Here is a 67,235-nt window from a genome sequence, read left to right as displayed (position 1 = left end):
CGTTAGCAGCAGATATGAGTGTGGACACTGCATCGTCGTAGAGCCGTGCAAATGTCTGGAACAGGTTATTATGTGTTCATGAGTTAGATACAGAGTGATCGGGTGTTTTTTTAGTGTTCATGAGTCTGATGGCTGAGAGGAAAAACTATTCTTGTAGCGGGAGGAATTGTTTTGAATAGTCGGTTGAATAGTCTATGTCCGAGCAGGAGGGGTAACCTCTTTGGGACCAGGATGACGGTGGTTGCTTTGAATATCTGTGACGACATCAGTGAGTTCAAGAGCTCGGCATGTCAGTAAATAGTCTGGACCTGCTTTGCCTTGATCATGCTGAGGGACCTTCTCACACTGTCTTGGGTTTAGGGTCAGCACCTGGTTGCCTGGAAGGGGTGTTGATTTTGGCGCAGGGGAGTAACTCAAAACGAGTCTGTGGCGGGGCCTAAAGTCTGTGAGGTTCTGTGTTCCCTGCCACAGGCTCCAAGTGTCTCTGTTGTTACTGAGGTGATGTTTTTTACTTGAACGTACTGCCCCGGGATACAGTGGCCCAGGCTGTCCCGAGGCCCTCCTTGTCACCAACAGTAAAGACAGCCTCCCTGACCCAGATTAGACCTGGTTTACACAGATAATTAGTGCACTGGTGAGGACAGCCTCTGGATGCTAATGGTGGTCAGCAAAGTCGTTGGGGGCAGCCAGTACTTCATATAATAACATACTCATGAAGAAACAAAGTATCTTGCATTTTTTTTAAATTATCTTTTCTTTCATTGGTTATGTTCTTGGTCTTTTACTTTATTTTTTTCCGGAGAATTGAGTAAATGTTTGTAAAGCAACAGGAAAAAAAAGGAAGCAGCTATATAAAGTACATAACAGAATTAGATAGAAAGTGACTAACGTACAGCATGTCTGAAATTGCTCATTCAGATATATACTATGTGCCGTGTGTGTGTGTGTTGGCAGTCGATATGCCAGGCTACTGTGTCAATTAGGCCAATGTATGGTCTTATCAATCATGATAATGCTCGCTCCTTGTGTGGCTTTCACTCACTCACCGCATGGATAGAGCCTGTACTCCTCTCCTGCTCTGCTGTGTCGCCCACAACATGTAGATTTACGCTGTTTTTTACTGTGTAGAAGGTTTATTTATGGGGAGGTCCTGTAGCTGAGCGTTGAGTGGACATCCCTTGTGTGACTTTCTCCAGGGAGCTCTTCCCATTAAAGTGATATAGTTTTATGTATTGATGCTAAACAGCTCATAGTCTGTGCTCTCCGAAAAGATATGAGGCAAGTAACTTGACCAGCAAGGCCCCTTTGCCTTAGTTTGAAAAAGAGAAAATGTAGAGATGTTGGGTGAGTTAACAGGAATAATTATGTGTATTTGTAAGACTAAACAGTTTGGCTTTGAGTATGGCTTTCAGACCTATAAAAGTTAACAGCAATTCATCAATGGCCTGAAATCTGATTTTCTTGAAAGCCTCACTGTAGCGATAACATCAGTTATGAGGCTGGAACTGACCAGATCCACTGGTCTGTGGCTCCTCTGTGTTTGTTTATCAGCCTCTGGAGTGTGCAGGCCCTCCCTCATTCCCCCTTAACATACATCAGAGCTAAAGATGAATGAGTGTAACTTGGATCGTGGTTCATTGCTCCACATTTGTATTGTTGAAGCTAGTTTATAGTGTAATAGGTGCTTGTAACACAGCACAATGGCTGCTGAAGACAATCCTGCTGAAATCAAAACAGTACATTTCAATTGAACTGAGTATGAGTATTCAGATTCCTGTCCAATGCCCTCTCCTGGAACCAATATAGACATACACCTGATAAAATGTAGTAACAATGAAATATGAGTGATATCGGGCTTTACAAAACAACTGATTTATTTTCAGAGTCATTTGTACATCATGCCTCCAACCATGATCTTCAGGAGTTCATAAACCTCAAAGTGGTTCTCCGAGATGTTGCTGTGAAGGTTTCCTCCGGATGCTCTGATTCCCACTAAACGTGTATTTGGAAAGGATGAGTGAGATCTGTTTGAGAGTGCAAGTGTGAAAAATGTGTCATGTTTTCATGAATCAGTCGCACATGGGTTCACTGACCAAATAAACAAAATAATAATATATTTTTTATATATATATTTTTATATATATTTTTATAATAATAAACTTTAATTGCACAGTCTATCTCGGGGTGCCCAAACTTTTCGTCTCCGAGGGCCATGATGTCAAGCGTGAAACACATATAACTCAACAAATAATAGTATTTTCGGTATACGTTTGCATTTGATTCTATCTAATCTATGCAAATATCATGCTACATTAAAACCAATAATAACTAAGGCAAAAGCCTAGCTTTAGTAGAACAAAATCAACAATTGTAGCAACATAATGCAAACCACCAGTATCTACAGCAAATACAGTGACTTTACCTCGTTCATTCGTTAACTCAAATAAAATGCCATATTTGATCATTTTGAAAGAGTCAGTTTAGCATAAATTCTTTTGTAAGTCAATTTTAACAGGTGCCTTTGTTAATGTCAACAAAGGCACGTGCCTTTGTTTGCTCTGCCCAATCCCGTCAGACCTCGGAAGCTAAGCAGGAAGGGCCTGGCAGGACTTGGATGGGAGACCGTTTGGGAACACCAGGAAGCCGAGTAATGTAGTGTGTGAGTGAGTGGTGGTGGTCGGAGGGGCCGATGGCGCAGACTGGTTGCCTCGCTTCCGTCAGTCTACCCCAGGGCAGCTGTGGCTACAATAGTAGCTTACCACCACCGAGTATGGAGTGAACGAATAGTGCAATGTAAAGCGTCTTTGAGTGTCCAGAAAAGCGTTATATAAAACCAATGCATTATCATTATTATCATTAACCTTTGCAATAAAAGTTGGAAATCACCAAAACACCGCTAAAGTGTTTCCTTAACTATGTGAAAGGAGTGAAACAGCGCCCCCAAAACGTGTACTGCCTCCATATTTACCACTGAGAATGAATGGGAGAGACAATAAAACTGACTTAATGTTCCTCAGAGACAAAGCCAATTAAGCTGTTTCTGTCTTTCTGTGCCACAAAAGTGTGTTTGTGCATGTGCGTGTATTTGTGTGCATGTGTGTATAAAGTCTCTTCTTTCCACTCTCTCAGTGAAATAAGAGTTGGATACAACAAGACAGAGGAGCAGCTTGGACAACTTGAGCTAACATTTAGAGCGACCATGTCCGGCTGTAGTGTGGCTGGTTAAGTGTTGAGGACACAGATGTCACCTTTGAGCAGTGAAGTGATTCATTATGTATCCCAGAGTGAAGTTTCATAGAGATGAAAACAGCCAGATCAAATCAAGCCGCCTGTTTTTTTTTTACTTGTATATGAACAACATTTGGGACGTACATTGGACTCAGATTCTTTCATTGGTTAATTGGTAGCTCCATCAAGTGATTATCATTTACTTGTTAACAACCTGGAATCCTGGAAAATGATTCACCATTATAAAAAGTGCATTTGCTAACTAAAAAGAAATGATAGGCTTGTATATTTCTGGCACTACTACTTGACCACGATGGCAATTAATCAATTAACCATACATACATTTCAAAGAGGAAGATGATGAAACCCTCACAATATGGACAAAGTTGTAAGTAATAGATATTTGACCAGCATCATTAAACTGAGCCGTGACTTAACTAACCTCCACCGGCATCAGTGGCGAACAATAGAAGGGTGTTTAAATAGTCACCACAGTTTAAAAACTTAAACATGAAGGATCCAGTACGGCTGTGACCTGGAGGCTTGTGTCTCACTTTCTGATCCTGATGGACAGACACCACTTGAATATTGCATCAGCTCCAAGCGCCAGAGCTGAAATGTGTTCAGAGAGAGGGACTTAGGTTTGGTTAAATGGCTCCATGGGACAGCATGAAATTCTATAAATAATACTCAAACAATTGGTGAGTCTGCATAGTCTTCTTCTCTATGTTGCTTTTGTTGTTGACTGTTTTCTTTCGGTTTTTGAAATACGTTCATCAAAAAATCTTTCCCCCATAGCTGAGGCGGCAGACCGAAGTGCCGGGATATCAATGAGAGCAGACTATGAGGGTGTGTATGCAGAGAGAATGTGGATAAGAGTATCCCACCAGGATGATGAACAAGACACAATTGATAACAGGTTTTTTTTTTGGGGGGGGGTGATGTCAGATGTTACGTATGCCTTAGAATGATTTCCTCAGACTAGGCTAAAAACATGCACGATCCTCTAACCCTAAAACTTATCTAAAGTAAATCCCTGCCTGCTGCCCATGAGCACACAGACATGTCTGCGACTGGCCATGGTCAGTGCTGATGTCCAGGGGCAGAGCTCTTCAGATCACCATGGATTACTATAGGATTTTCCCCCAGCCACTAATACCTCTGGCTTTAAATGTTTTAGCGATTTGACTTTTTGGGACCATAATTAACATTAGATTTCACTTGTATTCAGCCAGTCATGACATAATATCAACCTCCCCACTGCACTGGGGATGTCGAAGAGGCAATGTCGCAATGAAAACAACATTGTTTCGTTTTACAGTGCACACAGCAAACCACCGTACTCACCCAGTTCACCCTTGTGGTCCTCCCGTCCCTCCGTAATTTGTCACCATTTGATAATAAACCCTCATAGCTCATCACATGAACACCCCCAACTGAGTACCAAAGTCATTTAAAGACTAAGAACGTCATGCTATACCCACTGACCCACACTGACCCACACTGATCCACACTGACCCACACTGACCCACACTGACCCACACTGACCCACACTAGTTTGTATTGTTGCTGAGCTAGTGCGTCCACAGAAGATAATGTCCAATGTGAGCTCTCCAACCATGCTCCAAATTAAAAGATGTCGCTTTAACATTTGCCTCAGCATTTGCCCAAATCCAGCTTTTCTTTTTTTCCTCTTGCATCCGATACCGATACTGGGTTTTTTAGTATCTACCGGTATCCGATAGAGACATTTTAAATGTAGCTGTGAGTGAAAAAGTGAATGGTCCTCTGCAAACAAGATGTTACTAATCCATCATGTTTATTAATAAGCTGTAATGGAAAAACATTACACATGGATCCGTTGCCTGAGAGAGGAAGCTATCGATCCTTTAACAGCTCGAGCTGAAGGTAAGCAGCTAATGTTAGCAACTTTTTCCAACGATATATATTCATACAATTACGGCACGGTTGTACAGCGGTTAGCGCTCGTGCTTCACAGCTAGAAGGTCCGGGTTCGATTCCCACATTATTAAAACAGCTCCTTTCATTCATTCGTGTTGTGTTTAGTTCAAAGACCTGTCGCTGTCTGTTCATCTCTACTCTTGCTGTGCATTGTGGTCTATATTGTTCCGTCAAGTGACCATTGCTGCGCACTACTTTACAGAATGCATTGTGGGAAATTTTGAGAGCAGTACTTTTTTCTCTCTGCACATTTGGACATGCCTACAAAATGGCGTGACCACTGTAAGTGCACTGTATATGGAATAGTGTGGACATTCAGACGTAGCCATCGTTTCTGTTCCCACTGTGATTAGTTGATGACGTTAGCATTAGCATGCTGCTGCGAACTGTGGCTTTTGCTTCAAGATCAAAAGAATGTTTGAGGTTGAGGTAAAAACTAACTCAGCAATTAAATTCCCCGGGTTCAGACCTTCAAAATGAGGTACAATATTCAGTATCAAATATTTCTCTGATGCCGTATCCAATCAGTGCATCATAAAAGATACAACAATATTAATATTGGATTCACAGAGGATGCCAGCAACAGTGACCTGTTCACAACCCTGGCCCGAGCGGAGCATCCTCTAAACTTTACATATAACATTTCTTACTATATCTCAGCCTTAATCACAATATTGAATTTGTGTTACATTAGTCAACCAAATGAATACTATATATTATGCAAATTTCAGACTTCTTAGGGACCATGTCTGACTGAGGCGGAGAGGTATTTGGTACTTTGTTCTATTGTCCAATGAGCAGAGGCGGTTATTAACAAAGTATGGCCATGTGATTTGTTAATTTCGAAAGCCTAATAATGGACACTCAATGACAGTAGGTGGCGCTGTGCAGATGTGCTGTCTAATGCACTGACTCACAACAAGCGACGGTTCGTCACCGTTGTGTTGCCGTACAGAGGGGGTGAATGTTTGTTTTTTGGGAGCTGCAAAGTAATTTTTCTTTACACTTATTTAAACAGATTAGTACTTTCTACATTGAACACTTAAAGGCGCACTGTGTAATATTGTGGATTATACTATTGCCATCAATGCCATCAACAAACAAACCTGCTCTTGACCAACTGGACTGAAAGAAAAGCTAGTTTTGCAGTGGTTTATTAAAAATGAATCTGGATGACGACCTAATCTAAATTTCATCTTTGGCTGCCTTTTGTCATCATCTCCATGGAAACGAGCCGGAGACGTCCCCGCTCCCAGTAAAGTCAGGCATTAAGAGAGGCAAACAGTCCATGTTTGTTTGGTGTTTTAGATATTTTTCAACAATTAAAATATATTTTATATTTTATTCTTTATTGGCTGAGCTGTTACGCAATGTGGCTTTAAGTATAGTAATATTTGACCAGTAGTATGAGCACAAACTCATCATAGTGAAAGTGGCAAAATGGTTATATAATGAAATCACAAACCTCCGATAGTAAATGAAGAAAATTAGCTCTGAGTTCTGGTGACAGTCACTATCAAATCCAAAGCATCTTTTCAATCAGACAAAAATGACTATTGCTAATAATACACAGTTGTTCTCGCTTACCAAAAACTATAGCGCATGCTTGCACAGTCAAATTCAAGCGGCAGTCATGACGATTTTAAACATTGCTGTAGAAACAGATGGATAGCACCCCCTTGACTATTCAAAGAGACGCACCCATCAAGGGATCAACGGACGTCAGTAAATCCATTACTAAAAATACTTGCCAATCCTTTGGGATTACTACGCTTAGCAAGTGGACACTGTGCATGCCACAAATCTGGAATTAGGCAGTGAAAGGCTGTGAGTGGTGCAGCACACCTGATCCACTGTCTAGGCATATGTGAAAGGGGCAAAGGTATCCCGAACTGTGTCATTCACAGATGTGAGCCTTATGCTCCACACAACTCTCGATTTCCGACATAGCAAACATATGATGAGGCCAAATCTCCTTACCAAATAATTCAGAGTCTAGAGGAGGTCAGGGAGGACTTGCGACAAGTAAGAGCACGTGGACGGGGGCTTAAGATTCTGCTGCATTTATCTGAAATTTACTTATATGAACTGACTCCATTGTAATGCCTGGATAACACTACTATTTTTTCCACAAATGGCACACAATGTAACGCACCATATTAGGATCCAAGCCCCATTCACATTAACACTAAATTATTTATGCAAGCTTGAGCCTTGACAGCAGATCCGGTACATCCGCATAATCCAAGACTAAACAAGAGCTGTTTAGATCTAATTATGATATGTAAATGCAGGTTGCTTCCCAAACCTGTACAGCATGCAGCTCAGTGAACAGTTTCTTCACCAAGTCAGACTGAAGGTGCGCAATTCAGCTGAGCTTGTAATCTGTTGCACCATGTTGATATTTGGGCCTCCTAGTGCCTTCATGTTTGTACTAGTCCTAGTATTGATTGAATCAGCCATGGCCTGGGCTGGTTCTCATCCAGTGCAGCGGCTTCGCTCCAGAGGTCTATGATACTCTGATAGTCTCAGCTGGAGACGAACCAAAGCTGGCAATCCTATTACAACACTACCCTCTTCCCTGTCCCAATCACGCCTTAATTAAAGCAGTCAGTCATGGGACAAGAGTCCAAAGAGCGCAATTGAATTAGGAGTCATGTCTGGCCCTGGAGGTGGGGGATTTGTGTTTTAATTTGGGTTGATATTGAGGATGTCATCACAGAGGTTTTACGACAGGAGTAATAGCCTACCATTGGTTTCAACACTATAGGTATAGAAGAATCATGTGGGGCAAATACTTCCGTAGCGGTAACAATGGCTCTGAGATGGTTACACAAAATGACTTGCAGAAAAACCGGAGGCCAAAGGGGGCATGGTAACTTAATGCTGCCATCCTACAGCTGGCTGATGCTATTTGTGGCAGAAGCAGTGGCTGGCAGGGGGTTGTAATGTTTCGTGTCCAGATGAGCTATTGACTGTAAGTAGAGATGACTGAATGTAATCTAAGAGACACAATGCAATTTCAGTAGGGCCTGTGAGACCATCAGGAGGATTAGGGGCACAATTTATACCTAGCAGAAAAGATGAATTTTGAAACAGCTGATTCTGTGCTTTGATTTCTGTAACAATGCTTGTCTCTATTCACTATATTGTTGGGTGTCTCTATTCATCTCTATAGATTTACTTTACAACCCAGCATACGCTCTTATTATTAGCAGTTCTGATGCTAGCCTGGGTTAAACATACATTTTAATCTCTAATACTGTTTTAGTCATTTCTTTTGACATTTTATTTGGGCCCATGTCATTTTTTCCCCCACTAGACAGCAAGCCCGTTTACAACATGGTGCACACATTTAACACGCTTGTATTTATCCAACATGCAAGTGGTTTGCAACCTTGTATGAACCGATAATGTAAAAACAGACAATAAAAATAGGCTAATGTTGTAGTAAAAATGTTTTTTGTGGGAAGTGCTTTTGTGGATAGTAGTTATAATGAAAAATGAACATTTCTGTCAGTCGACCCATCCTGAACAAATTCGTACACGCATGTGTAAAACTTTATTTTTTATCTCTCAAACACATTCTCATTCATCCTGGCCTATTGTACATGTTTTTAGTGGTAGGGGAAACCTACGCAGACACGGGGAGAACAACTCCACACAGAAAGGCCCCGTCCCTGGTGGGAATCAAACCCGGACCTTCTAGCTGTGAAGCACGAGCCCTAACCGCTGTACAACCGTGCCGTAATTGTATGTTTGTTTTGTGTGTTTATATGAAAATGAGGACTAAACCAGCACTATGGGTATCAACCGACTGACCAGGACAAAAGGACAAAATCAGGACAAAACTAGAACATCTTTCCCTGTAGACCAGGGGCGCCCAAACTTTTTGTCTCCGAGGGCCAAAATGAAACTGTGCCTGTGGGCTGCCGCCAAACACAGAGATTTGAAGCATGAAACACATAAAACTGCAAATTGTAAGATACTTTTTCGTTATACATTTGCATTTTATTCTATCATTCTAACAGGCAACATTAAAATATAATATAATATAATATAATATAATATAATATAATATAATAGAATAGAATAGAAGAGAAGAGAAGAGAAGAGAAGAGAAGAGAAGAGAAGAGAAGAGAAGAGAAGAGAAGAGAAGAGAAGAGAAGAGAAGAGAAGAGAAGAGAAGAGATTTTTATTGTGTACCGAGGTAGAAATTTATCTTTGGCTCTTCGACACATAAAAACACAAGACTAGGGACAACACGAACATGCCCTGTAGAAAAATACATACGAAAAAGAAATGTATAAGAATAAAAGAGAAAAAAAATAATACAGAACAGCTCAGTCCATTTCTCTGGCGACCATGTTTAGGTCGCTGCTTCATTCAGAATTCCCACAGCACAAAGACTCCTTTAACACAGAGTTGTTTTAGTACACAGTTATAGAAGAGCAAAATCAACAATTGCAGCCACAAAATTGCTGTAATATAGTGAAAACTGCTTATACTAGTGAGTGACATGAAGCTGGTCTTTGGACATTATTAGCCTATTCATGTTGCAGCTGCTCACTGACCAGGTGAGTGCGTCATCAAAGTGTGACTCAGTCGGCGACCTCTGAGTCTGGACTTGTGGCGGGTCATGACACTAAAAGTCTGCTCACAGATGTAAGTGCTACATATTCATAGTTTTGTGATTAATATATGAGAATTTCATGGATCATTGCTGAAATAGAAAGAGGCCTCTAAGAGTTTTATTTATATTTACAACCCCACAGCATGATGCTGCCACCCCCGTATTTCACAGTTGGGATGTTTTTTTCAGGCTGCAAGATTCACCCTTTTTCCTCCAAATGTGTCATGTGTCATTATGGCCAAACTTTTTCTTTTTCCCGTCAGACCACAGGATTTGTCTCCAAAGATTAAGTCTTTATCCTTTTTTGTTTCCAAACTCCAATCTGACCTGTTTAATGTTTCTTTGGGAGTAAGAGCAAGTCCTGCCCATGTTGGTGCAGGACTTGTTTCACTCTGGATAATGACAAACACTTCAGCAGCTCGTGTCCTGACGGTTTTAGAATCGCTGCATTGGCTCCCCGTGTGTTTCAGGATCAACTTTAAAGTTCTTTTAATGGTTTTTAAATGTCTTAATGGTCTTGGTCCTTCTTATCTCTCAGAACTGCTTTTACCTTATGAACCTTCACGGGCCCTTCGCTCCTCCTCAGGGGTCTCCTAGTTATTCCTAAAGTCAACAAAAAGACTCAATATTACGGCCCTCGCCTCTGGAACCACCTGAGGAGGAGCTCAGGGCTGCAGAGAACGTTCATGTTTTTAAGAGCAGGCTCAAGTCCCACCTTTTTAGCTTAACTTTTAACTGACTAATCTATTTATTTAGTCCTAATACATAAGATATATGGGAGGTTGTGCCAGGCGTACTGTTTTAAATGTTGTAATCTGTAAAGCACTTTGTGTTTTATGGTTTATTTGGTAGGGACAGTGCAAGTTAAAGAACAAGCCACACCGGATTGTAGCCTTAGGCTAATTTTCATCCGTCGTCCCCCATGCGCACTCTGAAACACACTCTCACACATCTTGGCCTATTGTACATGTTTTAGTGGTAGGGGAAACCGGTGTACCCGGAGGAAACCTACGCAGACACGGGGAGAACATGCAAACTCCACACAGAAAGGCCCCGTCCTTGGTGGGAATCGAACCCGGACCTTCTAGCTGTGAAGCACAAGCACTAACCGCTGTGCTACCGTGCCGCCGTGATGCCTTTCGGTATGAAAAGCGCTTTATAAATGAAGTTTGATTGATTGATTGAAACTTTTACCAGGTTCAGCATCTTCACCAGGTCTTTTGTATTTGTTCTTCACATTTCAGACACAGCACGTTCATCTCTGGGACACAGAACCCGACATCTCTCTGATCTGTTTGATGACTGGACATTTCCATCATCATTTGAACCAATGAACCTTTTGCACCCATGGATGAACCAGACATATGACATCGTCATCTGGGCTTTCCCAAATTGTTTAAAGATATAGTAATCTTAGTGCATGTAAACGTCTGACTTTTAAAAAGTAAAAGTTAATTCTGGTTTCATGTCAGACATATATTATGTATATTGTTTTTATTTACTATGCTATTATCATTTTGGCACTATGAAAGGTCCTGGTTATAAACAATATCTGTCATGTGAAATTTGGCTTTTAAAACAAAAAAAGTGACAAAGTTTTATAGGCATTTTTAACGCCTCTAAAAGACAAACATTTTCAGGTGTTATTACTTCACTTCAATGAAGTGATTAATAATAATAACAATAATAATATATATTTTTTATACTAAGCTACAATAGCTTCTATGTTATGGTTATAGCATCCGTCGCCTGACAAACGCGTGAGCTCTCGTCTTTGTAAAACCTCCCTGCTGAGAGTCGTGTACGTGTGTGTGATTGATGACTGCTGAAGGGGCAGGGGTCTGCCATACGCCACATTATGTAAATAGGGTTCAGGAGGAACATGAGCCAGTGAAACCGCAGTGCTGTGCGGCGTGAGACCAGGCAGTGCGCAGCGTGGAGCGGTGGGAAAGCTACAGGAGCCGTCGGTAGATGGCGGTAACCCAAGGAAACCTGATCCAGCGGCTTCTCGGCCACCCTGTCTCAGTTTGCAGCACTCGCTTCCAGGGCTAAGGAGCCGAGCACTTGTGAAGGGTACCAAAAACGCGGAGAACAAGAGGGCTCACCGCGGCTCGTCTTGAGTTTTGCGCGACCACGGGACTAGTCATCGCGCCATGGAAGACAAATCCAACTCGTTCTCCAACAAGGAGGAGAAGGCGGATGGGAATAATGTCTTTCAAAGGCAAGACTCGATACAGAAAAATAACACAGGCAGCCAGAACATGAAGGAGCACAGCAACTCGGTGGGCTTCAAGGGGGAGCGAGAAGAGGCCATGGTAGGCTTTGACGATTTGGAAGGGGCGTCCAGGGCGTCCGGGTTTATGCAGAGGCAGTTTGGGGCCATGATGCAGCCCGGAGTCAATAAGTTCTCCTTGAGGATGTTTGGCAGTCAAAAAGCCGTGGAGAAGGAGCAGGAGCGAGTGCAAACGGCCGGTTACTGGATCATTCATCCGTATAGTGATTTTAGGTAAGCCCCCTTTGCTCTTCCCGGACTGGTGAGATGTACACTTTCACACACAGCACGCACGCTCCACTGTGCATTCACCTGTGTGTTTGCAATCAGCGTCCGTGAGGCTGCACGCACTCTCACGCGCACCCAGGGCTTCTCATTGCGGCATTTTCCTGTATCAACAGACACACGCGCGCGCAACTAGGTGCTCCAGTGAGATGTCCTTGGCAAAAGCATGCTGAATGTCACGCCACGCAAAACAGTGGACTCAATGCGACACGGGCGCTCCGCGCGCTGGGGGACACACTCGCTCACACTGACAATGCCATTGCAGCATCGCGGTGTAAACATTCACCGGAGGCAGCGGGGAGACACTGGGCCTAGGTGTGAAGAGGCACGCGGAATGCGGTAAAGGTAGCGGCAAAGGCGGCGGGACAGGCTTGCCGTAAAGAAGGCACCAATGGTCGCTGCTGACTTGAGCGAAGCACCGCTATAAATGGTGCTGCTGAATCATCGCTAATGCGCGGTGATTATTAGCTGCCGCTCTAAATGTGACGGAATGCGTTGGTTATGGAGAAGCTGCAGATGTTACACAGCCTTCACTGACACGCACACACACACACACACACACACACACACACACACACACACACACACACACACTGAACACCTCTGTGCCACGTATGATTTATTCTCAAAATCCGCGCATCTGTCTTGAGAATTGCACCTTGACATTTGCCTGTTTTGTTCTCCTGGGTGGGAAAAAACACACAAAAAAACATGATTTGGGACAAGGCAGACGCGGGTTCCACTTTATTGCATTTGCCCATTGTCCTCTAGCACAGCTCACTGTCACCCCGGCGTCCCCACTTGTAATGCTTGGGGCAGATTCGACAGTATCCATGTGACATAGAGCTGTCCATGGTGCTGATCTCGGGCCTCCGGCGCGGTTTCCAACGCCTTGGCTATTATATGAACTACTTGAAGCTTGTTTTGCTGCAAAATGACGATATCTGCTCTATTTTACTTTTGCATAAGTAGGCCCCTACACCAGGAAAAACACAGCAGCCTTTTTTATTTTTATTTTATCTTAGTTTTGGCCGCAGCGCAATGGCTAAATCATTAGTCCCCATTAGTGTAGCTGTTTTGAGCACATCATCTTTTCAGTGCCATCCTTCCACATTACCCGGATCTTACAAAAATGTCTGGTGTGTTTAGTTTGGAATGAAAGCTCAAAGATCTCTCTCTGAAGAATCAGCATCCCGAGCACCATTCTCCTTTCTTGAAAGTATACAATGTGGCGCTTAGTGTCATTCAGAGGGCAACGCAAGACAGAGCGGCACATGCCTTATCCTCACACATGACGCTGACTGGGATATCCTTTACACACCCACACAAACAACCAGGCACATGCTCAAAGCGGTACAATGACAGTGGGCAATGGATTAGCGCACAACAAGTCAATAAGCTTAACCGTCTCTAAAAACAATGATGTAAAGATTATTGACCTCTTCTTAAAGGTCCTAATGAGCTAATGTGGAGGCAAATTTGACCCCCCCAAAAAAGGGGGAATTCTTGCACATGGATTTCCAAGCACTGTAATTTACAAGGATCATAGCGAGTCTCCTTGATACACGCAGTACGCAGGGCTGTACATAGGCAGAACTAGAACACACATAACTTTTGACAACGCCCCCCTTCATTGCTCCCATGTTGTGATTCTGTTAACATTATTCCTGATTTCCTAATAAACGTAAACACGCGCTAACAATTAGGCCTGCCCGTGTATCGGTGACGAGCCTTACATAAGTTTTGCAAATGACAACGCTACTCACGGACTGTTTGAAACTTAATATACTGTATATTCTCTAACACGGTGCCTGCTTAAAGATTAATGACAGGTTAGTATAATTCATTATTAATACATTTTGGATGGGGCTCATCCAGGGGCTCATTGTCTTTATGTGGGACCACGGACGTCATTGTACTAGAGATATTAGAGTGTCAATTACATTTATATGGAAGTCCAGCCAAATTGGTCATCAATGTAAAGCAAGTGGGCTATTCCGATCCTTGTATTCCCGATAATCGCCCTAATACCGGCGACAATGTTAATAAACGATTGAGTTCAGCGAGTGCACACTGTTTTTGTTTCTGCGAGCATATTGACTTATTGGAATCTGCAAGCGCGTCGGTAGGTCATGCCGGGTCAGTCTGTGTCAGTTTGTTAGGGCTTTCCTCAGTCCTGCTGTGTACAGGCATTGATTGTGATGAAGCACTTATATACAATGAGTCCACCAAGAGGGGAGAGTGTGATTGTGAGTGCCTTTTCCAACAGTGATTCTCCCTTTTCTGTCACAGTGAGACCAACTCATGATGAAGTAGGGTTTTTTTTTTTTTTTCCTTACATCTTGATTGACTGATGTTGCTATGTACTGTTTATAGGTTAGACATAACACACACAATCAAGACTCTACACCTTATGCCTCCTGTGCTTCCACCTCAATGACACTAAACTCGCTAGCTATAATGTTTTAGATTCCTGTGAAAATTTGCTTTAAAGCTGATTTGACTTGGATATACATACACTGCATGAATGGTCAGAACAGATGAAGCTTAATGTACTGGTCTGCATTGTTCTAGTGCGCTTGGGTTACTCAACAAAACACAAGCAAGCCCCGCTGTCGTTTTCAAATGCAAAAGGCCAATCCTGTTACTTACACACTTAAATCAATATTCTTTGGCTCTAAAAAATACACATTACAGTGCAGTAGATACCACACATTACTCCCTGTTTTGTTAATCCACACACATTCTCTTCAAAGCATTTACCATTGTCAAAAATCAAACTTTCTTTCAAACTTTGTTTCGGTGCTGATGCATGTGGAACGTTTCCCCCCTATAAAAAACAGCAGCATCTTATTCAGCTCATCCCTGGACACTCTGACCGACACTTTGGACCATATGCGTTATGGAGTCAGAGCCACGTCACATTACGACGCGTTAGAAAGATGAGTCATGATTTCACTGAATGTTCCAGGACGCCCTTGAATTTCTATAATGACTGCGCATCATTTCCAATTCATTGTCTCACTCGGAAATGACAGAACGATGTGATTTTCTGTTAAAAAAGTAAATGCAAATCACTCAGATCTCGGGCATCCTACTCTGTTTGTTAGACCTTGTTAAAACTAGCACGGGGAGTAGCTCTTTCGTGGTTCGGGTCACTCTATTGTCCAAGGCCGTGTGTGCTGGCCCCAGTTCAATGCTTCTGTGAAAATGCCGATTACCAAACGCCTCGTTGATCACTCTTCAGACAAACACTACTCTCCGATATTTGATCTATGGGTATTTATAAAGCCAATGTCTGGGCCTAATTTACTTAAACAGATCTATTACTTGGTCGTCTCTCTGCCAACAGATCGGGCACGTTGCCAGCAAAACAGTCACTAAAGTCGAGTCCCTGAAAAGGCACAGAACAGACACATTGTCAACAACAAGGATGGAGTTGTATTGGGTGAATACGATAGTAAAGCAGTATTTTTTGATTTGATTACATTGCAAGTGTTTATATTTTCTTAATGGTTTTGCAGTTTTGTTGATTTCCAGTTATTCTTGATATTGGAATTTTGCATATATACGTATCTCAAAAACAACATTTGGAAATGATCTTGTAGACAATAAGTTGCCCACCTCTAGGCCTCAGCTCATCCTATAATAGCTGCCTGAGTGATCTGATTTTTTTTTTGGGGTGTGCGGCGTTATTGGGAAAAGGCATTCATATCCAGAAGGTAAACTTGTGGGATGGATCCAACAGAAAACGACTGTAAACACACAGGACGAGGGAGTGGACGCTCAGCAATTAGAGCTGAAATAAATCTTAAATAAAAACTCTAGTGGGAGCTCTGGTCGCTGAGGGATCCCTCTGGATGTTAATATCAGACAGTGTAAAAAGTGTGGTCTCCTGCAGAAGACTCACTTTGGTGCACTTCATCATAAGACGGAGGGCAGTGACATTCACACTGACAGGCTCAAGGAGAGGGTTGTTCTGTTTCACTTGACTTTACATGAGCTAAACAGGACCTGCTTCAAAATAAACCTGCCATATATCACTGTAAACCTTTTACATAAATGAAGTAATTGCATAGTTCAACATAATCTTTATTAGTGTGGGAACATGCACACTGTGTATGTAGTCTGTGAACAGGACATTGGCTCTGCTTGAAAATGAAGCTTTTCCTAATCAATGAACACATCAATGAATTAAAGCAACTCTACACAGTGATGGAGGAGTGACTTGCCCTCAGACAGAGCTTTGTGTCGTGCCTCACAGGCAAAACAACCGCACTGAAGTGTTTGGCTGAGATTTGCAGCCTCTTCCAGATGGGTTACGAGCGACACACAGGATTGGTGAAGTCAGAGCTGATTTTCTCTTTGTTTGCTGTGTCTGTAGAATAGTCCTGGCTGTGATGCCCAGAATATTATTGACAAATTGCGTATGCTTGCAGTTGACCTTGTGTGTAATTAAAAATGTGTGCCTTTATATGACAGCCTCTGTCTGTGGTTGCTTCATTTTCGAGTCTGATCTTTGTGTTCTCTTGGCAGGTTCTACTGGGACTTGATAATGCTCATCATGATGATGGGAAATCTAATCATCATTCCTGTGGGAATAACCTTCTTCTCAGAGCAGACTACCACCACCTGGCTGGTCTTCAATGTGGCCTCGGACACCATCTTTCTGGTGGACCTGGTCATGAACTTCAGGACTGGGATTGTCAACGAGGAGAGCTCTGAGATCATCCTTGACCCAAAAATAATCAAGATGAATTATCTGAAGAGCTGGTTTGTAGTGGACTTCCTATCCTCCATTCCAGTGGATTATATCTTTTTAATAGTAGAGAAAGGCTTTGATTCGGAGGTTTATAAAACAGCACGTGCCCTGCGAATCGTCCGCTTCACTAAGATTCTCAGTCTCCTCCGCCTCCTAAGACTGTCCCGTCTCATTAGATACATTCATCAGTGGGAGGAGGTGCGTATACACACACAACCTGTTTTCTTATATGTAACATGTCATTCAACACAGTTCTCTAGGTCCTGTCCTGGTCACCCCATAACAATGTTCAAGGGTTATGGAATGAAAACCTATTTGTAGAGAACTTTTCACATGCCCTATGTCACCCAAAGCGCTTCACACAGTGTACGATGCCAATACCAGTACATGTGAAGATGTGCTGGTATCTCCTCACAGCATTTTTCCATCAAATGAATTCAGAATCACTAATACCTCATTAAAATGCCCATTATCCAGTAATTAATATATGTAACCACTTCTCTTTAAAGGTAAATCAGGAGAAGCTGTATTGTGGTGACTACAGTGTTACATGATTATATTATTGATTATTGATTTATTGCAGTTACTATAGTCAACTGAGTCCTTTAACTACACTTTGCTGCTGTTCTTTGTTATTCAGTGGAATGACCAGTACAAAGAATCGTCTATTTTTTTCCTCCTTGAAGTTCACAGGGAGGATCAGGTGTGAGGGTGAATTGTGGAACCCTAATTTAAAGATACCAATCTGGTTTCTAGTATACAGTAGTTGTGTGGTTATTCTTAGTGTACTAAAGTAAGATGGTCTCTCACCATGAAAACATACAGTATGTCAAGTCACCAAGCATACCAAGTGTTACAGATCAGTGAGAATTGATGAAGGGGAAGTATCTTTATAACGTATAGCATACCATACAATCCACCCACAGATACCAAATATGCAGAAAGATTGCTATATTCTGCACAGTGCGCCTGAGTGGAGCAAGGGATGAGGAGGAGATGATGCCAGTATAGAGACGGTGTTTGAAATAGATGGACTCAAGGTTAATGATAGTCTGCAGTGGCTGCAGTCAGCCAGCACAGCCAAGGGATGTCACATAATTCAGCTACAGCAGCAAAGGTTTGTAGCCTCCTAATCCTAATGCTGTTTCTTACAATGGTCAGTTGTACAAATGTATTTGTTTTGACAGCTCTAGTTTTATCCATTGTAAAGTAAATTATGAAAGACGGTCTGATTCAGAAAGACTCATGAACCTAAAGTTAATTCACATGCTGGAAACAAAAACTATTTTGTTTGTTATAATTGCAAGTCTTATCTGTCCTCAGGTCGTTTACATACAATGATTCATATCACAGGTTAAAATAGCATTACGGTAATTTAAAGACATCCCCGTCATGGCAGAGTGTGTGCCACTATATAAAGAGTGCTTCAGTGCAGTAGTTTTGTGGTTGAGCTCATGCTGCCTCCGGTTGTCGGACCCGACAATTTGCTCTCTCTTCCAGCTCTTCAACCCCTTTCACACTAAACTATCCCGTCTAATGAAGCTTAATAGCTTAGAAATCCTTTATAAAGTGCCCTGAGTTTGATTATCAGCTCTAGTTTTAAACACTCTTCTTTCCAACAGTCTATGTTCTAGTACATGTTTCCTTTAAATTTGGTAGTACTCAACCAGTGCTAGTACTTAACTAGTGCTAGTACTTAAGTAAAACCCTCTTCTTGTTTTGCTGTTGCTTTTCACAAATACAGAGACATTTTCGTCACAAAAGCCTGCTGAAGTGTCTCTGTCTTAGCCGTATATACTTGTATCCATAGGTTCTTTACTGTATTTCCAGGCTCACTGTGAATGTCATTTACTAAGCGTTTGCTTATGTGCACAGTGAGTAGAACGTGCAGACGTGGATCAGCATCAGAATCATCTGCACTTTTTTCTTTTCTTTTCGCAGCAGCCTCTCTTTAACATCACATTTGGGGCCCTGTTATTGTAATTCCTAAGATTTAAAAGGGTAAAATAGGCGCACCATGCCCACAAATAACACTTTCTTGCCTGCACTCACTATTTCGGACAAGCCTTGATAAATGACCCCTCCGTCTTTCTCAGCACAGAAAACAACATGGGATATTCTAACCAAATCCTGCACATCCAGTACAAAAACGGTCATTCAGTGGAAAAATCTCTGCTGTCGAAACATGTTGGATGTGGAGCGTGGCATTAGTGGGACAAGCTCAGTCTCTCTCCACTGTCAGGACTTTGGGGCAGTGAAGCCTTGTTACAGAGACCCTTGATTTGAAGTTATTCAGACACTTGAGCCTTTATAATAAGTCGTCTCCGAACTCCTTCCTCTCTGATGCGCTCCCTGCCCCCTCCACGTTTGTCACCCTCTCTGCTCTCCATCTGTGAGGCAACCACATCCCGTCGTCTCCCCGAAACAGGGTGCTGATGAAAGGACACACACAGTAACCCCCACGTTCAACACTAAAGGGGTACAGCTTACAAAGACTCTCAGAACACATTGTGCGGAGGTCTTTTGGGGTTGAGAGATGCCACTGTGTCCATGCGCCTGTAATTATCTGTGTATTTGTTCAACCGTTCATTCATTTGTTTGCTCACACATAATTATTGCCTTCCTCATTGCTTAGGGAAATAGCAGCGTACAGTGTGAAGGTCATTCGGCGTGGTTAACACAGTGTGTACGGCACTGAGCAAAGCCAGCGACCAGACTGAGGTGTTGAGCCACACAATCGGACATCTGGAAGAGACAGAAGGGAGTTTTAGGCATTTCGAGAAAACAAATATAAACTTTCTCTTAGGGCTGTACAATTAGTCGAAATCCGATTACAATTTCGATTACTCCACTAAATGATTACAGCATTAGCATAATCGCAAAAAAACGATTATAATTATTATTATTCTTTTTTTTTTTCAATTTTTTTTTTTCAATTTTTTTGATTGTTGGGATTGTTTTCCCTTTGCATTTCAGGTGCCACGGCTCATGCTTTTGCCTGACGTAAAAACAAACAGCGCTGCCGCTGTGTGATGATGTCATCAGGCCGCGCTGCTCAGTTTACTTGTGCAGGTGTGAGGGCTGGCCAGCAGGGGGCAGGTGTGAAGCAGAGACCTCTCTTTAATCAAGGCGTACTTGAAATTATTTGTACTTTTATGACTGTTCAGAAAACAGAAAATATCAGCATAGTTTTTTTTATATTAATAAATGAATAAAATAAAGATAGAATAAAAAAGAAATAATCATTTGAATAATCGTGATTTCAATTATGACTAAAATAATCATGATTATTATTTTCTCAATAATCGAGCAGCCCTATTTCTCTGTTGGATAATAATAGAAACTAATAAGGAATAAATTGTAGCTGAGGAAGTGGTGTATTGCTGTGATACCAAGAGAAGTGCATTCAGTTGTTTTTCCTGTGATTGTGCATCAGTGTTTGCAGTTTTCAAGGGCAGTTCAGCCCTCTGCTCTTCCTCATTTGTTTATGTTTCTCTTATTATTTCATGCCCTCTCGAATTCCTGTGACCTCACCATCTGTTTTCATCATGTTCGGACTCTGGGAAAGCTGAAATTGTCTGATTAACGTTGCACATAATACAGACTAGTGTTTCTGTATTGAGTGTACAACAGCGACTCCCAAAACGACGGTGTGCCACATCTGGTTCGTCAGAGCCACCAGGGCTGTGCCAAATCCCCGCTCTGGTGGAGCTTGTGGCGGCGCACTGCCCCTGAGACCAACCAGAAGCTCATTCTGTGAGCCTGTGCTTATGAATGAGATGAAGCTACAGCTGTTCTGTGTTTACTCAAATTGCATTATAAGATAAAGAGCTGAGCAGTTTACAGTGATAATGTTAAATCATACAAGACACACAATTCTCAAAACATCACGTAGTTTCCATTGACTGCAGTCGAGAATTAGGATGTGCACATACAGCCAAAACGTTATACATCTTTTTAATGTTGATTAACAATCAGCAACCAATGAAAAAAACAAACTGTCTCTGGTTGATGACTTCAAGCGAGTTGTCTCGGTGTCCTTAGTTTGAAGTGGTTGATTCACAGTTCACAGCTGGTAAATCGATCTTTAAGGGGGAAAAAGTGAGCCATCTGACCTGGGTGTAGTTTACGGCAAGGGAGCACAAAAGGAAACTGTAGCAGCATCGCATCAGCTGTATGTGGTCTGCTGTGGAGTGGACGCCACTATTGTGTATCAGCATTAGCTCCTCTGATCCATGTTTAGAAACACAGCGTAAACAGCTTGTGTGTATCAGGTGTACCGTCTGTCTGATGGGCTCACATGCAACAGACAATATGTTACGGTTGTGTTGTTGTTCACGGTCTGGATGTAATGCTTCAGCTGGGCATTGCTTTGAAGGCATCAGATGATTATCAGACCAGTCATGAAAAAAAAAAGAGTTCATAAGCGGAAAGAGAAGGCTGACATGGAGACAGGTGACCCCGCAGTCGAAAAGCCAGCAGGAACGTTAGCATGATGATACACAACTTTGCCGCCTCAGCACCGCATCTCCAGTGCCAAAGAAGATTAGCTGGATTTGGTTCATAGACTCCTGCAGACTAGAGTCACCTCTCCCAGAGCAGGCCGTGCCAAGTCCTTTGTGCCTTGGGCCGAGCGTCACAGGCCACGCAGGGACACAGGTGTGCCTCCCACATTTCCAAACACGGCAAAAGAATGCTGACTCATGAAGCACTGACGTATGGGGGATTGAAGAGAGGAGGCATAGACAGAGGGAGATGAAAGATGCAGTGCGGTGCAGTGATTTTCTTGTGCACCCCCGGTTGATTTCCTGAGTGTCGACCTTGTTTCCCTCTGAGTGCAGCTGTAAAGCACGTCATAATGAAGTGGGGACAAATGTTTTTCAGTGCTGGATTCTAGGGCAATGATTTGTGGCTGAAACATGGGGTCATCGTTGCCGTGTTCCCTGTTCATTTGAGGGGGTGCGATGTGAATAGCACCTGCTGCTCGGTGCAGGGGCTACATGTTGAATGTTCTAGCCACAGGTCACAGGTTTAATCCGAACACTCCGGTTTCCCCTACCACAAAAAGCACGTACAATCATCCAGAATGAGTGTAGTGTGAGTGGAGGTCGCTTACCACCACCGAGTATGACGTGAATGAATCATGACGACAGTGTAGCGCTTTGAGACATTGGTAACACAGGCTTGTGAAGAGCAATAGTGTGAATTGCAATAGTGTGAAGCTGTACAGTGTTCCATGTGTGCTGTGTATTGTTCTGCAGAGTCTACAGCACACAGAGCCCTGACACATGGGGGACATGGCTGGTTGTCCAGACTGCTGTGAAGTAGTGCAGTGGTGGAGGAGGCGCTTCAGTTTGTGACCAGGTGTGCATTAGCCTCGTTTCAGATTTGCTGAAGCACACACATATCCCGGGCTGTGCAGCTGGTTGTTTATATTTAATTTCCATACAAGAAAAACTTTGTGCAGCAGACATGATTTTTTTTCTCAATAGCAACTGTCCATTTTAAGGTTTTCTTGTTTTCACTCTAAGCCAGTGGTTCTCAACGTTCATTTGATTTATGACCCTCACTATTACAGTCGCTGTTGTTCGCATTCCCACAAAGGGTTAGCCCATTGTACATGTTTTACCAGAGTACCCGGAGGAAACTGTTAGAGAAACAACAATGGTCTTCGAGAGGATTGATGAAGAAAAGGCAGCAGTCTGGATGTCTTATGCAGGAGAAGTTTATTTACCATCGGTGCGGGACCCGGAGACATGAACTCCTGACATTGCACTAGTCCTCCCATTCAAGTCTGTCTATGCTTCCACAGAAGAGGGATAAATACCCTCTCAGAGCGTCATACTGATGCGCAAGCATTCAGTGGCTGAGAAGGGCCGCCTTAGCCTCACGGTCAAGGCTATGACAGAGATAGTATGCCTGTACAGCCTGACCCAGTATGATAAATAGCGATTTAATGTTATCCTCTAACAGAAACCTACGCAGACACGGGGAGAACATGCAAACTCCACACAGAAAGGCCCCTTCTAGTGAAGCATGAGTGCTAACCACCGTGCGACCGTGACTTTTTCACATATTAAGTAGCCATGTGCCCTGGGTGCGACTCTGTGTCATAGTGAGAGTTATAATGCTGCATTCGCTGCGGCTGCTGTGGTGTTTAAAGTGCTGTGACATACTTTATGTTTCTCTTTCACCCATTGTCCTGCACGTATGAGTGCAAGTGAGGAAGTACTGTTCTCTGAAAGCAGAGCAACTAACCTTAGTCCTCCAATTATCTCTAAAGAATGTCCATGTGATTCTCAGATTTATTTAGTTGCATAATCTCTTCAAAATGTGCGCCTCTATTTATTTGTTTGGTTGGGACAGTGCATGGTAATGGACACACATGCGACTCATGCTGTGTGCCTCACAGCTAGAAGGTCTGGTTTCTGTGTGGAGTTTATGGGCCCGATCTTGTGCATCAAAACGGAGACGATAGCGTGACATTTTGCGCTCAGTCGGGGCGCACTTTGTGATCTTGCCACTCCAGACTTGGCGCATTTAAGTGGGTTGAGACACACACATTTTCCTCCAACCAGATCGACTCCGCGTCCAGGAGAGTGGTTGTGTGGGAGTGGGGGGTGAACATGTGCTTTTGTTTTGCTTCGCGTTCACGCCAAGCGCGAGCCGATCCGCGCCACAGCGGACGCTGTAGCTCTTTTTCTCTCGAGACGTAAACATCGTTTAGCTCACGATGGGGTAAATAAAGTTTTTAGTTTGACCTGTGAGAGCCTAAGGCTTAAGAAAGAACGCAAGACAGCGCAATGTAAACGAGGAAGTGAATGTCAGCCGTGTTTCCATCAGTGCAGTCACCTCCTCTTGTGACGCCCCCTCGCAGGTGGCGAAGGCGAATGGCACAGATAGCTCCGCCACTCGGAAAATAATTCGCCAAGAGCCTGCGCCGCCCCGTGCGCCGCCACAAGATCTGGCCCGATATGTTCTCCCCCGTGTCCCTCTACCAATGAAACATGTGCAATAGCCTCCAGCCAGGTGATTGTGACCATTAGCCTGGTTCCACATCTGGAGATGAGTCCCTGAGTGAGTCCCTGAGTGCTGGCCCACGCTGGCTCACTGCTCCTACACGTCGCCCCAGTGACATTGAGGATGAGTCAAATGCAGAGACATGTAAAGTATAACTCAACCTTAAAGAAATGGGTCACGGCCGTCCTTCGGCGTCACATACTGACTATTTGGGTTGACTATACACAACATCAACAAATCATAATATGGAGCAAATGTTTCTCATCAGGCTGATTTTTTTCCCAAATGACTACTTTTATAACATACAGGTATAGCTCCTTTAACCATGTTTGTTATCACGAGTGTCTGTTCATGTGAAAGTAACTTAACTGCCTCCTCAGACCGGGAACACAGGAAGAGATGCTTTTGTACTGCTAAATTCCACTCACTTATGTAATATGCAAATAGAGACACAGGATTAAACTTTCAGTGAGTTTGTGGGAGACATTTCCAGCGAGCGCTCGGCTCCAGTTACCACAAAGAACTGTACCTGCCCTCCTTGTTCAGCTATTGTGTCATATCTTGTTTACTGTGTATTGTCTAACCAGTCACTTCTCACAAACCAGTCACATCCCCAGAGTTCGCTTACATTCTTGTGTCTTATTACACCCGCCTTTGCAATTAAACACAGTTGTCTTCAAGTGGAGAGACTTAAAGCACATTACCTCATCAAATGTGCTTCCCCCCGTGTGAGCACTGTTCGTCAAGTACCAGTGGAGTAGTAGTGTTTGAAGTACCAGTACTCATTGCAGTTCAGATATACAGAGAGGCTGGTTGATTGGATTCTCATATGAAAAGCAAACTTCTATAGTTGTAGTGTCGCTTATTAATCGCAAAGTATTCTTCCACGTATAGAAACAAAAGCAACATTATCCGGCACTTGATATATCTTTTTACTTGTATTGTTAGTGCACATATATCATTTATAAAACGCAGCATGTCTTCGGTGTCCCTTTGTGTTCTAAATATAACCCGGCAGAAGCCTAGGTTAGCCTCTGTTTTGATTACAGCAGGAACGAGCGGGGAAAATATGTTCTTATCAGGAAGTACACGCCCGGGACTTTACCCCTGAGACTGTCTTTCTCTGGTTCACTGAATATTTGTTTGTTGTGGAGAGTCGTGGCCTGTGGGGGGTAAAGACAGGGTAAAGTTTTTTCTTTTCTTTCATCGATTTAACACGTCCTCTTCGATTACTTAAATTGGGTTTCTTGTATTCCTTGTTACATGCATCCGAAGTTTCCTTATCTCCCTTCGTCAGTTTTTTCTTTTATTCTAGACGTCTGAGTAATGCAACATACGGCCTCCTAATGAACTACTCTCAGCCAGTCCTGTCCAGCAAAGTCATGCACAACCCCCCCCCCCCCCCCCCCCCCCCCCCCCCCCATGGTGCATTTGTCCTCTGCTGCTGAAGAGCATGGCGTGCTTTAGACTGTTCTCCTGCGCATCTCGTGGAGGAAGCCTCTCCCGTTGGCCCGTGAGCTGGAAAATCCACTGACAGAAATGTTTTTTTTGCTCCTTCTGTTGCAGTTTGGTCTTGTTAACTCGGGGAGAGAGTGATAATTGGTTGACCATATGGTTTAGTGTACAGAGGAAAGTGCCAGAGCTGAAAATGCGACAAACACGTTGGCATTTTCTCATATTTGAGGGAATTTATGAAGTGTATGTTATGAAGTATGTGACTTAAAGTGCACACGGGCAACCGGCTAATTCCACTTCCTCTTAGCTACAACCTCATGCAGAGCTGCAAAAAAAAAAAAAAAGCTGTTGTTCCTCTACCATATCACCATCTCTCCCGTCACTATCAGCCATCTTGGTTGAGCATCTCTGACTTCATGTTCAAAAAAGCTTGGTCTGTCTTAATAGTCAAACAGTGCTTAGGTCTAAACCAGAAAACTAGGAGCCAGAGTGCACTAAAAATAACTTCAAAATCACCACTAGCGAATATCACATATGTTCATGCCATATGTTTCATGCTTTTAGACGTGAACTGTTCAGTCTTCTAAATATAGGCCCTACGTTTGACAGAACTTCATATTGCTTTTGTATTGCGCTGAAGCCGGTGCTTGTGAATATCGGTTCCTGGCGTCTTAACTCAGTCAGTTTGATCGTGTGGCTCGGTGGCATTTGGTGTATTTTATCCTCCTCCAGTGGGAATACCTCTGTTTGTCGGTGTCTGACCGTCTCTCAGCCTCTCACTGTCGCTGTCACAATGGCTTGAGTTGACCTGATGGATGCGCAGACAGACAGACAGGCAGCCGCTATGCACCTATGGGACATTTGGGCAATTTAATGTTGTTAATCAAAGGGAACAAAATAATCCAATTGCACCTATAGAGTTCGGGAAAGTCTACAGTTACCATGGAGATCGGCCATCTTTGCAGCTGTTAGCATACATTTCCATTGACTAACATTAGCTAAAAACAGTCTATAAAGTGGAGAAAATAGCCGTGGAACAGCTCCGTTAGCTGCTGAGTTACTGCTGGTAAATACATCTAACTCACTGTGGTGTCCAAGTGTTTTAATGTGAACAATAACTCCAGTATTTTAACTTCTAAAATCTCCATTAGTTTGCAATTGCTGCTAATCCCATAATGCTTAGCAATATGACGTCACATTCCCGAACTCTATAGATACAGATGATATATGGTCATGTTTGAAAACAGTCAAGGGGGAAAACAATTTGGAGAAATAATCTAAACTTTCTCTAATTATTCAAAAACTACTTTAACAAATGCTGAATTATTAATATAGTTTTCTACTAAATTAAGATACAAAGACAAGGAGAGGAGCAAAGTGGTTCAACAGCCCATAAATACATAAATAACTCTCTAAGAATGCTAACATGATGCTACATGTTAGCAATGTGCTAATGCTAACGCTAGCTAGCGCTTGCTACGACTGCCATTTTCTTTCGCTTCTACTGAACAATCTGCTGTGAATAAACATCCATATGGACCCGATTTAGACATAACTTTATTTGTATGTGATAAATAAGTTAATATTTCACCAGAAAATGGCTAAAAAAGTGTGAAAAACTGTTTTCCCCCTCGGCAAGGCCACGCCCCTTTCTATGACGAGATGCCGTCTGTATCTATTGCTCTTGCCACGCTTTGCTAAATAAAGATGGGTACAGATGGTTCAGTCTCTGCTCAAACCAGGGCAGTCTTCCGCCGTGTCCTTGGGCAGGATATTTCACCTCCACTGTCTGTGTATGATGGAGCATGGATCAGTGTTTATGAGCTCATGTTCGGGGCAACCCCTCGGCGAGGCCATGCCCCGAAGGAGTTAGTCCAAGGCAACAGACCAACATTCACTACCCAAACCTAAATTACAAGGCCCCGTATTCAATACAAAGAAGCCCTAACAATTACATAATCAGATAGAGTGGACAAATGTCATGTTTTTCATATCATTATTACGATTAGTCTTCACATTTTCAAAACCAGGATCAGCTGTTTGTCCTTTGGCCAGTTTCTGTATTGTAGGCTTTGTAGGCACTGTGATTGAATAAGAATGTGATTATACATAGATAATAATAAATAATTAAAAAATGTGTCAAAAAAGTGACAAACATGGGCTGAAAAAGCAATAATAACACACACAAAAGACAACAACAAGGGACAAAAGTGTGATGAAAAAGTGACAAAACATGACAAAAAAGCTTTAAAAATGTGACAAAAAAGGGGCGACAATGCGACAAAAAAAAAGTTAGTGTCATTTTTGTTAGTCTTAGCTTTCAAATGAGGCGTTACTCTGGCCTTTAGGCTGTAAGTTCCAGTCGAGAAGCTTTTAGATTTGGGTAAAGGTGAACTGGAGACAATGTGCTCGGTTAAGAGGAATTCATTAGATACCGATCACTTGTTGTGAGGGGATTCATTTCACTTCGTATTTGAAGGTGTGTTTGGAATAAGAAAATGTTTCCCTTTGTGTATGATATTTACCGTATTAAAGAAACTGAACTATGTGTGTGTAAAGATCCTGATGGGAACTCCCCTGCCGACCGTAGTAGAGCGTGTATACAAACAGACAGGAGATGCACATGGGGAGGGTCCTAACGTGATAAGTGCAGAGATTAAGCTAATCTCATTTATTTTGGGTAACTGCTCTGGTGCTGGGGGGTCCGGGGTTAACCAGTTAAAACATTTACTTGAAAGAAAAGTCTTAAATTAGCCTTCCCTTGCGGACTTTGAGATAGTTTTAATAGGCGGAATAAAACTACTTACGGCAGACTTCCTGAAACGATGCCCAGTGCTAATGAATTAATTTGTAAGCAGCCAAGCATTAAGGCTGGCTGCTTTCTCTCGTCCCCGGAGTTGTTGGGAGGTGATTGATTGGCTGAAAGGCAGAGCGCTCACACATCAGTCACACCCACAGCTCGGTCCTGCCATGTGGCTTTGGAGCATTGATTTATATGATCCTCCAGTGCCATCATGATTACACTGACACTAGATGAGCGTCGTTAAGGACGAAACACAACAGCAGATCATGCTCGCTATTAGTCTGTCTCCAGTCAGTAGATCCAAAGGTAACAGATGACGCGGTGCAGGCAGCAGATACTTTTTCAAGGTCATACATTATGCATTTTCAGGTCATTGAAATAGTTCAGGAAGCCAGAGCATTTAGGGCTGCACAATTAATGTAATCAAATCAAAATCTCAATTTGAATCACAAAGACCTATTTAGTGCAATAACCTTTTCCAAAAAACTAAATAATCTGTCTCCGTGGGGTGTTTTGTTGTTGATCCTGGACTTTGGGCAATTGCAGTTTTGAAAGCATGTGATTCTTGAATACGTTTAGATGTTCTTGCTTCAGTTTTTTATCAAATGCTTTGTTTAAAATATACCATGTGAATTTTGTTTTTAAAATTCAAGCAAACTGCTTAATGGCTACAAGCCATGATCAGGCCAATGCTTTAACGCTTAAAACACTGTTAGTGTCCAAATACAGTCACTTTTTTTGCAAGCAAATTATTTCTCCCATTAAAACAGCACCATGGCCCCTAGAGGCAATAAGCGCCACTGCAGGTGTCGTAGAATGCTACGTTTTTTTACTCATTAATTGTCTGTGACAGTAAATACTACGCTGACAGAAAAGACAAAGGGACAGAGGGTTATTGTTCATCCAATTACACAATGGAGATATATATTTTTTTCACTCAAACTTTGTTTATATTATTATATTAAAGTGGTGCTAGCCCACAGTTAGCTTTGCCCGTTAGCCTGTTAGCTTCTTCCTCGTGATTCCATTAGTGTGTATTGCGCCTCCCACCTGGAGGCAGGGATGTTGCAATTGTGGTTTTCACCAGGGGGGAGATAAAAAATCCCCCAATCATCCCATCAACACTTGTATTACCCCCAGAGGGAAACGGATTAAGGTTAACAAGTTACTAAGCACTGCTTTAAAGAACATTATTGGTTTCCACATGCCCCAAGTATTTGATATGTTCAGTCTTTTTTCTAAAACAAAAGCAATGCTCATCAAAACTAAATATTGTCCATTATATATTTTTCCAAGTTGTGCAGCCCTTATTGAATTCATCCTCTATTGACACAAAGGCGCGAAGATCTAGAATCAAATAAAAAGGAGACGAGCGTTTACGTTCTGGACAGAGTGAATCTGCAGAATTACACAAACTCGAGTGAAACACAATAGAACAGTTTTTATTGAGGGGACACCACAAAAAACAAAATAACAAGGTATCAAATGCACCTACTATAATAATAAGAAACTAAACTCTTCACATGTACTTAATCATTATACATTTGAAGTATTTCAGTAAGTAACAGTTCTGAATGCTGAGTTTAAAGCCTGTGTATTCTTTGAACATTTAAGTCAGCTGTTCATAAATAAAACCCTTTGTTTTACTTTTTCATTTCAATCTGAAGGGTTGTAGTGAAGGGGATTTAGTTCAGGTTTGTGTCTGCGATGCTCAGGGTCCATCTTGTGCCGTGTTGACATGACAGGCCCAGTGTGCGATTCAGCCAAATCCCTTCTGCTCTCACATGGCCCTAATCTTCCTGACTGCGTCTTTAGAACTGCTCCGCGCTGTTTGTCTTCGCCAGCTCCCAAGACGTCGGCTAAAGGCCTTCCCATCACTCTCCTCTTCCTGGCAGATGTATCCCATAGCCAGTCGGATGCACAGTCTTCCATTAATGACTTTGCACAGAAAAAGCAGAAGTCTAAATCCTTGTGAGAGAACCTGGACAATGGAGAACTATAGATCTATTGTAAGATATTAGTTGATAAAACCTAGACTACTTACTGAGGTAACATGGAATATATTCTGCTTGCTTAGTTTATAGATAATGTGATATTCATACTTTTCTGAGCATCTGGTCTGACTTAAAAGAACTTCCGGAGCTTTCCCCCATTTCCTATTAGGCTCCCCCCCCCGCTAATAGCAATCCTACATCCATGTTTTTCACAGTGGATGAGTATAAGGCAGACGCGCTAATCACCTCTGCTCCGATGCTGGGATGAGAGGCAGAAATACAACTCTACAATTGTCAGGCTTTAGTGCATGGAGGAGGGTTTATATTATCAGGCTGTATATTCAACGACACCGTGGCTCCAGGCGGCTGTTTGTTTACTCTTCTCTTTCCTATTGAGGCAGTAATGTCAGGACTAGAACCTCTGTTGTCGACTGATGCTCTGAAATAGGCTTGACAGAAATGAAGTGACGCGGTGAAGGAGTTGTCTCAGCTCGTGCGAACATTGCCATGTCGTGACTTGTTCAGTAATGATGATGCGGAGGTGCTGCTTGGCTGGTGTTTGGCGGCGTCCGTCATCTGGACATGCTTTCTCAGAGCCGAGCTGCTGTTATTTTGGTGCTGCCACTCAGGTTACAGGTACAAATCAATACAACATTTAACCTCCTCCTCACCCGCTAAATCAAGGATTTGATCCCGGGACGCTCTCCTGTGCACCACGCCAGTCTTCTTAGCTTCTCAACAAAACATGCACAATGTGAATCACTTCGAGGTGCACAGTGAGGCCCCCGATTGTTCGACTGCATTGTAGGCTTTATGTTTCGGCGTGAAACAATGTATGTATTGATCTGCCTGGAGAACGGCGTAAACATGACCCTGCCTGTGCGTGGGCTCCAGAGCCCTGCAGGAGAAGGCAGTGCCACAGGAATGGTGGAGCACAGATTAAGGGAGAGTGCAAGTGTTGAGGTTATCACACTCACACGACTAAAATAGATGCAGAGCGGGTGAGACAGCGGGCAGGGAGTGAGGCTCGCACTCCACTGTGATGTGCTCGGTGCGAGAACAAGAATCCTGCTGACGGACATGGAAATGATGAAGAGCAGCGATCCCACAGGAAGAGTCAGCTCTCACACCGCTTGTGCACATTTCTCTCGTCCTGCGATTTACACATTAACACAGCCAACTTATCCAATTAAAACAATGCTTGATTAGTGCTGCTAAGCCCCAGTGCTCAGTCGCTTCCACTGGTCTGTGTGTTCACTGCTCTCATCTAAACGTGCTGGCATTTTGTGTAATACTGTTCTCGATTTTATAACAGAACAAACATGTTTCAAATATTGAGTGGCACCAGAAAACTGAACTCCACAGTCCATTACCAACAAAGCAGTGTTGTTGTGATTAAGCGCTCGAGATGAAAATCCCTCCTCTCTCCGTGATTCTGAGGCTCTTTCAAAGGGCAAGGCTGGGTTTTAACTCCGTCCCACTGATGCCATTTTTCCTTGTGATTATTTTCTGTGATAAAGATGGCCGTGTTATGGAGATCCCTGTGATTCAACAACGGGGCTGTTAACCCGAGCAGATAAGGCGCGGGGGCTGTGGGAGGGGCCAGCCAGTCCACAGCCTTTATTTTCTCACCGGTGGATTAGCAATCAGATAGATGGGTGTCACGCCTTTCTGGCTGTGCGCAGGCCGGGGTGTGTGCTTTGAACCAATAATAATGCTGTATTTAAAGCGCTCTTTGTTACATTAGGATCAGCCCTTGTTTTCTGTCTGTGTAAAGATCCCATCGATCACCTTTTGTCTTTAATTAAGTCTCTGGCTACAAATTACTGCTGAGCCTCATTACCTAAATGTACTGCCGTTCAGCTGCACAATCTGGATCAATTATTTGGGCACAGGTAAACTAATGGCCTAGATGTTTTCACTTTGAATAATGAATATATTTATAGATTGTGTAGTTTCCTTCTTTTCCTCTGGCCAATTCTAATCTGCGCAGCCGGCTGATGAGTGTTTTGGAGCATACACTATGTTGCCTGCAGCTTTGAAACAATGCCAACTCGATTTATGTTATTTATTGCTGAACTATACATCTATCAACATGAGTACGGTTGCATGAATTCTAATTATTTCCGGCTAGCTGCCTTTCTTGGGGAAGTGAGGATGGCACTGTAGCATTATGAACTGTTTTTTTCTTTTTTTTTTCTGGGAGCACACATAACACGGTCAAGTTATTACGTAATCAGGGATTGAACTAACTTTCTGGCAAAAGGACAAATGGATTGTTCTGTACAACTAAAAGAACATGGCATTATGTTTTTTTATCTTTGAACTCGTGATTAAGTAAAAACATTAAAAGGTCCAAAAAAGAGATTAGGAAGATGACGTTAAGCAAGAAAACTACAGATTTTCCTGGAAGCAGTTTGTCATCCTTCAATGTAATAGTCAGTGGTGGATTTAATCCCCTCAAATTAGTCCCTTGCTAATCCTGGCTAACCTCATGCAGAGGTCACTCTGTTCAATTTGAAGATGTATAAAGAGCATGTTGTAATTTCATGTCTGATGCACGGTCATTCTTGTGTGCGCCTATATTTGTTTTTTGCCCAAAAATCAAATACGCACAAGCAAAGACTTGAGGGTTTAACTGTTAATCGAATGTTCCCAAAGTGATCTGTCAGGTATGTAACTATGTGTATCTGCCCTGTTATTATCGCTTGATCTGGTAATAGTGCATATGCACATGCACACCCCTGTGCACACTCATTCATACCCCACAACAGGCCAAGCTTGGCGATGTTCTACTTGGTCACAACTCAGCTTTTTCGTCTTTAAAGCCACACCGTGTAGAATTTTACCCAATTAATACAATTGAAATACAAACATTTATTTTATGACAGATGTTTTCATTATTTAAAAATATAAACATGAGCCTTTGCTGTGAGCGGCTCAGCTCTCCTAAGACATGGCTGTAACTTTGTGGGTGCGTCTCCAACTCGTGTCCATGGAGATTCAGTAGAATTTGAGATTTAAACAGGTTAGGTCCTCATCCAGATCCATTCTTTGATTACCCACTGCAGTAATGGCATTTTCTGTGTTGACCTGGTCATTAGGAGCATGTTTTGTACAGATGGTACCAGTATAGCCTAGTCCAAAATGTTACACAGTGTGCCTTTAATTAAAAAAAACTACATTAAAACACATTTCCAGTCTAACGTGCCTTGTTGATCAGTTTGGGCAGCTATAGATTTCACATTTTTTTCAATTGCATAAAGTTATACCCATGTCTGTTTTGCACACACCAGCCTTTTCGGTAAATGTCCCATGTGTTGGACCAGTTGTACATTCATGCAGTAACTCCCCTGAAAAAGAGATGCTTAAGCTCAAACACCTCTGCCACTTTCACATCACTTATTGGCTTGTCTCTCTGTATTAGAGGATTATACTGCCCTTTACCCCGGTTTAAATTTGAGCTTAATACGTCTAATTTTAAGCCTGCGCTGTATTGTGCCGATCCCTCTTCAGTTATGCTTTCAGTGGGAACACGGTGTCTGGGTCGGGGCGTGGGTTTAGAGGCGACAGAGCGGGCCGTCTCGTGACCAGAGGGGCGGCGGTTGGAATTCCGCAGGTGCACATACTGTCGTTGGACAAAACACTTTTCACCCACCTCGCCTCCAGTGTTCATGGGATCAGGATGGAGCGGGTCATCCAGAGGGCAGGGGGTTGAGTGTTTTACTCCTACAGGTCACACAACTAATGTGTCTTAAACACGTCTCATCTCTCAGGACCGGTCACAGACTTTCATGTGTGGATTTGGTGAATTCTAGGACCTCCCAATTCAAAATCACATTCTGAGTGCTCTTAAATCTCCAACGCTGCAATTAGTTACATTTATATACAATTTTCTATACAAGATTTTAAGCAAATTTGTCATATTTTCCCCAAATCTCGCAAACCCAATGAATACTTTCTGAACAATAGTCAGCTATTTAGGCTATGCATGTTTATTTATCCCGCGGTTTTCATACACAAGGCATCTCAATGCACCTTCCAAAAGAAGATAGGCTAAATTACAACGAGGTTACGTTAAGGCAAAGCACATACATAAAGACATCAAGACATGGTAAATACACAGTAGGAATGAGGAAACGCATTGAGGCAGACACAGAACGACGGGGGCGTGGTTGGGGGGGGGGGTATGTGTGTGCAGTTGTTTACAATCTGAAAGTCAGTGAGTTTACTAATGAAACAAGAATCGTGGCAAACCCAACTTCATATTGAGGGTTAGAGTAATGGCCAAAGCCAAAGCAAAAGACAAGATACTTAATACTAGCCGCCTGTTGGCTCTCCTGTGTCGTGTTGTTATTGTACACTAGTGGAGGAGTAGCGGAGTAGCACTTCTCGCAGTGCGATTGTGTTAAATGACTTTATGATGAAAATGTGCCATAAGCTGAGGCAAAATGTAATAAGAATAAGAAGAATAGGTTTTTCCTGTGATCTGTGAATATCCTCTATCAAGTTGTCCTTAGTTGTAGTTTCATTCTGTGTTTTCACTATGTTGTAATCGAATAAATAAATAGAAAATGCTAATGCCATGACAGATTCATAGTTAACCAAAATAATGGTTAGCCTCCGCCATGCACAGAAGCAAAGAAAGGCCTGGGCTACATTAAGGATAATGGGGAGCAGTGGAACAGTGAGTGCACTGAGACAGCCCTCCTGTAAGCTGGCTCTAATTTTAGCCTGTCAGGGCAGTGCTCTGGACGTCCCGGTGGTGCACATGAGGCTGCCGCTCTGCCTCTTGTTCTCTGCCTCTTTGTGGGTGGACTCTCTTTTGTGCAGTGAGGTTACAGGCCAGTTACAATGAGCCTGGGCGGAGACATGTTAATTCAAAGGGCTTCGAACACACCTGTGTTTACTGTAGTCTGGGAGAGGGATGAGAATGGCACAGGTGGTGGAGAACATGTCCACTTACTGGCTGCTAAAATTATTCCATCATCATGTGGATGCAGGAGGTGAGAAAATTGTTTTGTAAAAGCAGTATGACTTCCACCTACTTGCTGAAACAGGATATTGTTTATGAATTTCTGTTGTGTTGAGCCTCCACACGTCTCTCCCCGTTTAAGTGGGTACGGCGGCTGGAGTGGTAACCTGTCAAAACCAGTCAATTATAGGCCATTATCTTTCATCCACCAGGAACTGCCTGTTTACTATCACCATACAGAGTCTCACAGTGTGTTTCAGTGATTCCATCCACTTGTCATTTTGTAAAAAATATAATTTTAGATTGAGTTGTCAACATTATGGGGAAAGGGTAACTTCCTATAATACCAGGACACTCGAGTTTTTTGTTTAGTTTAAGTGTGCAGAAGTGCACACATTTATTTGAGCAATTTTACATTCATCTTATCTTCCGAAATTCATACAGTGTGGATGCTCAAAATGGAGTCGGCTGAAGCAACAAGCTTATAAGTGCCGACCCCATGTTCAATTCAATGTACATTTAGATATATAATCAATAATTAGGTCTAGATCACATTGACTTTTGATGCAAGTCCTTCCTGAGCTAAACAGATACAGATTTTTAACAATACAATCATCAGTTTTAAGCTTCACACAAAATTTGCCATGAAGAGTTTTTAAATACATAACACAGCAGCTTTGTACATTTGTTACAGATGTTCGTAGACATAAAACCTTTCACATAAAAGCAAAACTACATTGTGTTCGATATTTATTTATCTGAGTTCTTCTGTGGTGTATGTAATGTTCAATATCATTTGCCCCAGGGTTTTTGGCCCAGTGCTTTTTAGCCTGTATATGCTCCTTCTTGGTGGTGTCATCAGGAGACATGGAGTCAACTTTCACAGTTATGCTGATGATACACAGTTATACATCTCCATGTCTCCAGATGACACCAGGCCAATAGATGCACTTTTTAACTGCATTTTAGATCAAATTCTGGATGGCAGAAAACTTTCTCCAGCTTAACCAGGACAAAACTGAAATGTTAATCATCGGCCCTGAGGCCCAGAGAGAGAGACTTTTACCCAAACTACAGTCACTGTCTATTAATCCTTCCTCACAGATGAAGAACCTGGGCGTGATCTTTGACTCTGAGCTGGCGTTTTATTCCACACATTAAGAATATCACAAAGATAGGTTTTTACCATCTAAAGAACATAGCCAGAGTCCGCCCCATTCTCTCTCGGGCCAACACGGAGACGCTAATGCATGCTTTTATCACCAGTCGTATCGACTACTGTAATGCCCTGCTTTCTGGTCTTCCCGAAAAGAGGATCTCAGGTCTACAACTTTTACAAAATTCGGCAGCTCGTGTCCTGACGGAGACCAGGAGGCGGGACCACATTACACCGGTTTTAGAATCGCTGCATTGGCTCCTCGTGTGTTTCAGGATTGATTTTAAAGTTCTTTTAATGGTTTTTAAGTGTCTTAATGGTCTTGGTCCTTCTGATCTTTCAGAACGGCTTTTACCTTACGAACCTTCACGGCCCCTTCGCTCCTCCGGCAGGGGTCTCCTAGTTTTTCCTAAAGTCAACAAAAAGACTCAATATTACGGCCCTCGCCTCTGAAACGACCTGAGGAGGAGCTCAGGGCTGCAGAGAACGTTCATGTTTTTAAGAGCAGGCTCAAGACCCACCTTTTTAGCTTAACTTTTAACTGACTAATCTATTTAGTCCCAATATATAATATATATGGGAGGGTGTGCCAGGCGTATTGTTTTAATTGTTGTAATCTGTAAAGCACTTTGTGATGCCTTTCGGTATGAAAAGCGCTTTATTAATAATGTTTGATTGATTGATTGATCATTATATGATTTAATAAGCGAAGTGCACATCTCAGCTGCACATGCGTGGGTCAATCTGGTCCCTTTGTCACATCCAGGTTTGGAGGAACTTCAAACCGAAGCTGGAGGAGCAAAAATTAATGAATTAATGGAAAGACACAAAGTGAAATCAAAAAATGTTTAGGTGTTGAAATTCCATTGCAACCTCAGATCACAATGTAACACTTTCCCAACATTTCCCTACTCATAATTGCAAAGAAAAGGATTATGGCCTCTTGGCTCAAACCTCAGCCCCCCCACCACTACCCAATGGAAAAATAAACTGAAAATTATGGAGCAAAAAACAGCAAACAAAGGGAACTGACCTATTTATGGACAAATGGTCCTTCATTGTTTTTTTGTATGTTGACAGAAATGTGTGTGCGAGTTCAGGGTGTGGACTGTGAACACTGAAGTGTATCGAGCCATAACCGTGAACCATAAAGATTACAGGCATTAGTTTAAAAACTCTAACCTGAAGTGACGTTTCTTGCACACATTAATTTGTGAATATCTTGAAAAACCGAGGGAAGAATCAGAGGCTCAGGGCGGCTCTGTCGCCAGTAGCAGAGAAGAGAGACAGGACATGGGATCAGCCCGACACTGACACTTTGAAATCATTTCAATTCATCCAGGAATCACAGAGAAAAGTTTACAAACAGTGAATATGTTAAATATAGAGGATAAATCCTGTAGCAGCCTGTCAAATTAGTGATCACTGTGTCGTACGGCGTCAGATCACTAAAATATACTGTGTGTAGGTGGATCTACTTAAAAAGGCTTTTAGTCTGGCTAGATTTAAAGATTTTGTTTCCTGTCCACCTATCGACAAAAAAAGGATTATCTGGACTATTTTCAAGACGTCATCATTTGTCATGTTATAAATTGTCTGTGTTTTCACATTAAAATGCTTCATATTTCCTGACTCACTACTAGAGTGATTTCTCAACCCTGTTTAAATATTCTGCAGTATCAGCGACGTGAGGCCACTGTTTTAGACCCTGGACTTTGCTGTAACCTTTATTATATTATCCATGCGTCAGTCGCCTTCAAGGGTCAGAAATGTGTTTGTCTCTAGAGGTCACGTTTGACAGCATCTCTGTTCGCTCTCCTTTCCGTTTATGTCTTTTTTTGTGTCCTGGTTGTAACAGGAAATCCATGGAGACTAGAAAAAAGAATCTATCTGTGACTAGCATTGCTTTGTAGCCGAAACATTGACCTTACCCATCATGCACCACGAGATGTGCAATTCGCTTAATGTAAAACGCAACGTAAATGGTTTGTTGCCCACTTGCCACGGCCCGTGACGCTGTCAGCACGTGCCACATGTGACTGTGAAGACACCTCAGCCCGCGTGTCCTGCTGTACTTTTACGCGTGTTCGTTTGCTTTGGAGTGTAGCCATGTTAAATTATGAACAACTCCACATCTGCCTCACCGCACACACACACACATCTCCAGAGGGCCACACGAGCACACTTTGACGACCACTTCAAAGGTGACTTTTCTGTGAACGCTCAGACAGACTTTTTTTTTTTAAACAAAATCTTTTTGTTCTTTGCAAATGCCATTGTCCCTTTCGGGGCTGTTATTGGCTGCTGATGACACCAGAGCCTTTATTCATGTAAGTGATACTGATGAGCTTTCTCTCTCTCTGCGTCTCTCTTCTTTCCACAGATTTTCCACATGACCTATGACCTGGCTAGTGCTGTGGTAAGAATATTTAATTTGATAGGAATGATGCTGCTGCTTTGTCACTGGGATGGCTGTCTCCAGTATTTGGTGCCTCTCCTACAAGAGTTTCCTCCCGACTGCTGGGTGTCCCTGAACGGTATGGTTGTAAGTATTGCAACATTTTTTCTTCTTCTTTGTGTGTGTGTTTGTGACAATGTTCAATTCAATTTCAAATTTTAGTATTCATTTTATATTTGATTTCTGAGTGAGGTGTTTAGTTTTATATATATATGACCTAAGGCAGTGGTTCTCGAGTTTCTTCAGCTTCCTCGGGATCATCTGCAACACCCAAATGCGTCACGCAATTTTTCAACTTGGGAGCTTTGCCTTCCCTTGGTGTTTGTCTGGCAAACATTTATGCACATATACAAACACTCTCCAGAGCATCAGGCTTGAGGGGCACATGTCAGCTCTCCTCAGCATCACCGCGCACTACCCCAATATGGTTTACTTGCAGGATCTCCCCAGCCACTGCGCTCCATTCATGGCATCATCAAAGAACCGTTTGTGCTCAAAGGATTTTGCACTGATCATTTCTCAACTCGCTCCAACTAAAAGCAGCACATTTGTTCGAAAATATTCAAAGCGGCAGAGAAGATTTTGGATCATCATAATAATAAAGATAGCTTTAACTTGTATTTCACTTTAGAAGTTTCTCGACGCAGGTAAGTTACTAGTTGCCCTTGGGTAAACTGACGGAAGCAAAAAGCGTTATTCCCAGGGACGCAGTAACAATCGGCACCTGCGAAAGCCAGGATTTGAACATGATCAACCCAACAACTGAGCCATTGTCACCCCTAATAGTTGGCCGGGCTTCTCATAGCCAGATAAGAGGGCACCTCATTTTGTCAGACACAGTTGAGGAACAGTGATGCATATAGTGAACAGTATCTTGTGTTTCTAGACGCCGACTAGACCTAAAAACGGCTCTGTGTCCGTATAGTAACAGATTTGATCTTGACTTCTCCAGTCCTATGTAAACTAATAGGAGTGAAGGGACGGGCACAATTCATGGCGGTGCCCACATGAACTTTCCCGATAAGGTGACTACAGTTTTGATGCATGACGCGGAGTCAAGAATACCACGACGCACAGCGGTTCCTCTGCGAAGTGCATTTCTATCAGTTCCAGCTCAAGTGTTTGTCTTTGGAAACACCTGCACTGGGGTGTATGACACATTAGACACAATTTTAGTTAACACGATTATATTTAAGAGTTTCCTAAAGAATTTTTGTGATGTTTATAGTTTAATTTCCTTATTGGACACTGACAGGAAGAGACATAGAAGAAGGTAAACCATTTAAACTGTTTCCTTCAGCCATGTTAGAGGGACTATATGGGAGTAAAAAATGTTAAAATTATGTATTTTTCCCTCTCCTTACATGTTCCAGCCATGTCCTAATGTGTAGAATGAGCTCAAACCTGTTCACCACAACAGCCTCTAAAATCCTGCACTGCCACTCAGAAATATAGAAGGTGCAGTTACATGTATGACCTGAGGTGCCAGTAGTGAGAATAAAATGGCCAACTTGCATCTAGCCCCTTTAAGTCAATGGGAAATGAGTCAAACTACTATGTCACTTTCTGTCTGCAGCTTAGAAATAAAAATAAAAATAACTTTTCTGCCCAACATTTCTTCATTAAAATTGCCGCTTCACTGAAATAAAATGATAATTATGCAACTGATGTTATCCTTCTAAATAAGTCATATTTTCACTTAAACAGTCAAAAGATGTGAGTCCTTTTTTAAAAATAAGTGACGCCCTCCTGCGAGTGGTGCAGGCATATCGCGCACATGTAAGATGACCAGCTCATTTGGAGTAACTTTGTCCTCGCGCCAGGCGGACGTTTGGGTTACAGGGACTAACTTTTCTTCTCAATGGGAATAGAGGTCCATGTGTTTTGAGCCCACATGTGTGATCCGTGGCTCTGCACCATCACTAAGAAACCCCCTATCACGCAGTAAACAGGCCTACATAATGTGATTCAGTGGCCTGGTATTTCCTTGCTGGCGATACACATTCAGGATACACATTTCGTTAGATATTTCCCATTGTTGCCCCGGTAATAGAGAGTGTGGGGCTAACAAAGGCTGTAGATACTGCTGAGTGGCACTGTATGGAGTAGGCTTGTTATCTGCTCAACTAATGGCCTGAGAGGCTTCTTACTCTTTGGGAGCAGCATTTACTTAATCAGTCGGCGAGATAGCGCGACTGCCAGGATCTCAGTGTTGTTGAAGGTTGACGCACTGCTGCAGGCCGACAATGGGGACACTCATACTCTTATAGGACATGTTACTTTACATGTGGGATGGTGTCTCAGATTGACATGTGCACTGGATGGAGCCTGTCTGTGTGGAGTTTGCATGTTTGCGTGGGACCAGGACTCTCCCATGAAAGATATTCTCACTTTCTTGCTTTTAAAGAGTTGTTCAGTATCATTGGCAATAATGAAATTCATCACAGATGTTATATCGGGATGTAATACTTATAAATCAAATCAATCACATTTTAGTGATTATATATATACATTGTAGTTATTATATATTTACAGTATTACTGCAAGGCAATCAATGTAGATAATCATCACTGGACACTTATATTTAATTCATATAATTTTAGTGTCAGACTTGAAAATAGAAGTGATCAGGCGCCTCTAGCCTCCTGTTTACTGTCTCTTGTTTTACAGACTGAATCTGAATGTCAATGTCAACTTTATTTGCAGAGCACATTTACAACATCACTTGGTGCCCAAAGTGCTTTACATGCAAAGCAAAAAGACACGATATAAACAATATAAAAATGGTAAATAAAAAAATAATAAGAGTCAAAATGCAGCTCAACTTGAATCAAACACCAACGCAAACAGATGTGTTTTAAAAGTTTCTAAGGTCAGAGCAGCTTGAATGTTCTGAGGCTGTTCCAGTGTACGTTTACAGCTTTGGAACTCACAACATCTGCAGTTTATCGTCTGCTTTCAAAGTGAACTCTTCCACATGAGGTAACTGCGTGCAAGAGGTGCCGTAATTGTTATCTAGAGATACACTGAAGCTTAGGTTGTAAATACACCGGGAAGGTTCGACGCTAGATTTAATACACAAACACATTTTGACACAACCTTTGACTTCGACATCTGAAAGGGTCAGCAAACTCCCAACAAAATTGGTTTAATCAAATATTCAAACATGTGCTGGGAAATACACCCATAGGTCATGATGCGTACAAGGATTGCTGTGCCTTCTGTTCCAAGAGGAACAGCTTGTATTATGTAACTTTAAAATTAATATTCACATCACATTTTATCCATGGAACAGCATGTTGGGATTTAGAGAGATATGAGTAATTATCACTGTCTGTCAGTGTGGTGTTTACTGAGCTTGACCTTTACACATTTACAGATTCACATTTATGTTTAATGCAGTTCCAGGAAAGTTTGAGGATTAAGCTATAACTGATCTAACATAAGAAGTACTGTAGTAACAGACTTAAAGATACAACTCTAGATTCCTCGTGCCAGTGAATTCATGAATGAATCAATTTGTTTACGTGAAAAAGAATTTCCCCCCCCGGGACAATAAAGTCTAAAAGCCTAAAAGTCTAAAGCTCAATAACACAACATGAATTACCTCATAGGCTGCACTAAACATAACAAAATATAAAAAGACCAAAATGTTATAAAACAAGAGTATTATTTATATCCTTTTGAGATTTAAGGCAATATTCCAATATCTGTATGAATTTAATATAGTATTGAATATGACTTAATATAAATATCCTGTAACCCTCCCATGGCCTCATATTCGTACCTTCAGTGACGTTAAAGCACAGCAGTAATCCGTCTCTTTTGTCCAAACAAAGCGCAGTGTTCTCCGCGCTCCTTCTGCTCTCCTGCTGCTCACTGCACATGTGTTCAAAACTGCAGAAGAAAATCACAACAGTGAGCGCTCGTACACTCTTGATGAATGGCTGTTTTCCTGCTATGAAATCTAAAAACTATTGTGCTTTTCCACAAAGGAGAAGAGACGTAGATGAGTACAGAGCATGTGACATCATTTGTTGTGCAGCAGATAACACAAAGTTACTTAGATGAGATGAAGGTACTGATTAATTCATCGTGACGTTGTGCTGTTTCAAGATTTTATTTGATTTATACGATTTCATTCAAAAAGATAGGGCCACTTATAAAAAAAAACATGGCTATTAATCAAAATTCATACACTCATGCTGTCAAAGGGCCCCGTTTCCCTATCCGAAGTCGCAGCACTGTATTCTGGGTGCGTGCTCATTTGCTGCAGAGGTAAAGAGATTTGACAGGTTAGAGCTAAAAGGGCAACAATACGAACCTCTTTCTGCTCGGGCCTCAAAGGGATTGTTCAGCGCTCACTTGGGACGCCCTGGTCCCTGGACAGACAGAGCTGACATGTAGCGTGCTAATGAAGCCAGATTGTTTGAGTCTCAAGGCAAAGAATCGAAAGCCAACAATAGGACGGAATTCCTTTTATACACATTATTAATTAGTGTTGTATGAACTGGCGACTGTGGCGTGTGCTTATTTCTCGTTCCTAAACTTGAAATAGCGGGATGAACCCTGGCCGCAGATTGTGTTCCTCTTCGGGAAGAAAGATTGATTAATAATGCAGCTTTCAGCTTTTTTGTAACTGTCTCTCAACTACAGCATCTCTCTCCCACTGGAAAAAAGCAGAAGAGAGCGGCGTATTGTGAGGGCAAGGCTCTAGGCATGGGGCATTAGGCAGTAGTTTGCTGGCAGGACGAGTACTGGGGGTTCAGTGATCCATCAAAGGAAAGCCTTTTCTTCCTCTTTGCCTGGCAGTAACCCCCCCACTTCTCTATCTCCCCCTCCCCTCTCTTTTTATGTGTTGCTTTCAGAACGTTTCCTGGGGTAAGCAGTACTCCTACGCCCTCTTCAAAGCCATGAGCCACATGTTGTGCATTGGGTATGGTGCCCGGGCTCCCGTCAGCATGTCCGACCTGTGGATCACAATGCTCAGTATGATTGTAGGAGCCACGTGCTACGCCATGTTTGTGGGCCACGCCACAGCACTCATCCAGTCACTGGACTCCTCACGCAGACAATACCAAGAAAAGGTGAGAGGACGTTGTTTACAAGGGTAATGAATGAACTTCATCTTTTAAAGTAGATGATCTTATTCTGACCAGACGAGACAGATTGTTGCAAAGATGAAAAAGAGACAGTATGGTTAGTATGAATATGTGTGTCAGCTTTCAGTCACGAGGGATCCATCATAGACGAGAGATATTTGAAGAGTTTAGTGGTGCTAGGTTAGTGCTAGGCTAGTGCATGTCTATGGTAACTAGTAGCCTGCTTTAAAAACCTCTTCTTAATCATTGGGTCGTCCTCCAAACGTTGCCATATCTGATTTGTAGAAAGCTCCTTTGTCAATTCCATGTGTAGTAATGCAGGTAAACAAACTACTGTAGATCCGGTAACCAAGCAGATCACTCCGCCGCTGCGTAGCTACAACCAGGAAGCTGATGCTGCTCAAATATAAGTTCTTTTAAAAGCAAATGGTAATATTAAAAAAAATATTAAGTCAACACAGACATTTATATGGGCAGTCCGGTGTTATAAGTGATTTGCCTAAGGTGCACTGTGCTCGGGTCAGACTGTTTTTAATGCGGGCTAGCTGATACCATAGACATGCACTAGCCTAGCACTAGCCTAGCACCACTAAACTCTTATAAGGACTGCATGAATCAAAAATTAAAAAATCTTCAGAAATCAACAAGTCTGGATAACTAGAGGCCCTGTGTCAAAAATCCTGAAATCTCCCTTTAAGAACGTTTGGTCCATGCCATGTACTCACAAATTGGTAGAGTGCTCCAGTCCACATAACGTAGGCCGACTGTAAATGAATATTTGTAAGAAGCAGAGTGCTTCGGCAGATGTGTTCAGGCCACCTGAGCAGAACCGTTGGCAGATTTGAATGCTCCTTTCAGGCCATGATTAGCACCAAATGGAAACTGAAAAGAAAACATGAGCATGCGAGCATTTAGGGAAAATGATAGTGCTAGTGATGAATATGTATGGCTCCGGTACGAATAAAGTAATGCCCTAAATTAGCTTATGGATCTTGAATATCCACATTCTGTCAACATCTCCGCTCCAATATTCAAACTTAAAGTGAAAAATTCAACTGATGCAGTAGAATCTAGAGCAATAATTCTTCTGTTTATTAGCATTTTGTTTGTACAGTGGATCCCTTACATCCTACAGGCCAGACTCCAGCACGGGCAGGGGGGGCTTCAAGTAAAAATAATCACATTAGTTTAGCAGTAGGCCTACCTCGGGGATTAATTCATGCCACAATTCCAGAATCGATTATGATTTCTTATTCCGACAACATAGAATTCTGCTTGTTCTGCCTTATTATATAAATTAGGTATTTTCTCGCTGGCCTTTTGAATTGTCAGTCTCTCTCACATCACAATATCCAGCTGATGAGTCGGAAAGAGGATTTCCTTTTCCCTGCATAAACTAAATCGCTGTGGGTCGCTGGGGTGAGGGGTCGCTGACTCTGTCTCCACGCTGCCACCAAACATATTTTACTCTCCCTTTTCAGTTAAAGCCCTATTGCATAATTTTTTCTACATGGAGGGTGATTATCCAGTGTTTAAGACAGGCCACCATCTGTGCTCCGCGGACTGGGCAGCGCTTGTTGTCCTGCTGCAAGCAGCTGCCGCTATCGGACTTTTTTACATTTCAATTTGGTGTCGACAGTGTTGTGTAGGGGGCAATGTTAGGGACAATGCAGATGAGTGAACTTGAGAAAGAGAGATGTGTAATATTAAGGGGAAATAAATAAATAGAGGAATAGAGGATTAACTACAGCAACAGCAACAATTGTGAGTAAAAAAGTGCTATTTTTTTAAATAACTTTCCAAATTCAATGGTGTTGAGCCACAGTTGCAGTCGCACACACACAATCTTGCATAGACATGGTGTGTCTTGCCCAAGGACACAACAACAGTGTGCTATGTATTAACGTAGCTGCATAACACTTTTAACCTTCTGGACAACTGAATTAACACGGCTTTCACCAACTCACCTTCACCATAACAGCATGTATGATATATGATATAAAGGTGACCTTTCCAGACTGTCTCATGGTCACAGTGATACTCCTCTGGGTGCAGATCCAGAGGAGTATCACTGCATTCCTCTGCTGGTACATGTATATTTAATCATTTGTATATTGTAGTATATACAACTCAACTGCTCGTTGTCTTGATGTGCAGTTACTACCCGTAAATCTCAACAATCATCAAGTCTTCTAAATGTGGGAGGAATCAAGAGCTTGGTATTTGCTGAACAGCAGGACATGTTTTGTTTGCTGCATTAATTTTTTTCATTTAAAAAATAACATTTCTCATTGAGCGTGCACTGTAGACCCTTAATTGTGCTTAACTCTGAGAGACTTGATGACATGAATCCGCCCTTAGCAACTGGAATTGCACAGTCTGTCATGCACATCTGTTTCACAGCGAATCTGCTGAATCTACATCTCTCTCCATCCAACTTTCCTGTAGGCACCAGATTGAAAGCTCTGGGGCTGCAAATGTCCCGCGTGTGGCGACAGAGCCACAGTGAGGAGCTTGTTTGAGGAAGGTTTGATTTGTTGCATGGCTGTGCATAAGAGCAGAACCGGCAGGGCAGCAGGGCATGGGTGAAGGTTACTCAGCGTCATCTGTACATCTCTGTCCGTCACAGCTGGTGGGAGTGAGGGAGGCCAGGAGGACATGTGGCTACAGGGGGCTCCGAGTTATCTAAGGCAGAGCATCAAAAGAACAACATGTACCGACAGAAGACTGGCCCATTATCGCTGCTTACGAGAGTAAAGCTCTTCAGAATATGGAGCATGAGGTGGTGCTCATTTCATTTCCTAAACATGGACAGGATGAGTGAAGCAATAACAGCAAGCACCGTGAACTTTAGGACAAATTATTTTCCCATTAGGGTTTCCAATAGTTGTAATAGTTTTCCAAAACATGTGCTTCCTGCTTGCCACTTGAAAAGATTTTCTGCCAAAATATGTATTTATTTATTTATATATATATATATATATATATATATATATATATATATATATATATATATATATATATATATATATATATATATATATATATATATATATATATATATATATATATATATATATATATATATATTTACCCTCCATCTGAGATATGACTACACTCCAGAACTCTGCTGATCTCCACCTAAATGCTGTTTTGTATCATGATAGTTTAGTATTAAATCACTCCATTACACAGCCAGGGGTTTGTATTTTAATGAAATGATGGATAAATGTACTTCATTTTCACAGAAAGAACATTTGATTTAAATATTTTGTGCCAAGTAGGAGATTATTAATTACACAGTAATGCACAGTATTAACAGTTTTTCCTTGTAATGATCCATGTGCACATTAAACAACACACCATAAACCTCTGGTTCTTGGGATCACGTCACGTGGGCACATCATAAATCCCTGTAAGCTCGGGTCTGGGTTAACATCAGGTGCAGCGAGGTCACAGCACATTAGTCACTTTTATGCTGGATGCTCATTTTACAGTCATAGTTATTCAACTTCTGTTATATCACATTATCTGCTCCTTTAGGCACAGTGATTCATACAATTATAATTGAGCTTCATACTTAGGCTTTGCATTGGCATTAAAATAGAAGTGTGCGATGATACAAATTAAAATAAACTCATTATTCAACGTCTTATTTCTTAATCAATAACTGTTATCTATACAAGACTGCATCAAATTACTAAACAAGAATAAACATTTTGTAAATGTAATAAAAGTGTCATAACCTGGGGGGAAAAGAAATTTCACCAGCAATTAATTTGTGTTTCGATCTTTCATCACTACATTTGCATCCTATCCATGTTAAACAGGAACGTGTCACTCCTGACTTTTTTTGACCTCTGTAAGATGCCTTGGAATCTCTGCTCCAGACACTGCCCAACTGTTCTCTCAAAATAAATCAATTTCCCGCAAACAAAACCCTCTCCTCTTATCACCTTTCCGCAGCCAGCCCAGGAATCAATGATAGAGCCATTGTGAGTCCTGAGTCTCCTCTCTCGCTCTGACAATTTCCATTTAGCAGAGGCCGAGGAGCCGTCCTCCGGCCCTCAGTCCTCACAGCTGCAGCGGGCTCTCAGATACTGCTGATTACTAAAGGCAACGCCGGAGACGGCCTCTTCCCCGTGCACATCCAGGTGTTCGTGTTGTGTCTGGGGCAAAGCAAAGAGAAAATCCAGCCAGTGATCAAAGCAGATCAGCTGAACGTCTTTAACCCGTCATGGCACATTCAATGTTATTTGCTTTTTGCTTTAAACCGTTATAAAATGCAGATGTTCTGACTTTTACTTCGGGTCAATATTTCTGTAGTTACATAGAACATACAACAGACACAGGAAGCTCCGATCTCAATCCGGAAAAGAGCCAGCAATTCGTTTTTTAAACAAACTCTGAATCCCATCAACAGGCGACAATGCACCGCCCTGATTATGCAGCGCTGGTGGGCACTGGCATGAGGATCACCAGCTCTGAACTTCCACCAGCTGCTGACCACTGAATCTGTGCACTCAAAACAAAATGAACCAAGCCCTGAATTTAGCATTTCCAAAATTTAGCTTAAACAGAATTGCAGATAAACGCTCCATGACTTTAAAATGTGAACCCAAACTTTTTCAGGAAAATGTGTTCGATGTGTGATGTGTATTACAGGTTTATACAGTTTATGGGCAAATGGAAGCTTTGAGCAATAGTTCGGGATCTGTCGTGTGATTAATAAAACATAAATAAAGTAATGGTGGAACAGAAAGGCGTGTTCAACCTGTAGCACCTCTGAGTGAAGGAAGAAGGAAAACCAAAAGAGAGCAGTTGTTTCATGGCTAAGGAAAGATGTACCTTACTGTAAATGACTGTTTTTCCTCTGTGCTTCGAGAACACCATGTGTTTCTATAAATACATTGAAATAACTACTGTTTATGTAACACGTTTACTGACATCTGCCTTCTTAGTCATTTGAACATTTAGATTACAAAAAAAAAAAAAAAAATCCTGAAATTTATTTCTTACTGCCAAGTTTGTGAATCACAGTAAAAAAAAAAGCCATAAAACATCCTCCTCTCTCCAGTGTCTCACAGTTTGTTGTGGTCACTGCTCTTGCGTGTAGTGATTCATACGAGATCATGACTTGTTTTCCTATTAGGACACAGTTTACTGACTGCATGAGATAATCTGAACTGCTACCTTGGTCTGACATAGCCCTGGGCCTGTACTTGTTCCTACTTTTCTTCACCACCTGCTTTCTGCATACCAACACACACACACATACACACACGCACACACACACGCACACGCACGTGCACGCGCACACACGCACACTCACACGCACACACACATACACACATACAGAGCTGGCCACAACAGAGGCACAAACAGAGCATGACTTCACTAACCACAGCTACTTGGTGTTTTAAAAAACCCGTTCACAACATCACCAACATGTCACGTTGATGTGTCTTCTGATCCGAAATGTTTGGTCTTCCTATTTTCTTTGCAGTACAAACAAGTGGAGCAATACATGTCCTTCCACAAACTTCCAGCAGACATGCGGCAGAAAATCCACGACTATTATGAGCACCGGTACCAGGGGAAGATCTTTGATGAGGATAACATCCTGAGTGAACTCAATGACCCGCTCAAAGAGGTACTATTATTATTATTATTATTATCATTATTATTATTATTATTATTATTATTATTATTATTATTATTATTATTATTATTATTATTATTAGCATTATTATTATTAGCATTAATATTAGCATTATTATTATTAGCATTATTATTAGCATTACTAGCATTATTAGCATCCATGCTCCTTGAGTGATGGTCGTTCTATTTCAGAGACAAATAACCTCTTAGTGTTTGCGTTGTTCTCTGTAACAGATTTTCTGACCTTGCATTAGGTCTAAGTTTCCAGGGATTTGGTGTGAACTTGCTGAGATCTTTTTAAACAAGTCCGAGCACTGACAACTGGAATAATGAACTGAAAATATATGTGAACCATTGAGATCATCAATGTACTTTACACCTTTAGCAGATTCACTTGCAGTACTTGGAGTTGTGCTACAGAAGCTGGCAGGCACAGTGATCATGACCATTCCTCATGCAGCCCCATTAAGTCAGCTTGTAGCTTCGAAATGCTGAGGTGTGGGATGCTGTTGCCGCTGCTGGAGACGTTCACAGGTTGCAGGGTATTTTAGGATGACTTACAACACACAGAGAGTCCTCCCAGACTCTACAACACGCAGAGTCTGCGTAGTGACTGTGTCGTGTGAACAAGGACAGGCCCCTCGAGAGAAAAGCAGAAAGGATATTTCATCTTATTTTAACAATATTTAATGTTTTTAATGGTGTTTAAATCTCTGTTGTGCACAATCATGTTTCTCATAATACTTTGAGGGGCCAGAGAAGCTCTGCTGAGGGCCTGTAGGGTCAGTACTGAACACAAGCACTTATTATCATGCTGGCTGTGCGACTGAAGAGATGACATGATATTTAACCACAACTTTTCAAATGAAATACAAGTCTGTAATTTTGTACTTCTTATTTATTTTTGTCCTCACCAGGAAATTGTCAACTTCAACTGCCGTAAGCTCGTGGCCACCATGCCGCTGTTTGCCAATGCTGATCCCAACTTTGTGACAGCAATGCTGAGCAAACTGAAGTTCGAAGTTTTTCAACCCAATGATTACATTATAAGAGAAGGAACTGTGGGTAAGAAGATGTATTTTATCCAACATGGAGTGGCCAGCGTCATCACCAAGTTTAACAAGGAGATGAAGCTCACGGACGGCTCTTATTTTGGAGGTAAAAGAAATGGTTACAGGTCACTGTACTGCTCTGTTCTTCTTAACACCCTGGCCTTGTTGGTTTTCTGCTGGATGCTGTTTGAAGTTTGGTTATTGTCAGTATCAGTGTGAGACATTAGTCAGCTCTTATGATTATATAAGCTCTCATCTGGTTGTTGGAGTAGGCCAAGGCTTAGAACAGGCATCCCTCAGGAAGCTTAGAGGTCCCTCCCCCCACCCATGAAGGCATGCATCAACTCCCCCTGTATGTGCCTGTGCTATCTCCCGCACAGACTAAATACATATTATCTATACATCATTTATATCTCTCTGTTATTTTGTCTATACACTATTTTTGCGTTTAGATTATAAAGAAACATTTGTGTCGACATTCTAGCATTGGCTTGGCAGCTACATAGGAAATCCATAGGAAAGAAGTATGTGATTAAGCACTGCTTTAGGCAGAGGTTCACCACATGGTCCTGAGGGCAACAGTGAGCGCTTGTGACAAGGCGACCGACATGTGTCAATAAGCATCAAGAGTGTTAATATAGCTGGCTCTTCATAAAGCCTTTTAAGACATGCATGTTCACTCCAGGTGATGCACTGTGCATGCTGTTATGACTGTTCTGTTTTTATAAGGACATTCATTAGATTCGTTTAAAATCACCAGATACACTTCATACGAGGAGTTACACAGTGATTCACTAATGCCTAGTCCAATGTTGCACTGAATAATGTATTTAATAAGTGAGTTTGGGAGAAGTGGCGCCACTTTCACTTCAGACCATAGTTCATCTGCATTAGTATCTGCATTTCATTCAGACGATAACATTAATTTCTCTATGGTTCTTAATCCTGAAATATTTAATCACATCTTACCTTGTTAATCCTTGCCTTACAGAGATTTGTCTGTTGACCAAGGGCAGGCGCACAGCCAGTGTGCGTGCAGACACCTACTGTCGTCTCTTCTCCCTGTCTGTGGACCATTTTAATGAGGTGTTGGAGGAGTACCCTATGATGAGAAGGGCATTTGAAACGGTTGCCATTGACCGACTGGACAGAATTGGTAAGACCTTCCCCATTTATCTGTTCATTGTCTGATAAATCTGATCCAATATCCTGCCTGTTATTATGCTTTGTCGTTTGTCTTTATCAATATTTGTTTGCATCCATTCTGTACACAAGCATTGTGTCTGCCATTTTGCGCTGCATGACCTGTATGCAACCCATTATTTGTTCTGTAGCCTTTGACTTTGTTGAAACCAGTATTAATCCTTCTAAAGAACCAAAGCTATGTTTTGTGGTTGGATTAACTGGAAGGCAGTGCATGTCCCAGTCCGGGAGGGAGTCAGGTCGCCCCCTCGTTGGCTTGGTGTTGACCCCCCACTGGATGCCAGTGAGTGGTTAGAAGCTAATCTAACATGCATGTGTGTCGGCCTTCTTCCACTCATCTGCAATCCTGGGTATGAGCAGCACCCCATTTCGGGCAACTTAGCAGGTCAAAGATGTCAGAGAGACTAAAGTCTGTCATCTGCGATGGCCACCACACACAACAAAGTTTCAAAATGATTATTAAATAAGTTAAGTTATGTTAAAAGGGGCACATGTATGGAGCTCTTGAAGGGCAATAATAGTAAACATCCAAAATCCTTTTTTTATGTTACTCTTTTTATTTTTGTCTTACCTCATTTTACAGACATGTATTACACCTAAATGAGGCGCCACTTTTGAGACAAAAACGCCACAATAAGAACAGAAACTATGGTTGAAGAATAGACTCTTAGATATGTAGAGTCCAGGAGATTCAGTGCTACTATACGCTGTTATATAACTTAAGGGCAATTAAGAAGTAAAGCAAAGTTGTTACGACTAGATTGTTGGATATGTGGATGAGAATGCTTTTTATATTTAGTGAATAATGTAATTATTAGTTTTAAATTAAAAACAGTCTTTTAAAACAACATTTTCTTATGACAATAACCTGTAGTTTAGGGAATAGTGTCTTTACCTCAAAATCCTGCTTTTTGTTGTCGTTGTTTTGCCATGGTTTTATTTTTGTAGTAGTTTGCTTGTCAATAAGCAGTTTGAATTGCTTTGCAGCCATTGTACCACCTATATTTAAGCCACTAAGAGCTTTTTATTAAGGTTGAGCTGCTTCAAAGGTATTCTTATATAACCGTAAGTATATCCCTGAATATATATACATCTTTTTTAGTATAGTATATTGGTATACTAGCTTACTTTTATTTTCCTTTGTACCTTTTCCAAAATGCCCTTGAACGGAAACATATGCCCTTTTTGAGACTAAATGTGCTGGGGTATTTGTCTCATACAAGGGAAGATACTTTGTCATGATCAGTGCTGGTTGTATCGTTTCTCTTTCTGGAAATGCATTTGGTTACATGCTTGTCTTGCAATCAACTAAAAGAAAAATCGTAACCATGCTTTTAAACAAGTGACATATTGCACATTTGACACTATCTTTTATCTATCTAAAAATTATTTGACCAGGAGTCCGTCTTGAGACGAGCACATCTCGTTTTCAAGAGTGTCCTGGCCGACGAGTAGGCATCAGGTAAACACTTTATTCCAATTCTAGTGTTCCAACGGGGCAAAGTGACCTACAGCTAAATGGATCTGGTCTCAAATTCATCCTCTAGAGTCTTTCTTACGCACAATGTTAACTGTTTAACTCCTACATCAGTGACACATAACTTCAACCACCCATAACAAGGCAATCAAGGAAACAAAGACTTCATTTTGTTTTGTCTCACCGACTTCACAGAATAATCATACTGATTATTTACGCACACGACTAGATGACCTTAATCTTATATTTAATGCATTCACAAAGTTTTGATATCTTTTTCTAATGTAGTATCACAAACTGTCTGAAGTCATTTTTGTTTATGTATTTATTTGTTTTTCCACCAGTCAATGAACGTTTGTTTCTGATTGTCTGTTTTTAAAATATATATATAAATATATGATTTTCATTATAATTTTGATGCCCAACTGTTTACCCTTTGCAATTGTAAAGAAAAAACAACAACAACAATCAAATAATCAAAAGCTTAATTACTGTTTTAATGTGTTTTATTTTTCCAAGTGTTGAGGCAATACAGACGGGGGTACCTCTCGTTCCTCTTATATGATTAACATGTTTCTAATTCCTCTAAATGGTAGTGTGAACCAGACCCTGCTGCATTCTGCTCTGCAATGGCCCTCATCTCGTTCATCATTAATGCCGTGAACTATTGCAGATACTTAACTATAGGTTTAGTGTAGTCTGGTCGTTCCCCCAAATCTACAAATGTTTGTAGTATCATCATTTGAACAAATCTGTTATGCATTTCCAATCTACAGAGTTTAACCCTGTCACCTTTAAAAATGCCATAAAGGCATATCTGCTGTAAGTGAAACATAGTAAGGCTTTGTATGTGGTGCTAGAACTCCCTCTTTAGTAAACCCTGTAGACTATTGAACATGAAATACATGTAATAAGAAATATACCCTAATTCACTATCTGGAAGTACTTTTTTTTGGATACATACTGCTAATTAAAGGTGAGCCCATCGGCAATCCTCTGTTTGAAGGACAGGGTGGACTGAATAATTAACTGCAGCTTAACCTTAAGTGCACTCTGTCATCTGCATTGATACATTCTGTCAATACAATAGTTCCACTGTATTGACAGAAATGTCCATAACATTATGTTCACCACTTATAGCATTTTCCCAGATAGTTCTTCCACTAACGTTTTTAGAACAGAAATGTGTGATTTGTTGTTGTTTCAAGTGTCCTTCTCTCTAAAGTGTAGACATTGGCAGATTTGGTGTCTAGTGGTGTGACACCCGTCCACCTAATCAGTGTTTTCTATGTGTTGCTGTCAGCACCTGCATAGTTTACTCTCACATATCACATTTACCTTTGTGTTCTTATGTGACCTTCACCAGTCAGTTTTCATGTTCATAGATATTTCCATTCAATGTCCTTAACTAAGATAAAATGTTATTGTGATTACACAAGGATTCAGCTTGTTTGGTTTGAAAAAGCTAAATAGCTCCTATTGCAGCCTCCCAATTTACAAAACAAACCTACAAGCTGACTCTTAATAATGCTGTCAGTATTTAGTGTGGTGCAACTTCAGATGTCTATGCTGACCCTGCCTGCTTGCATCTTCAGGGAAGAAGAACTCCTTACTGCTGCAGAAGTTTCAGAAGGACCTGAACGCCGGCGTGTTCAACACCCAAGAGAACGAGATCTTGAAGCAGATCATCCGCCAGGACAGGGAGATGGTGATGATGGTGGACCGCAAGCAGTCAGTCACCGGGATGAACTCAACGCCAATGTCAGGAAACTCCATCATTAACTCACCAGCTCAACCGCCATACTCCACTGCCTTTGGCATCAGTCAGCTCCAGCAGTCCTCAGTACCTCTGACCTACAGTGCTTCAGCTATTGCCAATGCCTCCGCAGGCCGCATCCTGCCTGTGGCTGCAGCCGCTGCTGCGCAGGCCATGTTTCCTGCTCCCAGTGTTTCCCAAGGCAACCTGAACTCCTCCACCAACCCTCAGACCCCTCTGCAGACCCCCCTGCAGCAGCAAGGGGGCATTATGTCACCCTGCTCCTTCACAGCTGCCATGTGCAGTCCCCCTGTACAGACGCCCCTGGCCAGCAGGAGCTTCCAGTACAGTTCCCCTACTGCCTCCCAGCTGTCCCTCATTCAGCAGCCCCTCCCACAGCCCTCTCAAACTGCAGCACCTTCACTCCCCACACAACAGCCGTCTGTGTCCACTACAGCGGGCCCCTCTGCTGCCCAGCAGCCTCAACAGCAGCAGGCCCCCTCTCCTCAGAGAGGGGAACTCCACAAGAGCACACAAGCTCTTCAGTCGGGCAGCTTGAGCAGGGACATCCGGCACTTATCAGCATCCCAACCTTCACTGCCACACGACCTAGGGCCCAGAGCGCATCCAGCTTCAGGAGACTCTCTTGCCTCCATAGTGCCACCAACAGCAGCAGCAGCAGCCATCCAGGGAATGAATCTGCAGGGTATCCGCAGCACCATGCCCCAGCGGGTCAGTCTGTTCCGGCAGATGTCATCCGGAGCCTTGCCTCCAGTGCGCTCTTCACCGGCAGCTGCCGCCGCGGCAGCAGCAGCAGCAGCAGCAGCAGCAGCCGCCTCGACCACGCCATCGTCCTCTGCCCAACACAGGGAGTCTCCTGGCTCGAGAAGAGATTCTGTTCTGAGCAGTACAGAGATGGAGCAGGACAAAATGCGCTTTGCATCAAATTTATGATCTTTTTTTTTAAACTACATTTAATTCATTTCTAATGATGGAGATCAAGCAAAAGAGATAAACACACTGAACATTTTTGATTCTCTCCAACGCTCTTCTTCAATAACCTCATAGAAAACCTGTACATACAGTTCTTGTATTATATTTTAGACAGATTGTCTCCCTAAACTTAAGAATGTATATTATACAGATACATTTCTTTTCTTTATCGCCATATACATAAAGTATGACTGTGTGAATATGAGGCAGTATGGGTGCGTGTGTGTCTGTGTGTCTGTGCAAAACAAATCTATAATATACTGTATGACAATGGAAATTGAAGCTGTAGTAAACATGAGTCTTCCTTTCTAACAAATGTACACAATGTCTTTTTTATTTTTCATTTGCTTTCATTGTGGCTTCTTTCATTGCTTGTTTTTTTATGATGCATTGTGGATTTGTTTTTGTTGGTTTTGTTTTTGTTTTGTTTTTACATTTAGGATGAGAACTTTTTTCTTCTCCTATTAAGCAGCTTTAGGCATCACTGTGGAATAACAAATGCAAGCAAATGATGAGACAAATTATTTAAGAAAGCACACACAGCTTGAAGAACTTTCATTGAATGAATTTCAGACGTCAACATGAATACTGTATGTGTACGTGTTTTCTTTCTCATTGACGGAAATATCTGCAGAGCCTCTATATCCCTCAAAGGCTCACATTCAAACCATGACAGTGTTATGGGCCCAAAGGGAATAGTTAATACAAATGCTGCTTTATTTTGTTTATTTTCAAAGAGAATCAAGTACGGAGACATATGGATGGACGCTATTGTTTTGTATTTCTGACTTCCAATGGCTGAGTTGTTAAGTAATGATGCTTAAAAAATGTGTATATTTATAATATTTATAAAGTAAAGACTACCACCATTATGCAATAGACTGTGACATAAAGATACCTATATGTGTGTAAATAGTTTTGTAGATCTACTGTAGTACTTACACATACTGTGTGGTGCATTCTCTATCATAACAATGTCTTACTTCTATCAGCAGTCTGGTTATCACCGACATATATGTGACAGATGTTCAGTGACAGAAACTCTTGAAAAGTGATCTCAAAACCTTAATGCAACAGCACTGTGTGACTGCACAGCTCTTCAGTGCAATTTTCTTTTTTTGCACAACAATCTATGAAAGTACAGTCACTTTATAAATTCCAAAGATTTACGTCATGTACTTAGTACTTTGGATATTAAGGGAAATAGATAGATAGATCGATTAACACTTTTCCTTCTAACATTAAGATGAAATATGCATTGGATCTTAAAACAAACAAACACAAATAATGCAGTATGTATGTAATACAAGACAACTATGTCTGCATCTCTAATTCTTTCTCCTCCACAAATCAAACTGATTCACTCATTAGTTATTTTTGTATCTTTTTTTTTTTTCATCACAGATTGAAAATGATTGATAATTCACCATGCAGTTTTATTACCTGGGTACCATAGCCTTTCGTTGCTGTGTTTGGTGCCTGCTGCATTGAGGTTTGTTGCATCATATTCCATAATGTGCTTAGCCGCTTAAAATTAGCAGAAAAGATAGATTCACGTAACTCTTGATAAAAAAGAATGCCGACTGCTGGGTTTCAGGTGATATCACCGCATTCTAAAGGCCTTTCATATTTATACAGGTGGGGGCAGGAACAATTTCCCTGACCATTTTACACTGGGAAGTGAGTCTGGTAACGGAGCCATTGGAGCAGTTTGAACGGGCGGGCCTTGCGCTCCCAGATTGTCAGTGAAATGAACCAATCTGCAGTTAGTGGACCTGACGACAGCTGTGCATCAAGAAGACAGCTGTAGTTCAATTCAGAAAATATGAAGTGAATACACTGCAGACTGACGAGAGCGCTCCACTCTTCATCCATGATTAGTTTTGGCTAAGAACCTCTGCGCGTGTTACTGTTGATAGAACTTCTCGTGGTTGGTTCGGCCTCAGCTGCCAGTCAGTCACTTGTTTACCGTGTGTGTCCAGACCCACCTTCTTTTCACTGCAGAAAAGAAGTGAGTGTGGTTTAGGTAAAACGACTTTGTCTTTGAGGAGATTTTTGGTGTTGTACAGAAACATCATGGACCCAGTCAATGATATTAATGACAATTTTGTGAAACGACTTGTGAACGTGTAATGCAGTTAATATGGAAAACTGGCTCCTGCCCCCCACTTGGTAAAGTGACATCATCACATTCTTCAACCTGAAAACAACCACCAGAGGATACACACACACATCATTTTACACTATCCAAAGTTTAGCAAATAATCAATAGTAATAAAAACCAAAAGTCCATTTCCAACCCTTGAGTCACAAAACTTAATTTTTAAGCGGCTAAGCCTCTTGAGATCTCAATCTGAGTGAGTTTACAGTGTATTGATGCCGTACCAGTTTAGTCAACCCACTACTGTAATGCGAGCATGCACTGTCACAGATTCTACTACAGACACTATCTCCAAAATGTTGACGATAAATGTAATGTTAGATTCTGTCCATTGTCTGTCTGCCTATAGATGTTATCAGTGTGTCAAACAGACACACTGACTTTTCACGAGGACGTTCTTAAGTATTTGTGCCTAAACTATAGCCATGTTCCATTCTTTGTTTTGAGTGCGATCTGCAGTGTGAATGGGAGGGCACTTCTACACACAACTACGCATTCATCCTTACTATACTCTGTGTGTTCTGTGTCTCTGTGTTGTTGACTGGAAATGAGGATGCAATGATGATGGCCAAATGTTCATCTAAAGCTATTACAATGCATTGTTCTAGGTGCAGGTTTTTCCTTACATTCTCACTCAAGCTATAAACAGTTGCAATCTTTCCAGTAATACCACATTCAATGAGTCATTGTGTAAAGTTGCAGCACCGTTCTGTCTTTCTTTGTAGCTAGCCACCGGTGTTTGGAGTCATTTTTATGTGTGGCAGGAAACTGGCCAAAGCAAACATTCAGAATCATAAACTTTGTTTTCAATTGCACTTTCTGATTTAATAATGTTGCAGAAACTTAAAGTTAGGTTATATGTTGAAGGGAGCAATATCCACAGGAGCGGGCTCAGTCCCGCTCCTTCTAAGTTCAAAATGAGGTCCAGGTCCTCCTAAGTGAGGTCCTGGTCCTCCTATGTGAGGTCCCGGTCCTTCTAAAGGCTCATTCATACTTCACAAGATGCAAGAACTTCTTGTTCTTGCACCCTGAGCTGCAGAACAAAGTCACTTTTGACTTGTAGCCATGGAAACGTTTTGTAACTGATGACAGTTCCATGGCAACAAGGCAAAAGTGACTTCATTTCGTTCTGCAGCTCAGGGTGCAAGAACAAGAAGTTCTTGCATCTTGTGAAGTATGAATGAGCCAAAAGTTCTTTGTGAGGTCCCGGTTCTTCTAAGTTCTAAGTGAGGTCCAGGTCGCTCTAAGTTCTAAGTGAGGTCCAGGTCGCTCTAAGTTCTAAGTGAGGTCCCGGTCCCTAAGTGAGGTCCCGGTCCCTAAGTGAGGTCCAGGTCCCTCTAAGTTCTAAGGGAGGGTGGAGATGTATTATTGACAACAAAGAGCGCTTAATCATGAATATGCCATAGTGTAGGAACTAGTACATAGTGAGATGGATCAGCACTGTTGGTTTGTGCTGTTTTTGATACTTGCCTTCAGAGGGAGAGCTTCCCAACTATGTGCTTTTTTTCACTGTACCAATCACTAACATAACTGGAATGGGCATTATTAGTGACGTACACCACAAACTAATGAGCTTACATTTGAAGCAGCATAGACTCTTGATAAACCAGCACGTACATTTGTACATTTCTTTGTTTGTTCTGTTGCTAATCATAGAAAAGGAGTGATGCAAATGGACTATGAGATTAATGCCCAAACTGGATTTTGAAGACAGTGGTTTCATATGTTTACTGATGATGCGCAGCGGGGGAGAGAGGCCTCGTCCTCGGTTACTCTGCTCACATGGTCATAGTTTAGCTCATTCATGTATCCAAGGCTTATAGAAAACACAAACTAACAGTTGGTTACTTGATACAGTTGAAAGATGGGTAAATGTACACTTTCTTACAACAATATGCAGACAAACAGTGTTTGTCAAAAAATCTTTTTTTGATCTTTATTTTTTTTTTCGTTTGTAAATAATAAACCTTTAAAATATAGAAAATAAAGGACATATCGTCATTTAATATGTGTGTGGGTTTTTTTTTTAAACGGTTTTACTGGAACACACCTTGATGCATTGAACCAGCGTAATTATTGCAGGGTATTGAAAAGTACAAAGCTATTTACTATTTGAATGTAAAACCAAGTCATCAGCCAATGCAAAAACAGACACCAGCTAATAGTGAGAGTTATCAGGAAATAAATGCTACAGTTCTACATAATGATAGCAGAAATCTGAATGGTTATTCACACTGCAGTGTGTAATTGAAACAGAGGCCGGGAACAGCTCGAGTTGCCAAAGTGGTTTGAGGTTACCTCTGCAGAGAGCCACAGTCAAGGGTCAGAGCAGGGTGAGACAAGCTCCATGATGTGTTAAGTCAAGTATAAAGCTCCAATGATATACAAGGTGAATGAAGATGCGATCACAGCGTAAAGACCTGAACATAATACTGCTTTAGCTCAGCCTTCACCTCAGCCACAGTTAGCCCTGCACAATGTCCCAGTACTGAACGTGTCTAGATTAGCTCACATAAGATCCATACAAAGGATATTCATCTTCTGTTAGGATGGCAAAACTGCTTAACCTGTGCTGAATAATAGAGAAGGCTTTGCCTAACAGGGTGAAATCCCAATTAGCATGTTTAAACAAGGGCTAGAGAGAATGGCAGCAGATACGTCTATGAAAACAACAACTCAGCCCATCAACCAGAGAACCAGAGATAAGCTCTCCACTATCACTTAACTCACATTATTTTGAATCTGTTATGAAATTGAAAAAGTGTAAGCTATCTTTGCTTGGTAATAATAAATTAAAGGTTATATTGAAGCTTCCTCTATACCAAAATACACACCCCTCTTTATTGTTGAAGTATAAATTGCTTTTTTACACATCTGTTTACCAATTTCACCAATGACGCAGAAGGTGTGTTCATGCCTGGATCAAGAGGACATTGTTCAGTAACCTTCATTCCGGTAGATGTTTTAGAGTAGTGTTATCCGGTGGATTAAATTATTACAAGGGGTCATCCAGTGTATCAAGTCCAGTTCTACCAAAGAAATATCAAATACTGCATTTGTAGTTTTCATATTCTGTTAAATGTTTATGTTACTCTCAGATGGGGTAGTACTCTCCAGAACTATTATATGCAAAGAGAAAATCAAAATGATAAAACCAGATCATAATAGTAATTGTAATTTGGCTTGTCATCTCAAATGACTAATAATCTGCACATTACTCTGGACGTTAATGACCTCACTTGGACCAAAACAAAATGATAGGCAGCGACATGAAGTGTGTCAGCGACAGAAAAATTCAAAGTTACTTAATTATTGATACATTTAACCTAAATGTACTATACTAAACAGCAAGTTGACGTTTTGTCTCTAATGTCATGGCATGTCTGTTGCTTTTTATTCTTCCCATTTTACCAAGAACATGTGCAAGGTCGACCTCAGTATGAATAACTGAAGACAAAACATGTACTATGTCTCTGACTGGTGATTTATCAAACAACAGTCCTAGGATGCTCTTCAGACACATTACCTTGTCCTTTGCCAGCACTTATTCCCTGAACATGCTGCTGGGTAGAAGAGGGGACACTCATCTGAATGCAGAGCATGTACTTATTCTGTCTAGGTTTCTGTCTCCAGCCTATTTGTCCTCCTCACATCACAGTTTACACACTTTGCATGGCAAAGGTATAAATCAACAACACTTCCTTTCCTCTCGCCCACTATTCCTTGAACCAGAATGACTTTTTGAGATTTGTCTCATGATTAGAAAACCTGATCAAATATATACTGGAATAAAAAATAATACAAATTAAAAAATCGCGGGATAAATTTTAAACTAAACTTTCTTGCAAATAGATATTTTGTGTTAATCTAAGTGTATAAACTTGCCCCAAGGACAGTTTTCTTGATATTAGTTACTCAAATCAAGGACAAATGTATTTATTTTAAGAAAATCATTCTTTTAATATTACTTTTTGCACATGTATATGGTACCAAAACATAACCAAAGCGGCTGAAAAATCCAATGGCTGGACAGAGCTGGGCTGAAGGACATCACAGAGGCTCATCATGGCTGCACAGGAGCAGGCCTTGAGCACCAGAGCAATAGAGGCCCAGATCTACCACACCAGACAAGACCCCAGGTGTAGACTGTGCAAAGCCCAATGAGACAATCCAGCACATAACTGCAGGGTGTATGATGCTGCAGGGAAAGCTTATATTGAGTGGCATAACAGGAACATCTGTGCAGAGTATGGGCTGGAAACCCCAAGGTCAAAGTGGGAAACACCTCCAAAGGTGGTAGAGAATGACCGAGCCAAGATCCTGTGGGACTTCCAGATACAGACGGACAGAATGGTAATGAACCAACCAGACATTGTGGTGGTGGACAAAGAGCAGAGGAAAGCCGTTGTGGTCGACATAGCAATACCAAGAGACTGCGACATAAGGACAAACAAGCATGCTGAAATAATGCAGCCGACCTCGGGCCGAACTACTCTCGCTTTGACGCCTCTTTTTGCACGAAGAAAGAATGAATACACACCCATGAGGATGTCTGGATTACTGCTCTGACGAGGCTAAATGGATAAACTTTGCATCATAAAGGTACGTCTCCCTCTCCCGCCTTTCCCTCCCCTTTTCATATACAGGTGTATCACAAAGTGCTTTACTGAATGAAGGCCAAAAAAAACATCATCAGGTTCATGGGCTGAGTACTTAGGCCTTTGGCCTTGGGAGAATCACTTCAGTCATTCAAAGGCAACAGTAAACTGGAGAATTCATTCAGCACATTCAGAAACAATTTAGACATTGTTTGTTGAACAGACCCCATTTGCCACGTAATCAATCGAACAACCGATCCCTTCTGTTCTTTCCGTGCATCCTTGGATTAAAATGATTATGATGGCATGAATTATGGAGCACTATGGGCTTGACTCAATCCAATTGTGCAGGACAATCCTCCACAGATAAAGGATGAAGCTTTATGTCGACTGTGAGCACAAATAAATGTTTTACCCTGTGAGTGCATGTGCATATATTCATATTTCTAAAGAAATGTGTTAGCTTAGTTTTGACCATAAATGCTTTAACAAACAACCTCTGTGTCGCTGTGTTGCTTATATTGTTATGTAGTGCCTCTGTTACAGGCCAGTGTCTCCCTGCACTGCCACTGTAAGCTGGGCGTGGTTTCTGTTGTGTGTTTTTTTTTTTCCTTATTGGCCGTGGGTCAATGGCCATGTTTCTTTATGATTAGTGGGGCTTTACTCCTCTAATTTCCTCCTCTTTTATGCATGGTACTTGGTACTGTGGCTCAGTTAGTAGCACTATTTCATCACAGTAAAAGGTCATTGGTTCAATTCTCAGTTCTTGTCTCTGTCATCAACCCAAAACATGTGCAGTAGATTTCAGCCAGGTAATAAGCTCTAATAGGCACATTTTATGTGACTTCTGAGTGTGGAGTCCCATGTCATTTGCTGGTGAATGTCCACCAGTAACTCACTGCCCGCCATTTGTTTTTTTAGACAAGACGCTGCTACTAACTCATTGGGAAATAACGGCGACAGGACGAACAGTGCCTCCTGAGGATCCACTCGGAAGTCATGTGACGCTCGCATGCATACAGCCTATTATTAGCAAAATGTTTGTACATGGAGATTACTCCCCCTTGACGGCGTTGGACCACTGTTCATGACAAGTTGCCCTCAGCCACGGGTTCAGAAGTGGGTCAAATGCAGAGGGCATTCACTGTAAAGACTACAAACATTACACAAAAGATGTAAACCTCCGCACATCTGGTGTCTCCTCTCTTAGTTCCTCCCCAGGTGCCAGTCTTGGAGCCTGTGTTTCTGCTACACTACACATACTTTCACACGAGCACCAGCTGACCTACAACTGCACCAGAATCACACTCCGTATCTGTCTGAACAGGCCAGGATTAATGCTCTCCCAGAAAGGCCACTCCGCGAACAGTGATCAACAGAGTGAATATAGCTTTCACCCCTGACCACCTCAGGGCAAGGTCAGAGATTTTGTTGATGAATGAAAAAGAGCTGAGCTAAGCATCTAAGCCGCAGAATACATTCAAATGTGATTTTAACAAATAGTAATGTAGAAAATGTAGACATTGTTTTGATAAATAGTTCTTCCCAAAATACACATTATGCCACGTTGATTCACATGATGGAGCACATGAGGTTATGAAGTGCAACGCTTTGTGTTTAGTTTAGTTACACAAAGCAGAGGCTTTTATAGATTCATGCGGTATAACATGGTGACATACTCAGTGTGAATATGAATACAGTGATTGTCATTTAACCTCTTAACCTCCAACTGAACCGAGCACATTTTCTCCAGTTTATCATTACCCAAATCTAAAAGCTTCTTCTAAAAATAAAATAAATAAAGGCCAAAACGAGGATAAAGCACAACAAAAAAAGTGGCAAAAACGTGACATATAGTGATGGAAAAAGTGGCAAAAATGCAACAAAAATGCCACAAAGAAAGTGATGAAAATGTGATGGCAAAAAAAGTGGCGCCAACAACACAATGAAAAAGATCAGTTCAGATCAGTTTTGTTAGTCTTAGCTCTCAAATCAGATGTTACAATACAATGGCCTATTTCTCTCCAGTCAAGAAACGTTTAGATTTGGGTAAGGTCGGCCGAACTGGAGAGAATGCGCTCGGTTCAGGTGGGAGTTAGGAGGTTAACAGCAATAAACTCAGTCGATCAAGAACTGAATCAAAGTTCATTTCTGGAGCTCCTGGCACACCAAAGTGCTTTTCATCAACTAAAACACAACAGTTTCACAGAAAGTTTATGAAAGTCCCCATGCAACATTCTGCTCAACATAAACCTCACCGTAAGAGCGGAGGATTATTATTATTTGCTGTTCTGTTGTTAGTCTGGTTTGGAAGCTGCTATCTAGAGGTCAGCTCGATGTCAAAGTCTGCCCTGTCCAAGACATGGGGACATGTGACACCCAAAGCCTCCAGCAAAACAGTTCATAATCCTGCTACTGTTCAATCCAGCAAGATTAAAGCAAATCCGTTTTGAATTAACTTTTTGTTGTACTTCTCATAACCAGTAATAATATTTACAAATGCTTTTTTAGGCTATGGTGCTGATCTAATATAGCAGTGTCACATAATTAACTAATGAAGCATGATTAAATCTCTTTGAAATATATAATTTAACAGATTGACGTTGCGTGACCTACGCAGCCTTTTTAAGCCACGCAATCCCAACCGTCTGTTGGATGCTATAAGCAACAACATCATTTAATTATATATAAAACTTGTCCTTTTTTGTCCATTATGTAAAGGATTGATATCGTTTTGTCTCTGTCCTCACAGAAAGGTTGCATGCTCTGCTTTCAGGGAAGAAAGCACATTGTTATTTGATAGGTTATATGATATTGTCCTCAGTCTAAGGCCATAGAAAACCCCATCATGTCATTGTGTCCTTTAAATGCCTATTTCATCCTACACCAAAAACCGACCTCCTCAATAGGGACAGTCCCGAATTCAAGGCATTCGTCCCGGATCCCGAATCAAGCCCAGACTGTCCCAAAAATGATCCTTGTCCCGCACCGGCAGCAGGCTGATTAAAGACCATCACAGACCAAACGCCTCTGTTATTATTGTCTGGGGGAGAGCGCAGCGACGCTCCACCACAGCACCCCTGTCTGCAAAGGCGACACGGGTCGTACTTCGGTCTGGGACGGGGACTGACACAACTTTGAGGACAGAGACGGAAGCTGCAGTAAAGAGGCGAGGAAGAATGTGCCAGTTTTGGAACCTTTAACTGTCTTTCTCTCTCTTCTGAAAACAGCTGCAGTTGTGTCCGCGGCAGCAGAGCGTTGTGTCCGTTATTGCAGTAGAGCGAGGTCAACAATGTTCAGGATTTGCACAATTCAATATAAGCGTTACAGTGATTTTCAAGGTAAAATATTAATCAGTGAAAATCCATATTCTGGATCTGGAGCCAATGATGGAGATACAGCATGAGGGTTGACATGTACCAAGTCCCCACGTTATAAACAGGACAATTAGATGACCCAGGTGACCCAGGTGACCCAGGTGACCCAGGTGACGGGGCATGGCATGGCATAAAAACGATGTTTCGGCATATTTGACTGCATCATGTCACAGGGGAAGCATATATAAGCAGTTATTAGCAGCTTAATGCTAATCCCTCTGAAAAAACATTTTTTAGCTTGTCTCCGCAAAATGTCTGGGCAAACCCCCGGAACATTTTGGCAACAGCCCAATGACAAATAGGTTGGTTATTATTTTTTTCCTTTTTAATGAAAAATTGAAAACGTTTGCTTTGGTTCCTGGAAAGAACATGTGATCCATCGCTCATCTTTGGAGTAAAAGTGTTAAAAGTTAGAGTCCGCAACAACTGGATTTCAACAAATATAACCGGGTGTTACCAAAAAAAAGAAAGAAAAATCACTGCACATTTTGGCTCACTATTTAAGATTTCCAGAAATGCTTGAGAGGAGAATCCCACCGTTTCAGCGTCCACTTCATAAAACATGAAACCGCAGCTCAGTGCCTTTGATTGATTGCATAATTCATGTTCTCACTGCTTTATAATTTGCACACCCTTTTAACCGTGGGGTTATATTCTGTAGCTGTGGATTCCACGTCGGTGACGCCTCACGTTGGAAAACACAACCTAAGGTGCACATTATGCTGGGGACTCGAAGCTAAAGCCCCGTACATTTGCCATCTCTAGCACTGTACGAAGCATACGACATCGACAATTAGAATTTCTTGATATCCACTTTTCATTCATGCTTATCTTGTCTCAGAAAACATCCCC

The 67,235-nt window shown here is 41.8% G+C and overlaps 1 protein-coding gene and 1 long non-coding RNA gene across 2 annotated transcripts; both read left to right on the top strand.

Annotated features, from left to right (window-relative positions):
• Positions 1 to 11,613: 11,613 nt before the first annotated feature.
• hcn1 (hyperpolarization activated cyclic nucleotide-gated potassium channel 1) lies at positions 11,614 to 57,896 on the top strand. The gene is made up of 8 exons (XM_079552087.1): positions 11,614 to 12,329; positions 16,917 to 17,340; positions 38,929 to 39,090; positions 43,872 to 44,090; positions 49,612 to 49,758; positions 50,684 to 50,924; positions 51,810 to 51,974; positions 55,094 to 57,896. The coding sequence occupies exons 1-8, from the start codon at positions 11,977 to 11,979 to the stop codon at positions 56,206 to 56,208; spliced, it is 2,826 nt and encodes a 941-aa protein (XP_079408213.1). The 5' UTR covers positions 11,614 to 11,976; the 3' UTR covers positions 56,209 to 57,896.
• A 282-nt stretch (positions 57,897 to 58,178) lies between these two features.
• LOC306959595 lies at positions 58,179 to 60,414 on the top strand. Its single transcript, XR_013792630.1, has 2 exons — positions 58,179 to 59,372; positions 59,715 to 60,414. It is a non-coding gene; the product is annotated as an uncharacterized lncRNA (long non-coding RNA).
• Positions 60,415 to 67,235: the final 6,821 nt, after the last annotated feature.

Source organism: Gobius niger (assembly GCF_951799975.1).
Source record: "Gobius niger genome assembly, chromosome: 2".
Classification (NCBI taxonomy): Eukaryota; Metazoa; Chordata; class Actinopteri; order Gobiiformes; family Gobiidae; genus Gobius; species Gobius niger.
The sequence above is the reverse complement of the archived record's forward strand: the minus strand, read 5'-3'. Positions and strand labels throughout refer to the sequence as shown.

Excerpts from the sequence above, each read along its gene's own strand:
- hcn1 (XM_079552087.1), top strand. The coding sequence starts at position 11,977 with ATGGAAGACAAATCCAACTCGTTCTCCAACAAGGAGGAGAAGGCGGAT. Across the intron at positions 49,759-50,683 it reads TCAATGACCCGCTCAAAGAG|GAAATTGTCAACTTCAACTG; the intron begins GTACTATTATTA and ends TGTCCTCACCAG. Across the intron at positions 51,975-55,093 it reads TGACCGACTGGACAGAATTG|GGAAGAAGAACTCCTTACTG; the intron begins GTAAGACCTTCC and ends TTGCATCTTCAG.